Raw genomic sequence first — 72,089 nt, forward strand, 5'->3', positions numbered from 1 at the left:
GGGTGGGTGATAGGAATTTCTCTGTAAGAGGAGAAATTCGTGACAGAAGCAGCCTCTCAAGGAGTTTGTAACACACGGAGAGGAGAGAAATTGGTCTATAGCTGGCGGCCAGTGTTGGGTCTTTCTTTGGTTTCAAAACTGCTATTATCTTCACACGATGCCAAATTTTGGGCATAGATTCGGATTCCAAGATGTGGGACAGGAATGTAGTGAGCCACTTCTTTGCTGCGGGGCCCAAGTTAAGAATGAGTTCTGGGGTGATGTTATCATAGCCAGCAGCCATTCCCGGTTTAACCCTCTTCAAAGCGTCTTCCAGTTCAGACAGTGTAAAGGGAGAGAGTTTTGGAGATGGACAAGATAAATGGAAGTGGGATGACCACTCATGGGAAATTTCTCTTTTCTAGACTGGGTCAATCTTAGCACATCCAACTTGAGTTAGGTGACTGGCCACTGAGTTTGGAGATACGGGAGGATGGGAGACGGGAGGGGGTTGGCTACCGGCACCCAGACTATGAAGAAGCTTCCAGGCCTTCCTACTTGAGTGGATGAAGTTCAGACTTTCCGTGAGTTGTTGCCAGCGGGCTTGGCGTGCTGCATCCAGGGAGGTAATGAGATGGTCGGCCACATCTGGGTCGCCCAACTCATCATACTGCTTTAGTAGTTGCTCTCATTCAGCATCAAGACAAGGTGTATAGTTAGCATGTCTCCCACAAGGAATAGCTTGGGAAGCTGCTTTGAAGATGGCTTGGCGGAAGCACCTGTAGGAATCTTCAGAGGGGATAGAGTTAATTGGAATTGCAGGAATAGATTTGTTGGTAAGATCACTGAACAGATGCCAGTTTGCTTTCCGAAAGTTCTATCTTAGTTTCTCTGAGCACAGAATCAGTGGGAGCTGGAGACCAATATGGATGATAGTTGGGAGGTGATGACTGTGCGGGAAGTCCTTGAGAACTTGTCTTGTAGCGGGAAAGGCTTGGCCGTTGACTGTGCTAATCCAGCACAGGTTGGGCGACGAGTCTTTATTCCATCTAGCACTGTGAAAAGAGCCTGGCTGTTTGGGATAGTATAATAGGGAGAGGTCATTCACTGAAGCCCAGTTGGCTAAAATAGAGCCGTCAGCACGGGTGGAGGAATATCCCCAGTCTTGGTGGTGACTATTAAAGTCTCCAACGTAAACGGCTGGGTGATTCGGGCTAGGCAGGACCTCATTATTCCATGAGGCACTGGGAGGCTTATATACGTTGACGAGCTGAATAGTTCCAATAGTAATGGAGTCGTAGAAGGTCGAAGAGGCCTTATGGTAAACATCCGCAAGATACGATTTGGCGTACATGGCTCCACCGTGTTTAGGATGGAGATTATAGCATATTAAATCGAATCCACTGATGGTGAATCGAGCAGCTTCATCGACTGCTATATGTGTTTCTTGTAGGCAAATGACATCTGCCTGATGCTGTATCGCCAATTGACCAACAAGAACGCGTTTGGCAAAGGACTGCCCCTCAACATTAAGTTGGAGGACTCGAAGAGCAGGACCAACAGCTTGAAAGCTGTCAGGAGCTGCTTGTTGCTGACTTTGAAAGTGACTGGGATCCACGTGGATTCAGTCGGCTAGGAAGGATCGTCAGTTTCCCCAATGAATGGGTACTCACGGGATGCACCACGGGAAGGTCAATCCAATGCATTGAATCTTATTAAAGCCGATAACTTACTCTGAACCTCAACCAGAAATAACTGAACCTCAACTTTGAATCTTTTCCTATGAATGAAAATCCAGATGTTACAAAATAATAATACCTAAATTTAAAATGCACAGAAAATCTTGATCCAGCAGGAAACCTTATCTCTCTATTCTGTCATGTATTAAAATGGAATCACAATTTTAACTACGGTTTGAGGTTAGGAAATCAGAAACTAATAAAGCTATATTCATTGACTGAACAACTAGTTCATGGTGTAAGCTACACCCAGAGAATGTGAATAGTCAAAGCAAAACTTAGACTGGAGTTGGTGTATTGCACCAAAGTGGAGGGAATGATCAGGTTCTGGAGCATGATGGAAGAGGAGGACCTGGGGGGTTGGGGGAGACTAGATTGTTATGTAGAAAACTGAGAAATGTTAAACATGTAAAAACTATTGTAATTTACTGTTGAATGTAAACTAATTATCCCCCCAATAAAGAAAAAATGAAAAAAAAATAGTGGAGTATGACTAGAAACACATAAAGGAGCAAGAAAACACAATACTAATTGGTTTTTACATATTATCTCATTTGGTTCTTTAACACTACTATAAAATAAGTTATTTCATTATCCCCATTTCATAGATGAGGAGACCAAGTCTCAAAGACTATAAAGAACTTACTCAAAGTCAAGTAGATATTCATTGTTGGGACTAAGATCAAAATATATTTTAGCCTAACTTCAAAGCTCCAAAGGCCATGCATTTAATCCTAGACCTTATAAGACCTTGGATTATCATGGGATAAGAGTGGTGATTCAATCCTTTACTAGAGTGGTATATATACATAAACAAAATGCCAGATGACTAGGTGAGAGATGGGTATGAAGAAAGATGAATTTATAATTATTATTCCCACAGTGTACCACAAACATCACTCCATTAGGGAGGCTGGAACCCTTTTTTCATGTGTTTTGTTTTGTTTTGATAGAGAAAGAGACAACGAAACCACAGAACTGAAACTGCCTTTAGTGAAGTAGGGGTCAAGCTTAAACCGGGGTCTCATGACAAAGTAGCATACTATGCACATGAATTATCTCACCTGCCTCTCTATTTTCTTCTTATCCCAGTTCCTGCTTTCATCTTGAAAGACTTGATTTTATCTATAGACTGTTGTTTTCTGTATGCCTGCACCCTCCTTTCTTTTGTGCTTTAAACTTTACACCTACAGTATTATTCCATACCATATTAGAAAATATATTTCACAGATGCCCTTGCCATTAGATGGAGAACCTCTCATGATTAATAAAAAGATTAATCTTATCTAATGGCCTTAGTTTCTAGCACAGAGCAGGCACCTATAAAATAAACTAATTAATAAATACATAGGATTTAAGAAAAGCAGTTTTTAATGATAAAGTCAGATTTTCTGCTTTGGTTACCAGTGGAGATAAAAAAGGAGAGGAATGAGAATAGGAAGATGCAGAGGAGATAGGAAGTTTGCGAATGCATCCCCTCAGGCAATATGGGACTCTCAGTGCCCTGGAAAGTTCATCCCCAGCAGTACAAATCTGCTGATATCTATCTATATATCTATCTGTGTATCTATCTATATATCTATCTATATGCCTATATCTGTATCATCTATAATCTATCTATCTATATACCTACCTACAAAAAATATTAAGGTGAACTTGGATACCGTTAAATGAGAACCATATGCATGAGTTATTTGGTTTGTTATCTCCTGCACTTCATAAAACTAAACTCCTTAAGATGAACAGCCTTTTTTTCCCCTTTAATTTGCATCCGGTAGCTGGAACACTGACAGAAATATAGGAGGAATTGAATAACCATTTACTAACACTTTCTCTGTTCCTGATTCTCTCCACAATGTAGGAAAGGAAAGGTGATTTGACTCCCTAAAATCTTCTCTGCAGAGCAATCCTGGGATTTACAGGATATGGACTGTGGTTAGCATATAACACAACATTTTGCATATGTCAAGAGTTCATGCCCTTTATGTCTCTCTCTCTCTCTCTCTCTCATAGACAGGGTGTGTACACATGCACTACAGCACTTCTTTTCATCATTTATGTCACTGCTTGATTTTGTTACAATAAGCATACCTCCTGTTCTACCAGCACTTCCCTCCTATAATGCTCCATTATGCTCCTTTTTCAATAGTGTAAAAGAACACAGAGCAGAGGTGCTCCGGGGGTGAGGTCATGTGATCACAGGAGCAGATTTTGCTAGTTAAAAGTGTCCAATAAAAATGGGAAGTTGCTTCCTAAATGTCTTTGAAAGTCTGTGGTTTAGCTCATGATATCTTAACAGATTACATTAATGCAAATAGCAGATGTATTTTGTAGCAACAAGACAAATGTTCAGCAAAATTGAAGTTATTCATGTGTAGTCACACTGGGAATATTTGCATGGTATTTTGTTAATGGCTCCAAAATCTGACTTGCAAAAAATAAACAAATGAAAAAAAAAAAAGAAAAATTAGCACCAGGTCTCTGCTTCTCTTAAGCTCCTTAGTATTTATTTATTTACCACCTAACCTTTTGCTCTGAAATTCTAATGGAATTTCTTAGTCTCCCAAGCATTTTTTTTTTCTTGGACTCATTATTTCTGAGCCAGATATGATTTTCCCCTGGTGGCATTGAGATGTCTTCCAATAGCAGTGGGTATATTTTTTTCCTATCCCTGACTCTCACTGCCCTCATCAGTCTTCAGATCTGTCTACTCTGTTTTCCTAGTGAAAGGACCATATTAGTTGAGTACACCATTTGGGGATTACATAAATTTGACAGATTTTCTTAATTTATTTCAGATTTTTTTGTCAACATATACTTAATGTTTCAATTCCTGAAGACGAATATAATGATGTTATATATATTAGGTGACTTGAAACAATAGAACCTCATTGCTTATAACTCTAGAAATGAGAAGACTAAAGCCAAGATGTTATGGAGTTAGGTATATGCAGAAGCTCTGAGGGAAGACGGAAATCTGTTTCCATACCTCCTAGTTTCTTGTAATGACTGGGTCATTCATGGCTTTGCTTGGCATATATGCCATCACTCCAATCACATTTTTTTTTTTAATTTCTGGAAAATTTTTGTGGTTTTGTTGGGGGGTTAATGGTTTACAGTAATACTGTTGGCACATGGGTACAATTTCTCATCTCCCCATGAAGATGTCTAAAGAACTCTCACCCTCAACAAAGGTCCTTTGCCACCATCATGCACCAGAACTCCAGTAATGCCCTCTCCATCACTTTCTTTCCTCTCTTTCCTGAAAGTTCTCTGCTTTGTTGCAATATACCACATCCAGTCTAATGTTCACTCTGTGTTCTCTGTTTGTTCTTGTTTCTTAAGTAATACCTAAAAGTGAGCTGCTGATAGCTGTCCTTCAGTTTTTAACTTATCTCACTTACCATGATTCTCTCAGGTTTCATCCAAGATGAGACAAAGAAAATGAATATATTGTTTTTAACAGCTGAGTTATTTTCCATTGACATCACTCTCTCCATCTTCATATGGTGTTTTATTTTTTTTCTACAAGTATTTGCATTCACGTCTTCTTATTATGTTAACTTTTTTAGTGACAGAGGTCTAGAGGTCTTTCTTACATAAATATGAACTCAGTTAATTATACCTGCAATGATTGTATCTCCAAATTGGTCATACTCTAAAAAACTGAATAATTAAGACAGCAATTCTTGTTTTTTTTTTTTTTCTTTTTGGATTGACACATTGAAAACCTAATACTAGGAGTCCCCAAGCTTTTCTGAACTTTCATACCCCTACTAATTAAAATAGCTATCACATACACCTCAATATTTGTGTATGATTATAGAATACATATATATGTAAATATATTTTCATTTTATTTTTTAATATTTTGTTTGTTTATTTTTAAGAAAGACAGCTACACTAGAGCACTGCTCAGCTCTGGTTCATGGTGGTGCTAAGGACTGAACTTTGGACCTCAGAGCCTGAGACATGAAAGACTTTTTGCATAACCATTATCCTGTCTTCCCCAGGCCTAAATTCCCAATTTCAAAGATAATTACCTAGATAACTTTGAAGGAAATTAATTGTGTAAATTAGAAAAAAAATAAATGGTTAAAGAAAGAAAATCAAGGTTACTGACCATGAAAGTTCTGAACTAGGAAAATCAAGGTTACTGACCATGAAAGTTCTGAACTAGAAAAAAATATTGAAAAGTTTGTGGTTAAATGCATATCTATGTTTGAGTTCTTCATAATTAAATAACCCACCATTAAATTGGAAATGGTAATTTTATTCAAAAAGAATAATAATCAACACATTCTGTCTTTTTTATTAGGATGAGAAAATTAAATAGGAAAATTGCATTCCCAAGGGCAGTAGTTCTTATTACTTTCCCTGTTCCATTTTCCTTCAAGAAGTAATTTTTTCACCAGTACTACTGAACATTTTATAAAAGATAAGATTCACATATAAAATCAAAACACCCTAGCAAATTCAATGGATCAGAGTCCAAAGAACTTGAGAAAACGACCTGTCAGTGTCTCTGATTGATCACCCAGGACACAAGTGTTTCCTACCTCATCTCATCAGGCACTCCTGGGAGAGCAAGAGTGACTAGAGATGAGGATAGGGTTTGAAAAGTTTGAAGAGCACAATATGTAGCCCAAGGACCATGCTGTATAGCTATATTCTTCATAGAAATCAATTCACACAACCACTCTAAATGGCCTCAACTTACCAAAATGAGAGTAAAGTGGGTATAAAAGAGCGTCTTCTATATCAGAAGGATTTTGTAATAATAAAGTAGGATAACATGCAAAGATGTACTTCACAAGTAGTCTGAGAGGTGGTACAGTGGGTAAAATGTTGGACTCTCAAGCATGAGGTCCGGCGTTTAATCCCTGGCCACACATGTACCAGAGTGATATCTGGTTCTTTCTCTCTCTCTGCCTATCAGTCTTCAAGAATAAATAAATAAAATCTTTTTTTAAAAAAGGATCTACTTCACAATAAATACAAAACCCACACCCCCATTGCATTATGAGGTTTTATTATGGGTAAACTCAGAATGCAAATGTAGCTTTCCAATACACTAATTTATAGTGCAAAAGTAGAAATCAGTCTTTCATTTTGAGAGACCAAAAGAAGAAATTTAGTGTCCCTCAGGTGATTAGTATATAAATCCAGATCCAATTCAAAAATACTAATAAGAGGCAGTAAAATTGAGGGATTGGAAGTACTTTCAGCAATGAAGTACAAATCCATATTAAACTAAAACATCAGCCTTAAATTTCCATGTTGTCAGTATTTAACAAAAAGTTGGCAAAAACAGCAATGTTTATTGGTTATATTGTTTAAGATCTATCTCCCTTCTTCATTTCAAATCTATCTTACTTTTTTTTTTTTTTTTTTGGTGTTTTGACTTAAGATTTTAGGACAAAGGAGACTTCCTTTGTGATAATTAAAATCAAGCTTCATAAGGGCTTTTGGGTTACATTATGAGAAGACACTACACCTCAGATACCACATTGGTGTCACCCCGGGAAACATAGACAGGGTTTCTTTTTATATACATATGTGATTTTTATTATGCGATTTAATAATGATTGACAGCATGGTGATATAAGAGGGGTACAATTCCATACAATTCCCACCACTAGAGTTCCATATCACCTCCCCGCCATTGGAAGTATCTCTATTCTTTATCCCTCTGGGAATATGGATCAAAGATCTTTATAAGGTACAGAAGGTGGTAGGTATGGCTTCTACAGACAGGGTTTCTGTGCTAACAAATTTGTATCACTCTACTATAAGGAATAAGATAAGCCAAGATAGTTCCCCCCAAGCCCCAACTGGGATTCCAGCATGGATGCTCATTCTAAGCCCTGCTGGCTGTTGTAGGCCAGTACTCTTTCTCTTCATCTCTTGTGCCTTATATGAGTCCCCTTTTCTTCATTTCTCCAAGTCAAAACTCTCTAGTAATTATGATATACATCCACTCATTTTGAGATCTGATGTGTTCTAGTTCAAACATCTGTTTTTAAATTTTTGGGATAGTTACCCTGTTATTTATTTTTTTCTGTCTTTTCTTATTTAATTAATTAATTTGATTATGAGATGGAAATTTATTTATAAGATGGAAATATTGAAAATAATATAGGATAAGAGGGGTACATTTCCATATAATGTCCACCCCTATAGCTCCATATCCAATCCCCTCCTTGATAGCTTCCCTATTCTTTATCCCTCTGGCAGTATGGACCCAGGATCATTATGGGGTGCAGACGGTGGAAGGTCTGGTTTCTGTAATTGCTTCTCTGCTGAACATGGATGTTGGCAGGTCAATCTATACTCCCAGCCTATCTCTCTCTTTCCCTGGTGAGGCAGAGATCTGGGGAGGTGGGGCTCCGAGACACATGGTGGGGCCATCTGCTCAGAGAAGTCAGGTTGGCCTCACAGTAGCATCTGGAACGTGGTGGCTGAAAAAGAGTTAACATATAAAGCAGAAAAAATTGTTGACTAATCATAAACCTAAAGCCAAGAATATTGCAGATGAAGATTTGTGGTCTCTGTTTTAGACAAAGCTCATAGATCTAGTTTAGGTATATTCCAAGCCCATGACTTTAAAGCCCATGACTTTACTAGTTTTTGTTATGTGCCTGACTGCTAATATGCAGGTGGACCCAGGTTATTGTCTGGGGTGATGATATCATATTTGGAAAAAGGACTAGAAAGCTGGGTCAGGGAAGAGAGTAGCTCCCAAATATGGGAAAAGTATATAAATATTATTAACTGTATACCCCACTGATTTGATCTGGGGCCCATATACAACACAGGAGCCTATGTACCCTCTGCGTCCTTATAGGTCTAAGCTCACATTCTATGGTGATGGCTAGGAATATTCCAGGCTGCACTAATTTCTGAACCCATCTTTCTTGGGTAGTAGGTAGAGTAGGTTGTCCAAACTCCCTTAGAAGAAGGGAACATTCCCTACCATTGTTGATTCACATTGAGGGCAAGTCCTATAGGGACCCAAGTTACCTTGTTTTTTTTTTTTTTTTTTTTTAATCCAATCCTATGAACAAAACATTTGTAAAATCTTTGACCAACCTGGGGCCCTAACCGGGGAATCCTGAGATTCCCAAACAGACTTGATTGGCCTAGAACTAGAACAAATCCCTCTCTCCATTGTTACTGGTCATTTCTATCAGGAACAACAAAATAGACCCCTTTGTGGGCCCCCAAGGACCTTGCCCTCAATGTGGATCAAAAATGGTAGAGAATTTTTGATCCTCCAAAGGGAAGATGGACAACATACTCTATGCTACACCTGAGAAAGATGGGTCGATACTGGGTCAGCAAGGAATGTTCCTACTCATGACCACAGAATGTGAACTCAGATCTAGAGGGATGCAGAGATCAAACAGGCTCCTAATCTAATTCTGGACCCCAAATCATATAAAATCGTTGGGATTTACAGTCAACAATATTTATACCCCTTTCCCATATTAGGGAGCTACTCTCTCCCCTGATCCAGCTTTCTGGTCCTTTTCTCAGCCATGGCATCATCTCCCTAGACAATAAAATGGATCCATGTCAGATATCAGACTCAGACCAAAAAAAAAAAAAAACCTAGTATAGCTACAGGCCCTTTGAAATATAACTAAAGTATGTCTACTAGAAATATATACATGCAGCTATCAAGAACAATGATCCCACCTTCTCTGACCCATCTTGGACAGAGCTAGAAGGAATTATGTTAAGTGAACTAAGTCAGAAAGATAAAGATGAGTATGGGATGATCCCACTCATCAACAGAAGTTGAGTTAGAAGATCTGAAAGGGAAACTAAAAGCAGGACCTGATCAAATTGTAAGTAGGGCACCAAAGTAAAAACCCAGTGGTGAGGGGTAGACATGCAGCTTCCTGGGACAGTGGGGGGTGGGAGTGGGTGGGAGGGATGGGTCATAGTCTTTTGGTGGTGGGAATGGTGTTTATGTACACTCCTAGCAAAATGTAGACATATAAATCAGTAGCTAATTAATATGAGGGGGGAAATCAATTGTATATCTCAAAGTTTTTCAAAACACAAATTGAATCTTTTTAATATATAGGCTGTGTATTTGATATGCGGACTCTCTCAAAAGCCTAGACCAAGTAGATTAGAAGCATCCAACAACACAGCTATATACAAGATACTGGATACTGTACAGCAAACCATAACAAAAGGACTTTTCAAAGTTAACCCAATTACCAAATAATGTGATGATAACATTAACTATCGAGTGTCTTTTTGAACCCTAAGACAGCAGGAACCTCGCATCTCCACTATAGAGCCCCTACTTCCCCCAGTCCTGGAACCCTTGGATAGGGCCCACTTTCCCGTATGCCTCTCCCAATCCATACCAAATAATATTGCATCCGCCGATCACAACCTAACCAAAGCAACGATTGCCACCTCAACATGCTTCACCTCAGACTGTGTCCAGAGACTTCACGTGTGGAATGACAACCCTTCAGCTTCATTACTCAGGTGAGACCTTTCCTTTTATAGTACACTCTAATTTCATCTCAGGTGGTTCACTTTCTAACAAAGTCCCATAACCTAGATATATACCAGTTTCTGTGAGAGAGAGCATATGTGCACACGTATCCATAAACTACTGCAAAATATATACCTGAAAGCAGAAGTACACTAGAGTTTGCAGTGAGTACCTCCCTAACACTTCCTCTCCACTATTCCAAGCTTTGGGTCCATGATTGCTCAACAATTTGTTTGGCCTCGTATGTTAACTCTCTTTTCAATCACCAGGTTCCAGATGCCACCAGGATGCTGGCCAGGCTTCCCTGGATTGAAGACCCCACCAATGTGTCCTGGAGCTCAGCTTCCCCAGAGACACACCCTACTAGGGAAAGAGAGAGGCAGACTGGGAGTATGGACCGACCAGTCAATGCCCATGTTCAGCGGGGAAGCAATTACAGAAGCCAGACCTTCTACCTTCTGCAACCCTCAATGACCCTGGGTCCATGCTCCCAGAGGGATAGAGAATGGGAAAGCTATCAGGGGGTGGGATATGGAGATTGGGTGGTGGGAATTGTGTGGAGTTGTACCCCTCCTACCTTATGGTTTTGTTAATTAATCCTTTCTTAAATTAAAAAAAAGAAATATAGACAAAATGGAGGACAACCCCCCCCCCAACACTTCATCTGCACTATTCCAGCCTTTAGGTCCATAATTGTTCAATAATTTGTTTGGCTTTGTTTGCTAATTCTCTTTTCAGCCACCAGGTTCCCAGATACTAGCAGGAATCAACCAGACTTCCCTGGACAGACAACCCCACCAATGTGCCTTGGAGTTCTGCTTCCCCAGACCTCTTCCCCAGTAGGGAAAGAAAGAAACAGGTTGGGAGTATGGATTAACCTGTCAAGGCCCATGTTCAGAGGGGAAGCAATTACAGAAGCCAGACCTTTAATTTTCTGCATCCCACAATGATCTTGGGTCCATACTTCCAGAGGGTTAAAGAATAGGAAAGCTACCAGGGATATGGAGGTCTGGTGGTGGGAATTGTGCAATGCTGTACCCCTTGTATCCTATGGTTTTGTCAGTGTTTCCTTTTTATAAATAAAAAAATAAAAAATATACCACAGCTTGCTCAGCCACTCATCTGTTGTTGGACACCTGGGTTGCTTCCAGGTTTTGGCTATTACAAATTGTGCTGCCAAGAACATATGTGTACACAGATCTTTTTGGATGGATGTGTTGGGTTCCTTAGGATATATCCCCAGGAGGGGAATTGATGAGTGGCTGAGCAAGCTGTGGTATATATACACAATGGAATACTAATCAGCTGTAAAAAATGGTGACTTCACCGTTTTCAGCCGATCTTGGATGGACCTTGAAAAAATCATGTTAAGTGAAATAAGTCAGAAACAGAAGGATGAATATGGGATGATCTCACTCTCAGGCCGAAGTTGAAAAACAAGATTAGAAAAGAAAACACAAGTCAAACCTGAAATGGAATTGGAGTATTACACCAAAGTAAAAGACTCTGGGGTGGGTGGGTGGGTGGGGAGAATACAGGTCCATGAAAAATGATGAATGAAATAGTGGGGGTTGTATTGCTAAATGGGAATCTGGGGAATGTTATGCATGTAAAAAAAAAAAGAAGTAGAAAAATAAATAAATAAATAAATAAAAAATAAATCTTTGGCCAAATAAATGTGTGGCTATATATAGAGGCTTGAGCTACTCTCCCCTTGTCTAACTACCTTTACTGTTATATGTCCCTATCCATTATATTTATCATGGATTAACATCTGAATCAAGCTATTTCTGTCTGTTCACATCTATCTTAGTTTAATTTTCACTTTTTTGTTTATTTTTCCCTAACACATTCAATTTTGAAATCTTCTTTGTCTGAGAAGACTAGTTAGGGCATAGCAAAAACAGTGCCTATTCAGTTTTATTTCAGAAGAGGATCTGGAGCTTTGAAGCTGATAGTTGAGTTTGGAATATTAACATTTTGAATGAAAATTCTGTGTTTAAGGGTAAATGATGTCCTTGTCTGAGACTTTTTCCTTTGTTACAGAATAAAGACAGCAATATTCACCTCATGGGATTTTTGTGAAGATTAAATTCATTGAGGTGGTTTGCCAAGCACTAAGCACACTGATAATACTCAGTTAATTACTACCTACCTTCTCATTTTGTACAGCAATGAATGCAGACCTGCAAACAGGTTTTTTCTGCTGACAAAGAAGAGGGTAGCTGAGTTTTAAATGAGAGATCTTACCCCAGCCGCACAATTGATTTATCATGGAGTTTTAATATTCCAATGCCCAGACCACATCCCAGACAAGTTAAATCAGTTTATCATGAGGTCAGGCATCACTGTCTTTTAAGAACTACAGATAATTCCGTTGTGAAGCTATGGTTGGAAGGTCATCTTTTAATATATAGAGGCCCTTATTTTATGCAAAGTAAATAACATTAGAAGCCCTCTTTTTGTTACAATGTGGAATGAAGGGAGGTGAGAGGGAAACCATGTCCACAAATGCTCAGTTTAATACAATTTTGTTCTATATATAAAAAAAAAAAAACACAATTGTTGTTCAAATACATTCCTTTTCATAAAGGGGATAAAGGTCTATATGATCTCTTTTCAGGTACCATAACCTGTTAAATAGAGCTACCCACACTAACGTCAACAGATGACATAAAAATAGTTCTTTATAAGACTTCTGAGAGCTAACAGGAATATAAAACAACATTGCTACCACCCCTCCCCAACAACTCCTCCCCATCCCACATACTTAGAAATCTAGAATGTATAATATAATAATACTTTCTTTTCCTTATAAGCTTGAAACTGAAACACTTTCCAAAATAAAAGTTTTCTGGGGGGGGTAGGACAAAGGGGTGGGGGACAATGGCAGCAAATAGCATCATCATTATGCAAAAAGTCTCTCATGCTTGAGGCTCCAAAGTCCCAGGTTCAGCTACCCCCCAACACACACACACACACACACACACACACACACCACCACCACCACCACCACCACCACCACCACCACCACCACCACCACCACCACCACCACAAGTCAGAGCTTAGCAGCGCTCTTGTAAAAGGAAAAAAAAAGTAAAAAAAAAAAAAAAAAAGCTTCTACTAAACCAAATGTGGGAAGCCTACCTGTTACCAAAGAAACCAAGTAATCAAAACCAGCAAAAGCATGACTTAGTTTTCCTTTCTTAAAAAAAAAAGGTCAAAAATAGTACACTTGCAAGAAACATAAATTTTATTGCTAAAAGTAATAGCAATCTCTTTAGCTAGATCCCCTAGGACTCACTTCAGTCTATTTTCTTAAGTGCTATAGTTTCAAAGCTCTGTTGCATATCTCTCTTAGACATACAGAACTGAACATTTTAAATTCTGAGCACTTAGCAGTGCAAGGCTAGCTAGAAATGTACTCTTAGAAAACTGAGTTCCTAGTATGAAGTGAAAGCAAGGATCAGGGTTCGAGTCCCTGGCTCCCACCTGTAGGGGGGGAGGGTTTGCTTCACAAGTTGTAAAGTAGGTCAACAGGTGTCTCTCTGCCTCTCTCCCTCTCTATCTCCCCCCACCCACCCACACACCCGTCTCAATTTCTCTCTGTCCTAGCCAGTAAAAAATCAAAAATAAAAAAATGACTACAAGGAGCAATGCATCTTTAGAGCTGGCCCAGATCCTCAGCAATAACCCTGTTTGGAAAAAAAGAAAGAAAGAAAGAAAGAAAGAAAGAAAGAAAGAAAGAAAGAAAGAAAGAAAGAAAGAAAGAAAGAAAGGAAGAAAGAAAGAAAGAAAGAGAGAGGGAGGGAGAGAGAGAGGGAAGGAAGGAGAGAGGGTGGGAGGGAGGGAGGAAGGAAGAAAGGAAGGAAGAGAGAGAGAGAGAGAAAGAAAGAGAGAATGAAAGAAATAATTAATGAAAGAAATAATGAATGAATGAATGAAAGAAAGGAATGAAGAAGGAAGAAAATTGAGTCCTTTTATCAGTCACTACTGTCTTGTAAATCCCTCAGAAAGACATTATTATCAGACAGCATATTCTGCTACTCCAGGAAGACTGCTCCTGAAATGAGTGCAGCCTAGAATGTCCCTAGCCATGACCATGAACTGTGAATTCAGACCCATTGCGATGCAGAGGTTGCACAGGATATGGATAGACATGGACCCTAGGTCAGATCAATGGAGTCTACAGTTAATGGTATTTATATACTTTTCCCATATTTGGGAGGTACTCTTTGCCCTGGCCCAGTTTTCTAGTCCTATTTCCAATGCTGACATCATCTTCCCAGACAAAACTCCTAGTCCACCTGCAAGTTAGCTATCAGGCTTAGGCAAAAACTAGTAAAGTCCAGCAGGAACCTCCAGCTTCCTCTATAGAGCCTGTATTTCCCCCAGTCCTGAACCTCTAGGGTGGGGCTCACTTTCCTGCATGCTTCTCTCAATTCATACCAAATGATACTGCATCCACTAATCACAACCTAATCAATGCAATGAGTACCACCTCAGCATGCTTCACTTCAGACTGTGTCCAGAGACTTCAGGCATGGAATGTCAACCCTTCACCCTCATTACTCTGGTGAGAGCTTTCCTTTCATAGTATTCTCAAATTCCATTCCAGGAGGTTCACTTCCTAACACAGTCCCAAAACCTAGATATAGACCAGATCCCTTAAGATAGAGCATATGTTCACATGTATCCATAAATTAGGGCAAAATATATACCTAAATATATATATGGTCTGTAGTGATTCAGTATAAAGTTCATAATGAAATAGTGTCTACTTAGACTTAGATGCCCTCCTCACCTACTTCCTATTATAGTTCTCTCACTCACTTCAAAGATAACCTCATCAAAGCAAGGACTGCAAAATTGAATAAGGGCAAGAGATTAGCATACTTCAGTGATGACTTTTTAGTCACTATCAGGCCACCCTATCAGCTGGGGCCCTAATCTGGGTGTCCTGAGATTCCCAAACAAACATGATGGGCCTAGACCTCTAATAAATCCCTCTCTCCATTGTTACCAGTCATTCCTAGCAGAAACAACACAATAGACCCCTTTGTGGTCCCCATAGAACATTGCCCTCAACGTGGATCAACAATGGTAAAGAATGTTCCATCCTCCTAAGGGAGGATAGACTATATATTCTATGCTACACCTGAGGAAGATGGGTGCTGATTATTGGAGCAGCTTGGAACATTTCTACATATAACCACAGAATGTGAGCTCAGATCTACAGGGATGCAGAGATCACATAGGCTCCTAAGCTGAATATGGGCCCCAGATCAGATCAAATCAATGGGGTTTATAATCAACAATATCTATACACCATTCTCATATTTGGGAGCTACTTTCTTTCCTGATTGAGCTTTCTGGTCCTTCTCCTAGCTGTGACATCATATCCCCAGACAATAATTAGGATCCACCTGAATATCAGATTTCAGCTCAGACAAAAGAGAAAAAAAAAACAAGTATAGCCACAGGCTCTTTGAAATATAATTAAAATATGCCTACTAGCTATCTACAAAACAGAGACCCCCTAACTCTTCATCTGCACTATCACAGTCTTTAGGTCCATGATGATCAAGAATTTGTTTGGCTTTGTATGTGAACTCTCTTTTCAACCACCAGGTTGCAGATGCTAGCATGACGCCAACCAGACTTCCCTGGATAGACAACCCAACCAATATGTCCTAGAACTCCACTTCCCCAGAGACCTTCCCCACCAGGGAAAGAGAGAGACAGGCTGGGAGTACGGATTGACCTGTTAAAGTCCCTGTTCAGCGAGGAAGCAATTACAGAAGCCAGACCTTCCACCTTCTGAATCCCACAATGACCTTGGGTCCATACTCCTAGAGGGATAAATAGGGACGTTTCCAATGGAGGGGATAGAATGTGGAACTCTGGTGGTGGGAATTGTAGCTCTTATCCCACAACCTTGTCAATCATTATTAAATCACTAATTAAAAAATAGATTTATCAGATCCTCTGGCTTCAATTTGTAATTTTCAAATTATTATACTTAGTAGTAGAGTGATTATTGCACAAGAATATTTGTTTGTAACCTTTTGTTTACATAGAAATATATATTTACCAGATTAGACACTATCTTGTGATAGTCCCTACCAATGGGATACTGTTGAATATGGTAAAAACAAATGTTTGACATTTGTTTGTTACAGATGAACCTTCTCTCTTACATATTTACCATCAGCATGAAATGAACTTGGAATCAAAATAAATGAATACAAATGTAGCAGACCTGAATTCAGAACATAGGTTTAACCAGTATCCCAGATTCAATGAGAAACACAGAGCTAACCCTCACTGCCACACAATCCACAATTTTATAGGTGAGAATCAATTTTAAGGCACTACTTGCTTAGAATGGCTAGTTATGAATCTATAGTTGATTAATCGAAACCACCATTATAATATTGAATAAATTATAACCATGCTAAAAATAATTTGAAATTTCACATTTTGTGATCAATTAATAGGTCATTTTTGAAGTAAGTTGCCAGCTGAAAGATTCATTTTGTGCTACAAAATAATAAAGGTGTTGCAAGCATCACTGAAAATCTGCTGTTGGGACAAGTTAATAAAGAGATTGATTTCTGTAAAAGAAACTTTTTACATGGCACAAAGGTCTATATTATTGAAGTTGAAAGAAAATTTTAGTGGTTCCACAGTGCTGAGAATAACATTTTTGTTATTATTTTAATATTTGTTATTATTTAAATTAATTATTATTTTAATATTAATTTATCATTCGCTGAGTATTGAGTGAACATATTTTACCAATACTATCTCAAAATTCTGTGTTGGTGTTGCTATATATTTATACCCATAAATTGAGAATTTGAATGTTTAAATAGCTTCCCCAAAGGCTCCAAGCTAGGAAGCGGCAATATTGAAGTCCAGTTCAAGTGTGTCTTGAGAATTTAACTCTCACTACTGCCTTTCAGAGGTTAAAAAGAAGATGAAGAAAGAAAAGACAAACATATAAAAAATTATGTAATAAGAATGAATAAAGCCATTTGTATGGTTCTTTTCCAGTGAAGAATCTCTATAACAAAATGTAGCTTTCTGTTTCCCTGTTCAACTTACCATCTTGAGATAATGCTCAAATGTAAGTATTCAATGCAACTAACCAGATATTTCTCAGACCTGAGTGCTCAGACTAGATAGTACAGTTGAGTATGGGATATAGTTATTTCTTTCTAGCAGCTTTTGGTCTAGTAAATAATGGATGTTGTAAAGAACCTAACCATACATCCCATTATGAGCCCTATCATGTTCTAAATGCAGGGTGAACAGATGTTCCAACTAATGATTGTAGGGGTGGGAAGAGAGTAAGGGTTTAAGAGTTAGCTACATTTACTCCCTGAGAATGCTCATTCCTTTCTGAAGACAGTCAGAAGACAAGAAAGAAGGCAAATCCTAAATTAAAGCAGATATCAAGCTGTGCAAGACTGCTAATTAGAGTGTGAACTGAAAGATAACTGCTGCACACAGGGGAAAAAAAAATGCTGAGTTCCGATTCATAGTGGATGAACTAGAGAAGTAGCACACCTACTGACTGACTGGTGGGTGGATCACATAGGAGTGTTTTTGCTAAACAAATAATAAATGAACGTGGGAAAGAAAAAAGATCATTCTCTGTTGCACATTGTAAGTTTCTATCCTGTATAAAAGGACATGAAATTTATTAAATTGAGATGTCTTACTTAAATTTTTAATAAAGGGGGTGGGGCTGTGAAACAGTGTATCATGGTACTATCTAAATGGATAGTACTGCCCCAAGAACTTGTGCTACCCCAAGGCAAGCTTGATCCAAACGTGAGAATATCTTTGACCAAAAAAGCTGATAATTTCCAGTTTCCAGCATCCCCTCTCACTCCCAGAATTTTAAAAGATCGATTTAACCAATGGGGAGAATTCATCAAAGTTGCCATTCTACTTCTCATTTTGCTTTAAATGAGCAAAATAGAAATTTGCTAAAAAAAAAAAAAAAAGCAGTAAATGATAGCTATAATATAATAATTGTTATTAATATAACACCACTCATTCTGAAATTATGTTATAATTCACATAACTGAGTGATTTTTGTCATATGTTTTCATCGGATATCTTCTTCAGAAGATAATAGTTATAATACCTTATGTGGGTCACATCTTGAGAGTTCAAAATGGTGCTGTCTTTTCACTCCATCTTAAGTATAAAAATAACTGAAGTTCACTATTTTAGCCTCTCCACCTCAGGATTCTTAAGTCTCTTGCTTTAACTAAAGTATTCTTTATCTAATTTGTTAGGAATTAGGATTTACTGTTTACTTAAAATTAATACCAACATCAAACTTCAATGGAGAGAACATTTAGAGATTTCTCCTACCAATAACAGCACCCCACCTCCCACCCAAAAAAAAAAAAATCTAGAAACTAATAGTTCCCTTTGTGGGTAGTGATAATAGTTCTTCTCCCTTAGTTCAAACAACTTAATTCAACTGGGAAAAATGCCTCAACTGGTAGAGCACCAGATTTTCAAACTTCTTTGATCTTCTTTGAATCCCAGCAATTCTGTTTAATTTTTCTGACTATAAAATGCTTCAGTGAATCAAGATATTTGGAATTTATTCTTTTTCCACCTAAGTTTCTTACTCCCCTTTCGTATGATTACAGCATCCAGGTTTCTTTTTGGGATCATGTGCAGTTTCACTGAGGCCATCATATAAGATACTGAAACCACCAACTATAGAATCATTCATCCTTTTCTTAGATGGCATGGTAGTTACTCCATATTTGTGCTATTGTGAATAGAATGGAATAATTTTTGTAACACTTCAAGTTAACTGGGTATTGGGGCCAAGAATGTGGTATATGATGCCTACAAACACAAAATACTAGCATATATGTATGACGTGTGGTAATAAGAAAAATTCCACATATTATTATCTATATATATTTCCATGTTTCTTATTGGATAAAAATATTTTTTTAAGTTTATAATTTAAGGAATTCCTAAGGGCCTTTTAGCACTCTGTTCTGCTTTTACAGATAAAAGCTACTGCACTCAGCTGAATTCCTGGTCATCTATCATCTTCCAATTGTGGATTCAATTACAAAAGATTTTAATCAACTGACTTTTCTCTCCCTCTTAATTCTTAATGAGAGCTGAATAGATAGTTACCTTGCAGTTAAAAAAAAAGAAAGAAAGAGAAAAAAAAAGCCCAGGAGTAAATTGCAAAATAAATATTTGCAAAGATGCTGAAACTCATTAATAATCATGGAGATGCAAATTACGACAAAGAAACACCATTTATATAGTAGATTGGCATACGTTAAGACTTCATAATAATAGAAAGTTCTACAGGAAACTTTCCATATATATACGTTAGTACTAGGAAAGCAAACTGTAGAGCCATTTTGATGGAAACATGACAGTGTGTTACAAGCTTGAATATTCACATACACTACAACACAGGGTGATATTCAGAAACATTTGTTCACATGTCACAGGAGACAAAAATCACAATGTCCAGAACCATTGTGTTCAGAGGGGGGAAAAATCCTATGGAAAGCAATTCATTGTTCATCATAAGGAAAATAAAAATGAAGGTTATAGTATAACAACATAAGAGAAAAAATATGAAGCAAAAAAATAGGACTTCATAAAGAAGATAACTTTCTTATAATAATGAGCAAGTTCTAGCAGACTCTTCAAGGTATATTGTTTATATAAAGCTCAAAATAAAACAGTCAAAGGGCTAGCTGGTAACTCACCAAATAGAGTGTACAGCTTATCCTTCTTAAAGACCAAGGTTTAATCCCCTGGTGCTCACCTACAAGGAGACACTTCACATATAGTGGAGCAGTGTTTCAGGTGCCTCTGCTTCTTGGTCACCCTTTCTATTTATTTTCTCTCTCTATCCAGAAAAGAAAGAAAGAAATAAAGAGAGAGAGAGAGAAAGAAAGGGGGGGAAATGGCCAAGAGGAAAGGTGGAATTATGCAGACACTGATCCAGTTGATAAAACTTGGTGGCTAAAATTAAAATGAACATGATAGAAATAAAGATATATGATAGATAGATAGATCGATAGATAGATATTTGCATACATATGTGTGTATATAAACAAAACAATATCAATGTACATATATGTGTATGAGTTAATTAGAGAGCATGGGAAGTAGCTCATCTGTTTTTCAGTAACTTTTATTGGTGATTTAATAATGATGAACAAGATTGTGGGATAAGAGAGTTACAATTCCCACCACTGGAGTTCCACATCCCATCCCTTTCATTGGAAACCTCCCTATTTATCCCTCTGGGAGTGTGGACCAAAGATCTTTATGGGGTGCAGAAGGTGGGAGATCTGGCTTCTGTAATTGCTTCTCTGCAGGACATGGGTGTTGACAGGTCAGTCCATACTCCCAGTTTGTTTCTATCTTTCCCTAGTGGGGTAGGGCTCTGGAGAAGTGGATTTCCAGGACTCATTAGTGTGGTTGTCTTTCTAGAGAAGTCAGACTGGTACCATGGTAGCATCTGCAACTGGTGGCTGAAAAGCATTAAAATATAAAGCAGAGCAAACTGTTTAGTAAGCAGGAACCTAAAGGTAAGAATACAGCAGATGAGATTTGGGGTTTTCATGTGACAAAGAGCTAGGAAATCTATTTTAAGTATTTTCCAAGGAGCCCATGACTTTACTAGTTTTTACCTAAGCCTGATAGCTAACTTGCAGGTGGGTTGAAAGTATTGTCTGGGAAGATGGTGTCAGAGTTGAAAATAGGACTAGAAATCTGGGCCAGGGCAAAGAGTATCTCCCAAATATGGGAAAGTATATAAATGCCATTAACTGTAAACCCCATCAATCTGGCCTAGTGCCCATGTCTATTCATATTTATCATAGGAGACTGTGTAACCTTTGCCTCCCTGTCAGTCTGAGCCTGCATTCCATGGTCATGTGTAGGAACATTCTAGGCTGCACTCATTTCAGGACCAGTCTTCCTTGAGTGGCAGAGGAGAGAGGGATCTGTTAGAAGTTTAAGCCCATCATATCTATATGGGAATCCAAGGATTCCCTGTTTAGGGCCCCGAGTGATGGGGTGGCCTGGTAGTAATCAAAAGGACCATCATTAAAGTGTAATAGTCTCTTGCCCATATCCAGCTTTTGTTTTTATAGTCCTTACTGTATCTGACAAGGTTGAACTTAGAGTGATTGAGGGAACTGAAATAGGAAGTAGGTAATGAGGGTTTCTATTTGATTAAGTACTTTATGATGTCTTTCTTTGATCTTTCTACTTGCTTGTTGCACTTACTGAGTCACTGTAGACTAGACTATTTTGCACTTTTACTTTAAGGTATATATATTTTCCCCAACTTACAGATACATGTGCACATGTGTTCTATCTCATGGGCGCTGATCTATATTAATGTTCTGTAGCTTTGTTAGGAAGTGTGGAGGTGGCTCATCTCTTAGAGTGAATACCTTCATGTGTTAGGCCTTTTTTCAACCCCTAGTAAAGCATGAAAGCATGAAGGTAAAATCAGGTAGAACGCTATGGATAATGAAACTGTACTTTAGTAACTTTCCCTTTTCTCTTTTTATATTTCAATAGATCTCTCTCCCCTATTCAAAACAGAACATACAATTTGACCAGGGAGATAACTGTGACTGAGCCCTGGGATGAATCTTTGGCACCATAAAATATATACATTCATATTCATATAATTTAGAAAACACACAAGTGTTTAATAAAGTATTCAGTCTTTAGCTTAAAGTTTACTATTAAGCTTTGAGAAGGTAAAATCATATGATATAGAAAAAGCTTATAACAAAACATAATGATTTATGGCTCTAAATTGGTTTATGAGTTCATGATTGTTTACTATTCTGCTTCATTAATAGCCTGTATGTTACACTGAATAATGTGAAAAAGTAAATTAAGCCAGATATAATAGTTTCATCCACAGACATAAAATAGTAGAACCTAGATTTTAGAAGATACACTGTAGGTAACTTGGATATATTCTGAATTTCCTCTCACTAATAGCTCAATAACCTCTCTTGCTCTCTTTTCTTTTACACCTAATTTAGTTAATATCATTCATAGACCACTTCCCATTGAGAAGTCCACAGCATTCTAACCAGTTACTAGTTCTATAAACTGAGATAAGTAGAGTAAGAAGGTAACCAAGCTCATGAATTTGCTAGTCAATGTTTAATGTGTGCATTGTCTTCATAACAGAAGAGGCCATTCCTATAAGAACCATGAGGTTAATGTATTCCTTCCTTTCCAATTTCCCATCCCCACACACTAACCAACCCTCTGGGAAAAAAAGCTTTTATCTCATCAGAGACCTATGCTTTGGGGATAATGCAGCAATATTTTATTATTGCTGCTAATATGTGCATGTGGCTATAGATGGAATAGGCAAAGAATATCGTTTTGTTTTATAAAAGCTTAAACCTACATTGACCAATTTAAATGGCTTCTTTCTTTCAGCAGCTGCCTTCTCAAAGATTTGGAAATGCATAGACCTAACAGAAGCCTTATGGAAGAGATTCTTACCAACTAAAAACAAGGAAAAAAGACATCTCTGTCTCAGGCTACTACAGCCAAAGCTGTTCAAATAAATGGTTTGCAAGATTATGGGACAAGTCTTAGCCACTCTAAGTTTTAAAAGATAATAAATTGTTAACAACAATAATTCCTGGGCTTAAAAAAATGAGTCCATAAATGGATTAAGTGGCCTGATATAGATAAATATATATATATATATACACACTCACACACACATGCACACATATGTATACACACACACACACACACACACACACACACACACACATATATATATATATATATATATATATATATATATACACACACACACACTTACACATATATATGTTTGTTCTGGCTAAATCTTTGTCTCAGTTACTATTTCACTCATATTAACTGTACCTCTTTCAATAAAATCTTGGACTGGCACACTAATCTGTATTTATATTATCCCATTATGTTATGTTATGCTGAAAGCAACCCAATTTGCTAATAGCTTGTTACTCTCCAGCTGCATTTCCCCGGGGCCTAATACCATTCAATTCTTTCTAAGAGTTGCTTTCTCCAAGGAATGCTGATTGAGAGCCAGACTGCCTTTCACACATTCAATCTCTAAAGTATTCCTTTGAATGTCTTCTTCCTTGGGAATAGTATAAATAGGGAACAGCAACTGCAACAAAAGTGAGCAAACCGTATAGGTATGTATTGCATCCCAGAGGTATACTAATCATTAACTAAAATGCCATATCAAAGTATCACATAAGTTTCTTTGGAACAACAATTGATTTCCATAGTACCAACTCTCACTATGGGGAATTTAAATCATTTCTTCAGTCTTACAAAGTCAATCAGGAAGTCAGTTAATGCTGCAGTAACAAAAGAAGCCACATACTATGGTGGCTCCAAACACAAAGTTGTATTTCTTACTCTGACTAAATAATCTTCAAATGTTAACTAAGAATGGACCTTGATATCACTCTGCACTGGAACCCAAGTGTGCAAAGCCCCGTACATGCAATGCTGCCAATTATGAAAGCTAAAAGAAGTGGTGTTAGTAATTCACTTGCAGATTTTCAAAGCTTACAATCAGAAATGACATTCAGATCTTCTCACATTTCAGTGTTCAGAGTAAAATCATTACCTAATGTCAAAGAATTAAGAAGATACCCTATCAGCTTCTTAGAGATAGAAAAACAAAAGTATTTGGATAATGTTTTTGCTTTATCCTGGGGACAATCTAGGTTCAAGTCTGGCTTCCACTGCACTGAGGAAAGCTGTGATGAGGAGTTTTGATCTCTCTCTGTATTTCTATCTGAAAAGTCAGCCTGGAGCTGTGAAGCCTCAGTGACAGACTAAAAGGAAAAAAAGAAGTTAGTAGACCATAGATATTGAAATAGCTTTTCTTTTATCCCCAGAAAGGTCATCAAAAATGAAGGGTATGGAAATTGTTCAAGTTTAACTGTTAAAGCCTTCTAAAACATATGCTTACTTCTGCTTACAAAAGTGTAGGGAAGATTGAGAGATGAAAAATCAGAACTCAGCTCTAGAGACAATATTCTGAATGGTTGGTTACTACTTCCAAATTCCCTATTAAAGTACTCAAAACAATTTAATGATAATGAATCTAAATGATAGAGGCAATTTTAGAATTCTAGCTAGTAGATACACAATTTCTAATATCCAGACTAACGTGATCATTTCCCAGAGAAACTTTATCTTCTGAGTTAATATATATCAAGATATTTCAAGGTATGGATACAGAGCAAAAATGTTCATTATTTTTAAGGAGCCAAGAAAAGAAAATGTTGTAACTGGGAACTTTAAAAGATGAATGTGAAAAGTCAAAATGCTATAAATGTTCTATATATGCCATAAATGCCTGAACTTTCCACTTTTACTAAATTATATCTAATTTAAGCACATTTGGCCTTTTTCTGGCTTCCTCTTACTATGATATTCCAATCAAACTATTTCAATATAAACTAAATCTTGATCCAATGCTATTATCCCAACCAGAATCTCATTTTAAAGCAATTTAACCTTTAATGAGATAAATGTATAGTGGGTATGAGCAGTGATACACCTAAAAAGCTGCTTCCCCAGAAAAGGAAGATATACTTAACATGCTATTCTAACATCACCTCTGCATTCCCTTTGCCTTGTAGGACCTTAGAGTCTATGGTCTGTGTTGAGTTCTCAAGGAATGGAAAGTTCCTATTATGAACTTCCTCTTCTTTTTCATTATTTTTAAAATACAACTCTAATTTTCTAGAAGAAAAGGGATAGTGCTAGGATCCCTCCATTATAATTATAACTTACTATCTTAGGTACTAAGTATATAACAAGAAGAAAAATAGTCAATTTCATGTAGCAAAAACTTCCTCTGGCACAGTATTAGTAAAGATCCTCACTCTAAATAGAAGACGAGCAAAAGTTTTCTTTTTTAATAGAATGATATTGACTTGCCATTGGCTTAAAATATTATTAAAATTTCAAGATTGCTGCTTCACATGTATATTTATCTACTACCAAAGTTTTGTGTCATATTTGTTATCAAATTCACTGTCTCTGCCTTTCCCTACCAACCTCCCTTTCCTGTTCCCTAAACCCTATTTTGATGGTATATAAGAGATTTTTTTTTTTTGTATTTTAAGTTTATTTGCTTTGGTTAAATAGATTTCACTTATGAAAGATACTATTTGGCATTTTTCTTTCAGTTTCTGACATTTCATTCAGGATAATCATCTCCAGTTCCATGTATGTTGTTGTAAAAGGTAAATTTTTCTCTTTCTCTCTCTTTTATCTATCTATCTACCTATCTATCTATCTATTTTTAAATTGCCACCAGGGTTATCATAGGGGCTTAGTATCAGCACTATGAATCCACTGTTCCTGATAGCCTTTCTTCTCTCTTCCTCCTCTTCCTCCTCCTCCTCCTTCTTCTTCTCCTTTATCTTCTCCTTCTCCTCCTTTTCCTCCTTCTCCTCCTTTTCCTTCTCCTCCTCTTCCTTCTTCTTTTTCTAAATTTTTTAGGAAGGACAAAGAGAAACTGAGAGAGGAAGGATAAGATAGACAGAAAGGTGGACACCTGCAGACCTGCCTCACAGCTCATGAAGTGAGCCTCCTACAGGTGGAGAGGATGTGAACCCAGGTCCTTATAATTGAACTATATGCACTTAACCAGGTGGGCCACTGCCTGGCCCTCAAGATTTCTTTTTCTTTTCTTGTCTTTCATTTCATTTTCTTTTCTTCCCTTTTCTTTTTCTTTTTTCCTTTCTTCCACTCTTTCTTTTTTTAACATGTGATAAGATATGGATATCTAATTGAGAATATAGATTTTCACAACCTCTTTTGTTCAGTCATTTAGCAGAATGCATTTAGGTTATTTCCATGTCTCAGCTGTAGCAAATAATGTTGCTATCAATATTGAGGTGCATAAATCCTTTCAAATCAATGTTCTCATATCCTCTGATCAGGCAGCAGTATAGCTGGTTCATAAGGTATTTCTATGTTTAGTTTTTAATAAGCAAACTTTCTGCTAAGAGCCAAATAATTTATTTATTTGACTGTGCAAGCCATGAGGCTTCTCTTAGAATTGTTCTACTCTGCCATACTAGCATATAAAAAGATATAAACAATATGAAAACAAATAAGCATGGTTGTGCTTCAATAAAATTTTATTTATAAAAACTGAAGATCAATCATATTTGGCCCATGACCATAATTTGCTGCTCCCAACTCCTGGGAAGAAACACATTTTGGTGCTTGAATCTTACAGGTGGATGTCACTATTCTTGGTTTCTTACGTTATTTTATATCCTCACTACTTTTTGTTTTAAACCAAACCTATAACTATTTATCTCTTGAAATACTTCTTTCTTCTCAGAACAATGTTGACTGTTGATTCCTATAGGTGAGATTTCAGGACAGAAAAGATTTTCCTCCTCGTTTAGAAACTGATACATATTTACCTGTAAATCCCATCCTTCAAGATCACTTTGTAGCTAATACTATGTGGAATGCTCTTACTAGGTCCAGAGGACAATAAAAAAGGAAGTACCTATCAATTTTTGCCTCAAGCAGCTAATACTTTTGTTTAAAATGTCATGAGAAACAGCAATTTTACATTTCCTTAGCTGTAACATGAATATGTGCTAATGAACAAATGAAAGAAGCCTAGTGACAAATGGGTATCTGGAATCAGAGAGGTACCCATGATGCTTAGAAATCAGAGTTGAAAAGAAAAGTAAAAGTTATAAAATTACTGGAAAATCTGGGAGGAAAAGTTATATAAAGAAGGAAGCTTAGAGAACTGAAGTAAATTTTTTAAAAAGGGGCTTGGGCAAAAAAAGAATGAATACCAGATGATCTCACTCATAGGTGGAATTTAAGGACAAGGAGGGAGAAAATAGCATAATGGATATGTAAAGAGACTCTCATGCCGGCGGCTTTGATGCCCCAGGCTCAATCCTCCTCTGGCCCAACACAAACCAGATCTAAGCAGTGCACTCTTAAAACAAAATGGATTGTGGGTAGGCAGTGACACACCTGTCTAAGCACACACAATATAGTGAGCAAGGACCTGGGTTCAAGCCCCTGGTGCCCACATACAGGGGGAAAGCTTCACAAGTGGTAAAATAGAGCTGCAGTTGCCTGTCTCTCTCCCTCTATCCCTTCCTCCCCTCTCAATATCTCTCTGTCTCTATCCAATAATAAATAAATTAAATTTTTAAAAATAAAAAAAGAGTCAAGGACAAAAGGGAAAAACACAAAGTAAAACATGTAGTGTTTATTATTATTATTAGTGATTTAATATTGATCGACAAGATTGTGGGATTGGAGGGGTTCAGTTTCACACAATTCCAACCACCAGTGTTCTATATCCTACCCCCTCCATTAAAAGCCTCCCTAGTTATCCCTCTGAGAGTATGGACCTAAGATGTTCATGGGGTGCAGAAGATGGAAGGTCTGGCTTCTGTAATTGCTTCTCTGCTGGACATGGGTATTGGCAAGTCAATCCATACCCCCAGCCTGTTTCTATCTTTCCCTAGTCGGGTAGGACTCTAGGGAGGTGGGGATTCAGGATTCATCAGTGAGGTCATTTGCCCAGGGTAGTCAGTCAGGTTGGTGTCATGGTAACATCTACAATTTGGTGGCTGAAAAGCATTAAAAAAATAAAGCAGAACAAATTGTAGGGCCAGGTGATGGCACACCTGGTTAAGCATACACATTGCAGTGCACAAGGACACAGGTTCAAGCCTCTGGTTCCCACCTGCAGGAGGAAAGCTTCACAAGTGGTAAAGTAGGGCTGTAGGTGTCTCTGTCTCTTTCCCTCTCTATCTCCCTCATAGCAAAGTTATAGAACCTAGATATAGATCAGGGAACATGAGATAGGGTACATGCGCACATATATGCATAAGTTAGGGGAAAGTATGTATCTTAAAGTAAAAAGTGTGCAGTAGTCTACAGTGACTCAATAAGTTCAGCAAGCAAGTAGAAAGACCTAAAAAAAAATGTACTGTTTTAATCATGAAGGGATATGGGAATTTTTCAAAATATTTCTCAGCATTTATTGAGATAATCACATGGTTTTATTGATGTGATGGACTACATTTATTGATTTTCTTATGTTGAACCAGCCTTGCATCCCTTGGATAAGTACCACTTGGTCATGATGTAAGATAGTTTTAATATATTGCTGTATTTAGTTGGCAAGAATTTTGTTCACTATTTTAAAATCTATGTTCATAAAAGATATTGTTCTATAGTTTTCTTTTTTGTTGTTATAGTTGTGTTTGTCTGATTTTGGTATCAGGATGATGTTAGCTTTTTAAAAGGTGGAAGCATTCCCATGTCTTCAATATTTTATAAGAGCTTATTATCAAGCAATATAGTAAAGTGTTAGGCTATGAAATAAATACACAAAATCCAAAGGCATTTCTTTATGCAAACACTAAGTCAGAAGAAGAAGAAATCTAGAAATCAGTCCCATTCCCTATAGCAGCAAAAACAATAAAATATCTAGAAATAAACTTAAACAAAGAAGTGAAAGATTTGCATACTGAAAATTATGAGTCAATATTCAAGGAAATAAAAACATTTAAAAATAAATAGTAAGATATCCCATGTTCATAAATTGGAAGAATTAACATCATTACAATGAATAGTCTACCCAGAGACATATACAAATTTAATGCAATCCTCACCAAGTTCCAACCAATTTTTTTAAGAGAATAGAACAAAAGCTACAAATATTTATCTGGAAGCAATACTGAGAAAAAAGAACAAAACCAGAGGCATCACACTTTAGATCTCAAACTATAGTATAGGGCCATTGTAAATAGAACTGCCAGTACTAGAACAATAAATAGACACACTGCCCAGTGGGGGAAAAAAAGTGAGAGCCTGGGAGTCGGGCGGTAGCACAGCAGGTTAAGTGCATGTGGTGTCGATTCCAAATTATATTCCTCCATGAGGATAATTTCTGGAACCATCCGTTCCACCCCGGTTCCATGGCTGTCAGTTCTTAGCAACATCGCCCCACCAGATATTCGTCGGGATGCGGCATCATCTAAGTTCATTTCCCAAGTCTACTCTCGACCAGACCTGCCAATATAAGTGGATATCTTCGCCCACCCTGTCCAACGCTTGACGTCTCGTCACCCAATCTGGTCCCCTACGCCTACACTGAACTTCTCTGTTCCAGACTCTTGGAAACAGAGTTGGCAGTCAGCTGAGGTAAAGAACAAACACCTCACCACAGACCCCTGCAAGCATCAACCCGGCTTTGACCTAGCACGTCATGATTGGGCCCTCCTCAATCGCTATTGAACAGGCCATGGCCGGTGCGCCGCTATGTTCCATCACTGGGGAGCCAGAGATGACCCGAACTGCCCCTGCGGCTACAGACAGACTATGACCCACATAGTCAACGACTGCCACCTCTCCAGATTCAAAGGAGGTCTCGAAACTTTACATCAGGCTCAACCTGACGCTGTTGACTGGCTACGGAAGAAGGGCAAACGCTAGAAGAAGAAGTGCATGTGGTGCGAAGCGCAAGGACCAGCATAAGAGCCAGATCAAGCCCCCAGTTCCCCACCTGCAGGGGAGTTGCTTTACAGTGAAGCAGGTTTGCAGGTGTCTATCTTTCTTTCCAACTCTCTGTCTTCCCCTCCTCTCTCCATTTCTCTCTGTCCTATCCAACAACAATGACAGCAATAACAACAACAATAATAACTACAACAACAATAAAAAAATGAGGGCAACAAAAAGGAAAATAAATAAATATATATATAGCAAGAGCCCAGAAATAAACCCCCACACCTATGGACATCTAATTTTTGACAAGGGGTTCAAACTATTAAACAGATAAATGGGTCTCTTCAACAAATGGTGTTAGAAAAAAATGAGTCAAAACATACACAAGAATGTAACTGAACCACTACATTTTACCAAACACAAAAGTAAATTCCAGATAGATCAAGAAGTTGGAGTTAGACCAGAAACTATCAAATACTTAGAGGAAAATATTGGCAGAATTCTTTTCCATCTAAATTTTAAGGGCATCTTCAATGATATGAATCCAATTACAAAAAAAGACTAAAACAAACATAAAGCAATGGGACTACATCAAATTAAAAAGCTTCTGCACAGCAAAATAAACCACTACTCAAATAGAAAGACTCCTTACAGAATGGGAGAAGAACTTTATATACCATACATCAGACAAGAGGCAAATAACCAAAATATATAAAGAGTACAGCAAAGGCAGTAACAAGGAAACAAATGGTCCCATCCAAAAATGAGGAGAGGATATGAACAGAATATTCACCAAAGAAGAGATCCAAAAGGCCATAGACATATGAGAAAATGCTCCACCTCTTTGTCAGAGAAATGTAAATAAAGACAACAATGAGAAATCACTTCACTCCTGTGAGAATGTCACACATCAGAAAAGGTAGCAGCAACAAATGCTGGAGAAGTTATGAGGACAAAGGAACCCTGTTGCACTGCTAGTGGGAATGTAAATTGGCCCAACTGTGTAGTAACTTAAAAAGGAGTTTTTGGGCTATTGTGGAGTTTAAAGGACTCAGTGTAGGGAGCTGGGAATGGGTTTAAACAATACAAGGTTTATTTGAGTGAAACAGGTAAAAGGCAAAATAAGCAATTATCACCAGGAGTTGAGAGTACGCTAGGTCCATAAAGTCTGAGTATAGTTATCAAAAGTTTAGTCCCATAAGATAAACAATTATCAGCTATGGTAAAGGTTGCTCATGGCTATAGAGAGGTCTTAAAGTTTACCAGCTAGCAGAGTCACACAAGTTCAGTTCCCAGGAGTAGTCATGGCGGATACCTGGAGCACCTCTGCCGAGATGCTTCTGACCAGGAAAAGAAGCAGCAGCCAAAGTGGTCAACCTGTTCCAAGTCCATGTCTTTTATACATTCCCTTCTCTGTGTGTCCCACCTCAGGCTGAAGTCATTCTTATGCTAATAGTCCCAAAATCCTGTTGGGGTCACAACACTACTGCTGTGGAGAGCAGTCTGGAGAACTCTCAGAAGGTTGGAAGTGGACCTACCCTATAACCCTGCAATTCTTCTTCTGGGGATATTTCCTAAGGAACCAAACACACCCATATCTATGTATACCTCTGTTAATAGCAGCACAATTTTTAATAGTCAAAATCTGGAAGCAAACCAGGTGTCCCAACAACAGATGAGTGGCTGAGTAAAATTCTGGTATATTGAATTCACCTTCTTCACCTCATCTTGGATGGAGCTTGAAGTAATAATGTTAAGTAAGGTAAGTCAGAAACAGAAAGATGAATGTGGGATGGCCTCACTCATGGAAAGACTTTGAGAAATAAAAATAGAAAGGAAACAAAAACGTGGACTGGAGTTGGTACATCCACCAAAGAAAATAACTCTGTGGTGGAAGGTGAGGGAAATATTTCAGGTCCTAGTGTATGATGGTAGAAGGACCTGGGATGAAGGTGAGAGTATTTTGCAGAAAACTGAGAAACTTTACACAAGTACCAACAATTATCTAATGTAGATCATTAATCTCCCAATAAAAAATAAATTATGAAAAGTGAAATATGGAGTTAATGTGAAATATTGCAAAGAAAGAAAGAGAAAGGGAAGAAAGAAAGAAAGAAAGAAAGAAAGAAAGAAAGAAAGAAAGAAAGAAAGAAAGGAAGGAAGGAAGGAAGGAAGGAAGGAAGGAAGGAAGGAAGGATAGGTTTGCAGATAATCATCACTGGGAGATGATGAATTGTACCCATATGCCCACAACTGTACAATAAACTATTAACACCTCAACAGAAAATGAAAAAAAGAGTTAATAAATTTTTTAAATAGTACATCAGTCTTTCATTTCCTCTGCTGAATTATTTTTCCATTAGTTCAGTTTGAGTTCCTTTTGAAGATAGGCATGAGTGAACTTAACTTTCCTTCTATCCATTCTCTCCAACTCCATACTTTGTTCCCTGCCACCCCAACTCAAAAGTGACATATCCAGACCAATAGCAATGTTGTGGTTCAGTGCCAGGAAAGCGGTGGGAATAAAAGTAAAGATGGCATAACTTCCAGTATAACTAGAAAGCATGCTTAAGTCTCATAGGTACCTTTCATTAAAGCTCATTATTTGCAGGAGCCAGGCAGTAGTGCAGTGTGTTAAGAGCACATAGCCTGAAACTCCCTATTAGAGCCCCAGGCTCCCCACCTGCAGGAGGGTTTCTTCACAAGTTGTGAAGCAAGTCTGCAGGTCTCTATCTTTCCCTCTCCCTCTCTGTCTTCCCCTTCCCTCTCAGTTTCTCTCTGTCCTATCCAACAACAAGGACAGCAATAACAACAACAAGGACAACAAAAGGGAAAAAATAGCCTCCAAGAGCAGGGAATTCATGTTGCAGGCACTGAACCCCAGTGATAACCCTGGAGACAAAAAAAAAAAAATCAGTATTTGCTTATTCTAATCTGGAATTCTCATATTTTTTTTCAAGCTACTAATATGGTAAGAAAGTCACTTAATGAAAAGGAAGTACAAATAGAAATGGGGAGAGGAGTAATGTTTGAATATTTATGAAAACAAGTTACAGTGTTTTTTTTTTTTAACATGCAAAATAACAGAAGAGGGAGACATGTGAAGTTAGGAAAGTTATCTGAATCATGTATCTTCCTAATAGGTTGATGAAAACTGATTTCACAAAAAAGCTAGTAACAGTTAAGTAATATGTGCAAAATTACAATAGAAAAAACTAACAAGAATCACAATATTATTGCTTCTGGAAATAAAAATCCTATTAAAAAGACTTTGAAAAAAATAGATGATAATCTAAAAGGAGCTTAAAAAAAAAAGAAAGTTGCATGGCTGAAAACAAAAACTCAGAAATGAGGTGATAAAAATGCAAACAAGAATTATGATATTTTAATTATGGAAAGTAAGTTATATTAAATAAGACTGATTCAGAAAATGAGACAGCAAATAGGTTAGATCAGAAAGTCCTGATACACCAAAGGAAGAACTTTCTCAAAGGTAATCATGGGAGTTGGGCGGTAACACAGCAGGTTAAGTGCATGTGGCACAAAGCACAAGGACCAGCATAAGGATACCAGTTCAAGCCCCCGCACCCCACCTGCAGGGGAGTCACTTCACAAGAAGTGAAGCAGCTCTGCTGGTGTCTGTCTTTCCCTCCTCTCTCTTTCTTCCCCTCCTCTCTCTTTTTCTCTCTGTCCTGTCCAACAATGATGACATCGATAACAACAACAATAATAACTACAACAATAAAATAGGGGCAACAAAAAAAGAATAAATAAATATTTTTAAAAATTAAGTCATAACAAAAGAAAAGACTTTCAAGATCGAAGGTGCAACTTATTCAGTAATACTAGAGTTACAATGAAATGTAATTTGTCAGATATGTTTATATATGTTTGCTCAATAAGAACAGTCAATGTTACAATATTTGGGGGGGAAGATGAATTATATAGTTTTTATTTTCTGTGGTCCTTCTCAGAATTATTAGATTTTGTTGTAAATCTTTAAGAAGACATACTAACGCCATCACGTTTGTTTTTTAACACTTTAATACCTGTGAAACTGAACTGTATCTGCTAATCAATGGCATGGCATGATTTAATTAGCAGTTCTTTTTCATCCTTAGTTGACCCAAAGTAACACAAAGTTTTCTTAGACTGTGTGAGATCCAATGGTAGACTTCCCTTTCCGTTTAGCTTCCAGTCATTTTTCCATAACACACACATTCTGATTGTGAAAACCATGCTATGAAGAACATGGGATATATCATAACTGAAAATAAGTAAAGATTATATATTTATCTTTAAATTATCCCTTATAGAGACATGTCATTTCTCTAAAAACAGTCTCATATTTAGTTGCTTGTCCATAATTGATCTTAGCACACCTCTGTCCATTTGAGGCCAGTGACCACATCCCACATAGCTTTTAATTCATTCCAAGTCTAATCACTCTTAAAAAAGCATTACAGAAGCCAGACATTCCACCTTCTGCACCCCATAATGATCCTGGGTCCAACTCCCAGAGGGATAAAGAATAAGAGAGCTTTCAAGGGATGGGGGTGGAGGAGCAGATGGGATAGGGAGTTCTGGTGGTGGGAATTGTGTGGAATTATACCCCTCTTATCCTCTGGTCTTGTCAATATCTCCATTTTATAAATTTTAAAAAAACATGTTTTTATGGTCAATGAGTATAATTTACTTGAATTTTAGAGTTCTCTCTAAAAAGGTACAATGAAAATGTCAGATTTATCATCCTTCCTTTAGAAACATCTTTTAATATTATGCTAAGTTAGATACATAGGCAATTGAATTATTGACTGATGCCTGAGTCATTTGAAAAATATGTCTTTTATCACAAGGACACTTCACAGTATAAAGAAAACTTATGGAGATTTATTCAAATTTTAATTTTCTGGATTCATAACCAAAAAAAGCATTTTCAGCTGGAGATTCAACATATATAAAAATCAGGTCATAAAATCCAGAACAGTAGCTTCTGACACACAGTTTATATTTATAAAAACATAGCAAATACAACACTAAGGAAGTTGACATCTACCTCTTACACCTACTCAGCAAGCTCATTAACTGTTGGCAATAGTGTGGGGCCTGATGCCAGCAATAGGGACACTATGGAGACAATAATGTCTTTCTTTCAGACAGTCACATCTTGACAACCAGTGAAGAAGAAAGTTTCCTTAAAAAAAAAAAAAAAAAAAGCCCTTCAAACCACAAGCTATGCAGACAACTTGTACTACCACTTGTTTCTGCCCCAGGCACAAGAAAAGATGATAATCTTCGTTCTAGGTCAATTCTGGAGATTAAAGGAGTTCATGATTAAAGCGGATAGATGTGCATGTAGCTGTAGCTTTCTCTCCTTCCTACTACATCAAGCAGTTCTAGCACTACTCTGTCAGATGCAAACAACTCCAGAGAATCTTTGCCCACTGTTCTCCCTTCCTCTTTCCCTTTCTTCTCCCCCCCACATCTTTTTTTTTCGTTCTTTCAAAACTAACAAGAATAAATGGCGTTAAATACTAGAATATAATGATCAGCACTGCTAGAAAACCCAGGGGAAAAAAAAAAGATCATGAGCCATGAGTGAGAAAAGAAGACTTGGACTTTGAGGCACAAACATTGGATTCCTACTTCCTATGGGAAGGGCACAATACAATACAAAGGGAACTATTCTTTTACTATTATTATTTATTTATTTATAAAATAGAAATATTGACAAGACCATAGGATAAGAATGGTAGAGTTCCACACAATTTCCACCACCAGAGCTTCCTAACCAATCCCCTCCCCTGATAGCTTTCCTATTCTTTAACCCTCTGGGTGTATGGACCCAGGATCATTATGGGATACAGAAAGTGGAAGGTTTGGCTTCTGTAATTGCTTCCCCGCTGAACATGGGCATTGACAGGTCGATCCATACTCCCAAACTGTCTCTCTCTTTCCTTGGTGGGGGAGGGATCTGAGAAATTGAGGCTCCAGGATGCGTTGGTGAGATCATCTGCCCAGGGAAGTCCGGTTGGCATCATGGTATTATCTGGAACCTGGTGGCTGAAAAAGAGTTAAGATATAAAGCAGGGAGTCCGGCGGTAGCACAGTGGGTATAAGCACACGTGGTGCAAAGCACAAGGACCAGGTAAGGATCCCGGTTCAAACCCCGGCTCCCCACCTGCAGGGGAGTCGCTTCACAGGCGTTGAAGCAGGTCTACAGATGTCTATCTTTCTCTCCCCCTCTCTGTCTTCCCCTCCTTTCTCTATTTCTCTCTGTCCTATCCAACAACGATGACATCAACAACAATAATAACTACAACAACAATAAAACCGAGGGCAATAAAAAGGAAATATATATATATAATTTTTAAAAAGATATAAAGCAGAAAGAATTGTTGACTAATCATGAACCTAAAGGCAACAATATAAGGGATGAAGATCTGGGGTCTCTGTTTTGGAAAAAGCTAGTACATCAGTTTTAGGTATATTCCAAAGGGCCCATAACTTTACTAATTTTTGCTTGAGCCTGACATCGTGTGTGCAGGTAGATCCAAGTTATTAAGGATATAGTGTCAAAGAACTAGAAAGCTGGATCAGGGAAGAAAGTAGCTCCCAAATATGGGAAAAGTATATGAATATTGTTAACTGTAAACCCCATCAATTTGATCTGGGCCCATATTCAGCATAAAAACCTATGTAACCTCTGCATCCCTATAGGTCTGAGCTCTCATTCTGTGGTTATGGCTAGCAATATTCCAGGTTGCACTAATTTCAGGACCCATCTTCCTTGAGTGACAGGTAGAATATGTTATCCAGCCTCCCTTTGGAGAATGGAACATTCCCTATGATTGTTGATCCACATTGAGGGGAAAGTCGTATAGGGGCCCACAAAGGGATCTGTTATGTTGTTCTTGATGGAGATGACCAGTGACAGTGGAAAGAGGGATCTTTTAGAGGTCTAGGCCCATCATGTCTGTGTGGGAATCCCAGGACTCCCTGACTGAGCTCCAGGTGATGGGGTGGCCTGATAGTGACTAAAGAATAATCATTAAAGTATGCCAGTCTCTTGCTTTTATTCAGCTTTTGTAGCCCTTACTTAGTCTAACAAGGTTAGCTTTGGAGTGATTGAGGAACTTGTAATAGGAAGTAGGTGAAGAGGGTATCTAGGTCTAAGAAGAAACTGTTTTCTTAGGAACTTTATGGTGTCATTTTGAGTCTTTCTACTTGCTTGCTACATTTTTTTTTTTTTGACTTTCTTCTTCTAGCGTTTGCCCTTCTTCCGTAGCCAGTCAACAGTGTCAGGTTGAGCCTGATGTAAAGTTTCGAGACCTCCTCCGAATCTGGAGAGGTGGCAGTCGTTGACTATGTGGGTCATAGTCTGTCTGTAGCCGCAGGGGCAGTTCGGGTCGTCTCTGGCTCCCCAGCGATGGAACATAGCGGCGCACCGGCCATGGCCTATTCGATAGCGATTGAGGAGGGCCCAATCATAACGTGCTAGGTCAAAGCCCGGTTGATGCTTGCAGGGGTCTGTGATGAGGTGTTTGTTCTTTACCTCAGCTGACTGCCAACTCTGTTTCCAAGAGACTGGAACAGAGAAGTTCAGTGTAGGCGTAGGGGACCAGATTGGGTGATGAGACGTCAAGTGTTGGACAGGGTGGGTGAAGATATCCGCGTATATTGGCAGGTCCGGTCGAGAGTAGACATGGGAAATGAACTTAGATGATGCCGCATCCCGACGAATATCTGGTGGGGCGATGTTGCTAAGAACTGACAGCCATGGAACCGGGGTGGAACGGATGGTTCCAGAAATTATCCTCATGGAGGAATATAATTTGGAATCGACCAAGTGGACATGGGGGCTACGGAACCATACTGGGGCACAGTATTCTGCAGTGGAATAGCATAATGCCAGAGAGGATGATCATAGTGTGGAAGTGCTCGCGCCCCATGAGGAGCTGGCCAGTCTTGCAATGATGTTATTCCTCGCGCCCACCTTTCCTGCAGTTTTTATGAGATGTTCATGAAATGACAGAGTGCGATCAAGAGTAACGCCTAGATAGACTGGCTGGGCTTCATGTCGGATTCTCGTATCGCCAAGCTGCACATTAAGCTCACGCGAGGCCGAGGCATGGTATAGATGGAAAACAGATGATACCGTTTTTGCAGTGCTAGGGATTAGTCGCCATTTTTTACAGTAATCAGATATCAGAGACATGTCTTTTTTTTTTTTACTCATTGTAAACTATAGTGCACCCTTGCTTTAAGGTATGTGTTTTCCCCTAACTTATGGATATGTATATACATGCCCTATCTCATGGGCCCTGGTCTATGTCTAGGAGTTTTTTAAGGGGTGCACCACCCAATCTGGAATTAAGGAGTCCTATGAGCAAGGAAAGGTCTCACCAGAGTAATGAAGCTGAAGAGTTGACATTCCACACCTGACGTCTCTGGACACAGTCTGAAATGAAACATGATGAGGTGGTACTGATTACACTGATTGAGTTAGGATCATCAGATGCTATATTAGTTGGTATGAGTTGGAAAAAGCATGCAGGAAAGTGAGCCCTACTCTAGAGGTTCTAGGACTGGAAGATATATGGGTTTTATAGAGAAAAGGGAACGTTCCTGCGGTCCTAGGGTTTAAGAAGGTAATAGATAATTATTGCTATAAGCAAATTATTTGGCAATTGGGTTAATTTTGAAAATCTCATTGTTAGGATTTGCTGTATCATATAAGACCTCACCATAATTTATGCCCTTTTATGCCATTCCCTTATAGCTGAATCTTATATAGTAACACCACCAGTTGCTTCTGTTTTCCCTGATCTAAGCTTTCAGGAGATTTATATTCTAAAGCCCAGGGGCATAGTCTGTCCTGCCCTGTATATGTTATGTTATGTTATGTTATGTTATGTTATGTTATGTTATGTTATGTTATGTTATGTTATGTTATGTTATGTTGTGTTGTGTTGTGATGTTATGTTGAAGGCATTCATTTCTAATCTTTATTCCTTTAAATATACATTCTCTAGAAAGTGTTCTAGATGGATCAAGAGGTGGCACACCTGGTGGAGAGCATACATTACCTTGCACAAGGACCTGGGTTTGCATTCCCAGTTCCCCCCTAGAAGGAAACTTTCATGAGCAGTGAAAGAGTGCTACAAGTGTTTCCTTTTTCCCTCTCTCTTTATATCTCCCTCCACTCTCAATTTCTCTCTGTCCTATAAAAAATAATAAATCAATCAATATTTTAAAAATAAAGTTTCCCAGATACCACAGACATAATTGAATTCTCAGTGTGGATGTCTGTTTCTTTCATTTCTTCTCCCTTTGAGATGAAAACTACCTTACACTGATAATAATTTATAGGTTATATTTGTGAATATATATATATTACAGAACTACTCATAGTTTTTGTAATATAAAAATAATGCCCTATTTCATTTTACAGCCTTCACATTGTTTCATACACTATTAGGCATAACAGTACATGGTAATAAAATGTTGGTTTTAGAAATAAGCTCCAAAATGTTCAAATATTTTATAATAATATGCACAATTTTCATCATCTACATAGAAGATGTCAGACACTTTTCATCTGAATTGCACTGGTTAGTTATTATCTTCTAAATTCTCTGGAATCCGCTTTATGTTAGAGCCATATCCATTGCATCATGTAACTCCACTTATCTCCTGTTACCCCATTAAGAGTCACAGGGGATTGGGAGATAGCTCACCTGGAAAGAAGCACACATTATTATGCACAAGGTCCCAGATCTGAATCCCTAGCACGAAATAGGAGCACCATGAACAACAGGTACTGTGGAGTCTTTTTCTCTTTCTCCCTCTTTATCTCTTTTGTTACCACTATATCTTAACATTAGAAATGAAAATGAGTCCACTGGAAGTGGTGAGATAGCACAGTGTTAAACCTCTGGATGCAAAAAAAGTAAATAAGACTTTTTTTTTTTCACCTAGGAAATGACACAGGACATTGGAATTAATGCATGAGATTATAGCTTTGCTTCTCTGCACTTGCAAATTGTAGAGTATGCTCTGGTTTTCTCTCTTCTCTGGTTTCCTCTCCCTCTTTAAGTAATAAGTAAATAAAAACTGAGACAGAGGGAGAGAGAGAGAGGAAGTTGAGAGAGAGAGAGAGAGAGAGAGAGAGGAAGTTAGAGAGAGAGAGAGCATTACAGGGTTACATGGGGCAATTTCAGTTGTACAACAGTATACAATATACCCATTTTTGTGCCAATTAGAGGAGTTTACAGTTTCTATATTTTCTGTCTTCATAACACAACATAGTTTTCAATGATTATTATTTTTTAAATCAAAGTAAGCTTTTAGTTAAAATGTCCTTCCATATCTAACTCTAGAGAAACCTTTGTAGAAACAAAAATATGTCTGAAAACTCAACCAAATAAATGGGAGGAGTGGCAGAGTATTAATAGAAAAAACATATTTCTCTTTGAAATTCTAATTGGAAAGTAGAAAAATGTTTTCAGGGATAAACCTCTACATTTTGGTTATGAGCAAGCTAACTCCTATCACTAACTTTCATGATATTATTATTATTATTTTCTAATAGGTAAAGAATCTCAGGGCACTGAGGCAATTTTCTCTTTACAAACTAGAATTAGTTTTCCATTCTCCTTCTCATTCCCCACATTAGCCATCTCCCCAGTGGCTACACACAAGAACCATTTATATTTACATTAAAAATGATTTGGCCTATGTACACTCCATTGTTTGACAGGAAAGATGGATGTTCGCTTATAATTAAGTTTCAGCATAAATGACATCATTCAGGAAGATAAGAGTTCCCTTATTCCCTCTCTGCTGGTTTTCTCATAGGATACTGTGGGTTACATGCAAACTCTGATTATTTTTCTAGGACTTCTCATCATCACACAGTTTTGCAGCAACACAGCTCTGAAAACCTGAAGGGAAAATTTCCTATCAAAGTTGTCAGCTATCTTGTGGTTCTTTTCCCTCTTGATAAAGAGGAGTAAGTGTAGAGCTTCCACACAAAGGTCTCTGGACTATGAGCAAGGGACCCATTGGAAGTTTACCAGATATTAAAGATCACAAGGGCCCTCAGATGTGTACAATCAAAATCTGCATTTATAAAGGACCTCCAGGTAATTTATCTGTGTGTCACATTTTAGAAAATAATCTTTAACAACATATGTATTTACGGATAATATACTATTTCATGTTTGTTTTTTCCTGTCTTTGTATATCAGAATTGCAGTAATCAAGATTATGTGGTACTAGAATAAACTAAGACACATAGGCCAATGGAACCACACTTAAAGGTTCCACAATAAGTCAGTGCATTTATGACCAGTTGTTTGCTAATAAGATTATCAATACCATTCAGTGGTGCAGGGGAAATACCCCTTTTAACTAGTGGCTTTGGAACATCTGATATTCACATGCAAAAGAATGAAAATGCTAGGGGACTGAGTGGTGGCTCACCTGGATGACAAACACCCATTATACAATTACCCAATGCACAAGAACCTGGGTTCAAGCCTCCCAGGCCCCACTAGCAAGGAGGAAGCTACACAAACTCAGGTCTCCCTCTACCTCCCCTCCCCCTCCCTCTCCCCTTCCCTCCCCCTCCCTCTCCCCTTCACTCTCCCTTCCCCTCCCCTTCCTCCTCTCTCCCTTTCCCTCCTCCTCCCCCTCCCTCTCTCTCTCTCCCTTCCCCTCCCCCTCCCTCTCTCTCTCTCCCTTCCCCTCCCCCTCCCTCTCTCTCCTGTCCCCTCCCCCTCTCTCTCACTTCCCCTCCCCTTCTCCCTCTCTCCTGTCCCCTCCCCCTCTCTCTCACTTCCCCTCCCCTTCTCCCTCTCTCTCCTTTCCCCTCCCCCTCCCTCTCTCTCCCTTCCCCTCCTCCTCTCCCTCTACCTTTTCCTCCTCTTCCCACCCTATTTCCTTCTATTCCACTCCTGCTCTCCCTCTCACTCTCTCACACTGTCTCCCTCTACCTACCCTCATCCAAAATACATACATACTAAAAAGAATAAAGATGCCTCAGACCTCACATGGAAATTGATCAAAGACATCAATATAGGATGAAATATATATATATGTTTTATACTCTTTAATGTGGTAATGATATTTGGATATGAAATAAAAAATCACAAATAGCAATCAAAACAATAAAGTAGATTTAAAATTTTTGTGCACCAAATGATATATAACAAAGGGCTCTATCAATAAAGTGAAAAAAGTCTACAACATAAGAGGAATTGCTGCAATATATGTGTATATGTGTGTTTATCAGTATTGGAAATATAAAAAGAACACTTGAAACACAACAATAAAAATACAATTTCAAAATAAGTACTGTAGTAGGCTGTTAAGAAAGTAGTCATATAACCAATAAATACATAAAAGGGTATTAAATATTATCATCCATTAGAAAAAAAGCAAGCCAAAATTATAAAGATATTCCACTACAAATCTAGTAAGATGGCTATGATTGTTTTAAAGGAAAACAATTCATTTCAGGAAGGATGAAGAGAAGGGATACCACAATATATGGCTAGTCAGGATGTAAACTGTTATTGTCAATTTGTAAACAATGCTCAATTCTGTAAAATGGTTTTGTGTCTCTGGTTGAGCCCCCAACAAATATGAGAAAAATTTGGTACTGTGGTGTCTTTTTCTCTTGCTTTCTGCCTCTCTATCTGAAAATCTTGGCCTAGAGCAGTGAAACACTATTGACAAAATTAATCTAGTTCAAAGAGTAAATCACAGAAATAAATAATTTAGTAGCTGTCAAGTGAGGATCAAAATGTGTGACAATTGAAGATTTCAAAGTTTCTTTTGGTGGGAAGATATTGTTATGGAATTATGTAAAAGTTACACCTTTATGTCTATACTAAAAATCACCCTTATTGTACACTTTCAAAGTTTAATTTGTATGACATATGTATTATATCTTAAATAATAAACCGTGTTTTAAAATTTTTTGTGCGTCAGGAATACACCACTCCTGGTGGCAAATTTTTCCTTCTATCTATTTTTGATAAGACAAAGAGAAATTGAGAAAAGAGGGGGTAGATAGAGGATGAAAAATAGAGACACCTGTAGTCCTGCCGAAGCTTCCCCACTGCAGGTGGTGGGAACAGGGCCTTGAATTTGTGTCATTGTGCATGGAATGTCATGGCCTCGATACCCACCCCACACCACCCCACCAAAAACTTCCTTTTCACAACTATTTCTTTCTCACTTTGTAAAGAGATGACATTTCTTATATTAATTCTATTAATTTATGGTATATTTCTAGGAATGCACAACCAAACTAAGAAATGACTCAAGCACTAGTGTCTTGATAAAATAGTTGACTCTAAAAATCCCTTTCATGAGGAAGTTGCTTTCCAATTTTTTGCTATCAGTAAAAATTTCAGGAATAATGCAGCAAGTTGTGAGATGGTATAACAATACAAATGATTTGAGGGATAAATGGTGGCACATATGGTAGAGTGTACATGTTACAATACACAAGGACCTAGGTTCAAAGCCCTGGTCCCCACCTGCAGGAGAAAAATTTTACAAGGAGTGGAACAGTGTTTCAGGTGTCTCTCTTTATCTCCCTGTCTCCCTCTTCACTCTCAATTTACTCTTTCTATCCAAAATAAGATATAAATAAATAAAATAAAATATTATTTTGGGGCTTGGAGATGGCTTACCTGGTAGAACTCATGACTTATTATGTTTCAGCTTCAGATTTTGAAACCATAAGCAAAGAGAAGCACCATGGCTGGCACTAGTGTGCAGTGGAGTGATATGATGGTATCTCACACTCTGTTCTCCATCTCCTTGCTTCCTTTTTTAGTAGTCTCCCTTACTATAAACACATAAAATAAAATTGCATATAGATACCTTTGTAATAAATCACAATATTTTAACATTACTCAGAATGTTAAGTTAAACAACTGTAAAATTTCTTCTCTTTACATCTACTGATTTATGTGTACAAATTTTATCAGAATTCTTATCTATAACAATGAAAAGTAGAAATGAAAATGATGTTGAAGTTCTTCTCATTCTAATACTTTTCCATGACACATGAGCTAATTGGAAGAAGCTATAACCATTTATTAAGATATGTGTTTTCATGACCACAGAATGTGAGCTCAGATCTACAGGGATGCAGAGGCTACATAGGCTCTTAAGCTGAATATGGGCCCCAGATTAAATCGATGGAATCGACAGTCAACAATATTTATACACCTTTCCCATATTTGGGAGCTACTCTCTTCCCTGATCCATCTTTCTAGTTCTTTTTTTAGTCATGACAACTCTCCCGACAATAACTTGGATCCACCTGCATATCAGATGTCAAACTCAAGAAAAATAAATAAATAAAACTAGTATAGTGTAGGCCCTCTGAAATATAACTAAAATAGGCCTACTAGCTATCTACAAAACAGACACCCCCCCCTACCTCTTCATCTGCACTATTCCAGCCTTCTTCTTCTTCTAGCGTTTGCCCTTCTTTCGTAGCCAGTCAACAGCGTCAGGTTGAGCCTGATGTAAAGTTTCGAGACCTCCTCCGAATCTGGAGAGGTGGCAGTCGTTGACTATGTGGGTCATAGTCTGTCTGTAGCCGCAGGGGCAGTTCGGGTCGTCTCTGGCTCCCCAGCGATGGAACATAGCGGCGCACCGGCCATGGCCTGTTCGATACGATTGAGGAGGGCCCAATCATAACGTGCTAGGTCAAAGCCGGGTTGACGCTTGAAGGGGTCTGTGATGAGGTGTTTGTTCTTTACCTCAGCTGACTGCCAACTCTGTTTCCAAGAGACTGGAACAGAGAAGTTCAGAGTAGGCGTAGGGGACCAGATTGGGTGACGAGATGTCAAGCATTGGACAGGGTGGGCGAAGATATCCGCATATATTGGCAGGTCCGGTCGAGCGTAGACATGGGAAATGAACTTAGATGATGCCGCATCCCAACGAATATCTGGCGGGGCGATGTTGCTAAGAACTGGCAGCCATGGAACTGGGGTGGAACAGATGGTTCCAGAAATTATCCTCATGGAGGAATATAATTTGGAATCGACCAAGTGGACATGGGGGCTACGGAACCATACTGGGGCACAGTATTCTGCAGTGGAATAGCATAATGCCAGAGATGATGATCGTAGTGTGGAAGCGCTCGCACCCCATGAGGAGCTGGCCAGTCTTGCAATGATGTTATTCCTCGCACCCACCTTTGCTGCAGTTTTTATGAGATGTTCGTGAAATGACAGGGTGCGATCGAGAGTAACGCCAAGACAGACTGGCTGGGCTTCATGCCGGATTCTCGTATCGCCAAGCTGCACGTTAAGCTCACGCGAGGCCGAGGCATGGTGTAGATGGAAAACAGATGATACCGTTTTTGCAGTGCTAGGGATTAGTCGCCATTTTTTACAGTAATCAGATATCAGAGACATGTCTTTCGTGAGTGTTTCCTCGAGGATGTCGAACTTGGATGCCTGAGTTGCACAGCAGATGTCATCGGCATAGATGAACTTCCTTGAAGAAGTTTCTGGGAGGTCATTGATGTAAATATTAAATAGCGTAGGAGCCAGAACAGAGCCCTGGGGGAGGCTTTAGGTTTATTCCAGCCTTTAGGTTCATGATCAGTCAACAATTTGTTTGGCTTTATATGTTAACTCTTCTTTCAGGCACCAGGTTCCAGATGTTAATACGATGTCAACAGAACTTCTCTGAGCAGACAACCCCACCAATATGTCCTGGAACCCTGCCTCCCCAGAGCCCTGCCTCACTAGGGAAAGAGAGAGACAGGCTGGGAGTATGGATTGACCTGTCAATGCCCATATTCGGCATGAAAGCAATTACAGAAGCCAGACCTTCCACCTTCTGCATCCCATAATGACCTTGGGTCCATACTCCCAGAGGGATAAAGAATAGGAAAGCTATCAAGAGAGGATGGGATACAGAGTTCTGGTGGTGGGAATTGTGTGGAGTTGTACCCCTCCTATCCTATGGTTTTTGTCAGTGTTTCCTTTTTATAAATAAACATTTAAAAAAGAAAAATATTCTAGCCCCAATTGTCCCCTTGGAATATACCTAAATATATATAATGTGTGTGTATGTGTGTGTGTGTTTTCAATATCACTTTTTGTATTTACTAATTTTCAAACTTTGAAATACAATTGATTTGATCAATTGAGTGAAATACATATTTGTAGTATTAATGCAAATTGGAGTGAGCATTGTAATGCTTTCAATCTTATGGTTATAGGATAGTTTGAAGTGATAAACAAACTTCAATTTTTAATCATGATATTATTAAAATTATAGTTAAATAGTGATGGCTAATGACTAAATCACAAAAATGTTGCATTAGGATAAAATTCTGTGAAGCAAATGTAAGTTCTGCTGTACTGTAATGAAATAAAGTTACTGTTCAGAAAAAATGTCTTCATGTATTTTTGAATAAGGTTTAGGTGAGAATGATTTAAAAATTTTTTAGTTGTGAAAAATTCTGAAAATCAAAATCTTATGCTCAGAGATGAGGGTAAGGATAAGACAAAATATGTTTGGAAATGATTTTGAGGACTTAATGAAAGTTATTTTTTTCTGGGGAAGAATCATCAAACACTGATGGAGAAAGAGGCCAAATACGCAAGGAGGAAATAACTAATCAGGGATATGTTATCAAAGTGATCACCCTTAGGATTCCATTAGAAATGCTATAGCCCCCATGTAGACTAAACTTCAGGGTTGTCCAACAGTTTTGTAGTCCTTTAGAAAGGACTGTCTTATGGAATGTTAATTTCCTCACACTTTAAATGTGTCAGTGAATCAGAATGAGTATAAGGTTCCATTGTATTCTTTTTAAAAAATTTTTATACTTATTTATTCAGTTTCCCTTTTGTTGCCCTTGTTGTTTTATTGTTGTAGTTATTACTGTTGTTGTCTTTTTTGAATAGGACAGAGAGAAATGGAGAGGGGAGGAAGACAAAGAGGGGGAGAGAAAGATAGACACCTGCAGACCGGCTTTACCGCCTGTGAAGCGACTCCACTGCAGGTCGGGAGCCAGGGGCTCGAACCAGAATCCTTCCAGTCCTGCGCTATGTTCCATCTGCTCTTAACCCGTGCTCCACCGCCTGACTCCCCCATTGTATTCTTAGTTGGCAAGAGTTAAGGTCAAGTACTAGTGCAGGGGGTACTATGGCAACAATGGCTAGAGTGGCCCAAGGCTCATATGGGTGGTAATCTAACTAAATATTCACTGCAACAACTGACTGAAATAGAAGGACATAATGGATGTTGATTTGTCCAACATCCAACAGCAGCAATTATCTCACTTTATCTGTACTTCCATCCATATTCACAACCTTGGTTGAATTTTGAAATGAATTTTGGATATCATGCCAACTACATATATGTTAGTAGGGAAGTAGGGATTATTAAAAGACTGGAATGCTTTTTTTAAATAAATATATAAAGTTTTTTTATTTTTTATTTTTTATATTTATTTATTCCCTTTTGTTGTCCTTGTTGTTTTATTGTTGTAGTTATTATTGCAATTGTTGTTGTCGGATAGGACAGAGAGAAATGGAGAGAGGAGAGGAAGACAGAAAGGGGGAGAGAAAGATAGACACCTGCAGACCTGCTTCACCACCTGTGAAGCGACTCCCCTGCAGTTGGGGAGCCGGGGGCTCGAACCGGGATCCTTACACCAGTCCTTGTGCTTCATAAAGTTTATTTTTATTCTCAAAGACATTATGATTTTAAAATTGAGGTCACCAAAGTTAATAACTTTCATTAAGCCTATTATTATTCAGAGATAAGATATATTTTTTTAATTTCTTAATTTTATTTATTTATTTATAAAATGGAAGTATTGACAAGACCATAGGACAAGAATGGTACAATTCCATATAATTATCACTACCAGAACTCTGTATCCAATCCCCTCCCTTGAAAGCTTTCCTATTCTTTGTCCCTCTGGGAGAATGGACCCAGGATCAATATGGGGTACAAAAGGTAGGAGGTGTGGCTTCAAGATGGCTGTTAGCAGGTTGATCCATACTCCCAGCCTGTCTCTCTCTTTCTCTAGTGGGGCAGGAATCTGGGGAGGTGAGGCTCCAGGACACATCAGTGGGGTCCTCTGCCTAGGGAAATCAGGTTGGCATCATGAGCCTGCATCTGGAACCAGGTGGCTGAAAAAGAGTTAAGATGTAAAGCAGAAGAAATTATTGACTAATAATGAACCTAAAAACAAGAATATTGTAGATGAAGATTTGGGGTCTGTTTTGGAAAAAGCTAGCAGGTCTATTTTATGTATATTCCAAGGGGTCCATGACCATACTAGTTTTTGTCTAAGCTTCACATCTAACATGCAGGTGACTCAAGTTATTGTCTGGGGAGATGGTGCCATAGCTGGAAAGAAGGACTAGAAAGCTGGATCAGGGAAGAGAGTAGCTCCCAAATATGGGGAAAATATATAAATATTATTAACTGTATACATCACTGATTTGATGTGGAGCCCATATTCAGCACAGGAGCCTATGTAACCTCTGCATCCCTGAAGGTTTGATCTGGCATTCTGTGGTAACGGCTAAGAACATTCCAGGCTGCACTAATTTCAGGACCCATTTTCCATAGGTGATAGGTAGAGTATGTTATACAACCTCCCTTCAGAGAATGGAACATTCTCTATGGGTTTTGATCCCTCATTTTCCCTATGAAGAAGCAATTATAAGTTTCTCATAATGATTTCTTTTTAAAAAAATGCATTTTTAATCAAGTTAAAAAGTTTGCAAATGATTGTCCAAGTCACAGGATTTCACATTTTTAGTTAATAAAATTTTTGTTGCTTACTTATCTTTTAACATCCCAATTCTGATTAGGGTAAAACATTTCTAGACATATATTATAAAAATGCAACCAAATTGTTTAGTACACTGCATTACATATATTCTGGGACTCCCTGGTACTTTTGTTGACCTAAATCTGAATTTTGATTTATGTCCTAGGCCTCAAACATCGTTCTAGGAGAATATTCAACTACCTATTAGGGATAAGAAAATGTGTCTAATCCAAGTTTAGAACACACTAATGCTGCATAGGTATCGAATTACAAACCAACTTGATTTTCTTTTGGTGTCCAACTTTGTTCTTGGCAAAGCTTAAAAAACTTAACAGGGCTCAAAAGATTTCTTGGACATGGACTTTAAGAAAAAGTATTTTTGATGAGTAAAGCATAAATGAACCAGAACCCATATGGATCAAATTTTCCTCAAAATACACATGGGTTTAATAATTAATGGAAAAAGTGCTTCTAGCATGCATTTTGGTTTTATCAGACCCCAAATATTTTTTAAAAAATAGTCTGATAGGTTCAAAAAACCCATACTCTGATTTGATGCACCCACATTAATATCTCTTGATGTTGAATAAAAAAGAGAACTATTTAGGTGTAATGGAAAACAGAGGCAGAGCTGTACAAAAATTATGTGAAAGAAAGAAAATAACATAATGCTACAAAGTTCATCTTTGTTCATATTTGTTTTCTTAAATCCTTCTTTTGAGATTTTCCAACAATCATTTAAGTATACCTCAGCATATTAAGCGTTTTGAAAGAAATTATTGATTGCAGTTAAAAAAAAAAACCTGAAAGAAATCTTTTGAGAGTATAACATGTCATGAAATATTTTGAACTATTTTAAAATTTTTTCTGCCAGTATCAATAAATCCCTATAATTGTGGGATAAGCTGCATTAATTAAACAATGATACTATGTATTTAGAGATTTCCTGGAAGTTATGTTTTTGAATTTCACAGTAGTACTCTTAGGAAAATTTTATTTTACCACTTTTTTTTTAAAGCTATTACATTCAGATAGCAAAGTATTTTCTCAGAGGTACCTGAACACTTAGACTATATGTACATCTCATATTTTTATACTTTTAGAAACTTATACAACTTTGAAGAAATTTTATATATTCTGAGGAATACCTGAACCCACTATAATTATATCTTGAATGCATCATAAATAAAAATAATAGGTTCTTTTTCATTGTGTAGACCTTAGGAATATTTACTATATTTAAGGGGATCAGGCAGTGGTGCATTTGGTTAAGTGCCAAGGATTTGGGTTCAAGCCCCTGGTCCCCACCTGCAGGGGGGGAAAGTATCATGAGTGGTAAAATAGGGCTGCAGGTGTCTCTCTGTCTCTTTCCTTCACTATCTCTCTTCCCTTCTTCCCTTCTCAGTTTCTATCTCAAACTAATAAATAAATAAATAACTACTAACAAAAAATAAAAATAATAGTTAATGTACTTTCAGAAAGCAGACATGAAGATTTCCCACAACATTTATTTAAATGTGAACAGACCAATAAAATTACTTCCATACTATCTCCTAAAGAAACTTTTAAAATTCAAAAACTGTTTTTGCAATCAGTTTGAATTTTTTAGAGAGTAGTGTTGATCTACCATTTTTATGTCTACCTCCATACAGCTATACAAACTGATATAAATTCGGGTAATTGGATGTTAGACCAAAATACACAAAACTAGAAGCTTCCCATGAAGACCATGTATTTTTTTTTCATAAGCAAAGGAAACTAATGAAAATGTAGATCATGTTGTTGCCATGCCTATTTAACAGTACATAAAAAGGAGAGAAAGGGAAAAAGATCATCTTTCCTACTATCAGCAAACCTTGGTGTCTTGTAAAGGCCTTATGTTTATATATTTCTCTGCTCTGTGGGCCAGCAAGTCAGTCATCACTTGGTGTAAGGAAGGACTCTTCCAAAACAATTTCCCTTAAGATGAGCAAAAGATTCCATCAATCAGATAACACTGTGATCTAAGAAAACGCAGTTACTTGGAACTATTTATGGATGAGCCATAAATGGAATTGAATGCTATCGCCATTCCGATTTTTCTTCCTCCTTTGCTCCTGCACAAAATACTGTTGTAAAAGGCAGTCTTGTGGGTTGCCAGAAACCCAGCAAAGGCATATTAATGATACGACCCTTTATGGATAAGCGTTTATTTATATTCAGTGAAGTAGGTTACTGACAATTTGGTCATTAATTTGCTGTTTATAAGTCATATTCTCCTTGTGTAGTAACCACAAGATTTTGACATTCGTGGTCGTGTTGAAAGAAATGAGTTTATTAAAGAAGGCAAAGGGAAAATTGGTCTTTGAAAATTCACCAAATTGCACTTGTCAACCACTAAGTAAAATCTTGGATGTGAAAAATAGCAAAATGCTAGTAGTGTATGGGAAAGAGAAGGAACCAAGCTGTGTGTATTCAATTCACATACTAAAGCTGCATCAGTCCAGCAAAGAAAAGTCTTAAGTTTTCCAACCCCTCACGAAACATAATCCGGAGTTTATATCAGATGGTTTATGGGAGTTTATTGGAATATACAACAGAGTTCATGTCGTGTGTCACAAGGTGAAGCCTGTTCACTGGTGATTTACAAGCCGCATGTGCCGGTGTTACTGTAATTTATAGAATGCAGATGGTCCTGGGGTGCCCCGCTGACTTGTAGCTGAATTAGGACCTAAGCCCCGTGTGTCATCTGTTCTGGGTACCTCAGGCTCACTTTCCAAAATTACACTCTATTTTGAATTAGAAGATTCCAGAGACCCTTGCCTTAAAACAAATGCCACTTAAAAATAAGCAACTACAGCACAAGTGGGAAAAGATTTAGGCTAGGAAAAGACATGATTTCTTGGTTAACAGGTAAACGAGATGCTGCATGCTTTATTAAATGTGGGTGGACCATGTATCTCTACTACCCAATTATAAAATACATCAAAAAGAAAAAAAACTGAGTCATTTAAACAGTTTTGCCTGTTATTTATTTTTTTGACATAAAGTGCCCCAAAGCCTCTTATCCTAACCACCTTCTAAACTACTGAATGCCACACTCCTTGCCTAAGTTTGTCTTTATTAAAAATCCTCTTCTTTGCCTTCAAAAGGATATGGTTTCAAAAGATGGTGTAGCAATATAAGAAGGATGTTTACAGAATCTGTATTGACCTTTTTCAAAAGATTTGTTTATGAGCATTTTAATTCTCAAATTAAGGCACATGTGCTGGTTTTGAACTCGCTTTCAGTACCCTCATTTGAAGTTTCTAGCACTTCTTGTTCTAGTGCTAACATATTTCATGGTGCATTTGGACCTCTATTAGCCAAAGTGTAGTTTGAGAAGAAAGAACTCTTGAAGTTCCATTTGTGCTGCTCAGACATCTCCCTTTGAGCCCTTCATTGAGAAACTGAACAATCTGGCAGTCACAAACATGTGCCTTAACAACTCGTCCCAGAACACTTGCATATTGCCAACAAGTGTTCCCACTTCCCCGTGCCAACAAACCCTGCTTATAGCCTTAAGGATGGCAAAGGGGTAAGAAAAGATATTTCCGTTGCATCCTTTCACAACTCAACATGAAAAAGCAGTATCCAGCCTGTAGGAGAGGGCTGCCTGATAAAAACATCATTTGAGCCACGTGTCATTCTCAATTTTCCAGTAGCCATTCTCAAAAGAGTAAAAAGAAACCCGTTTCATTTTACAGCACCTCGTATGTTCAAAATATATTCAGCAAGTAATCAATATAAAAAGTATCGCTGAGCTATTTCACATTTTTGTACTACCTTTTTAAAAATCTAAATTATTCTACACTAATGGTGCATCTAATTTCAGACTATCCACTGTTCAAGTAGCCAGTAGCCACTTGCTGCTGGTGGCTTCAGAATTAGTACATTTATAGAAAATCTCTCAAGTAAGAAAGCTGATTGGGAAGACCTAAAATTGATAATAGCTCTTATGGTTTAATTCATTAAAAGAATACATGTATGTAGCGTGTGTGTGCATATTGCTTCCTTATCAGGGGATAGGGAAGAAAAAGTCTGAGAGGAGAACCAGGAGAGCTGTAATGGAAATAAAATTGACAGCCTCTCAAAACTCAGGTGGCACTTTCCTTTTCCAGTTAATTACAGTTTTAATTACATGGCTTCTTGCGACTCCTTGATACCTAATAAACCAGACTCTTTGGGGCAGCCAAGTTGGGTTTTGCTTGAACTGCAGGTGTAAGACTCAGCATGAAACATAAATCAACTTCCTAAACACACTCCCAGGGTGTGTTCAAGCTTTTTCTTCCTGTTTGCTTGTAAAATCACATATTTTCACCATTGTTGGTAGAGGAATGATTGAAGCCGCTTTGAGTTGAATAATAGCTTTGTGTTTTTGACTCACTTAGCCTGACATAAAACATTTTGCCTGAGATGAAATAGCATAGCAGAATACATGACTTTTTCCCTCCACTTTCAATCTTATGAATAATATATATATTCCACAATATCGACCATTTCATTTAAGAAAGTAAATACCTTTTAGAGAAACAAAACTGAAGGCCCAAGAATATATTAGGATTTCTGGTTTGAGTATTTGGAACCTATGAGATGAGGAGAGATGCATTTACTTCTGGTAAGTGCTGTGTGAGGTCAATCAAGTTCAAGAAGCACAGAAGAGTGGGGGCTAACAGTGTGGGGGGGTGCTTTCCCAAATTTCTCATTGGTTGAAAATACAGCCGCATCTGATGGCATTATGAGCAGCTTGCAATTTAGCCTCAGCAGCAGGGAAATCTGCACTTGATCAGCTCTGCCATAACTAGTAAACGTCATCATGGTAAATGTGCATTTCAACGTAAGGTTCTGCGTGCCTAGTGATAACTCTGCTGGTTCTCCCTCCTTCCCTCCTCCATCCATAAAGAGAAAGTGCAACATATGGTATTTACATTTTATCACAAAATATGAGATACCGGGTGAAATAAATTACGTGTGAAGGGGGTTTAGCCCAAAATTTCTAGTAATTTCAGAAACATGAAAATGGCTTTTGAAGTAGGAGAGAAGGTTACTCTCTTTGGGGAAAACTTCAAAACACATCACATGCTATATAAACACAAGTGTGTTTGCCGGGTTCTCTCTCCCTCTCTCTCTTTCTTTTTTTCCTTGCAATTTTGCCTAATTGTCAATGATGTATGCGTTTTAACAAAAGCTATCACACACACACACACACACACACACGCACACGCACACACACACACGCACACACACACACACTCTCTCTCTCTCTCTTCTTTCTCTTTTCTTTCTTTCTTTCTTTTTTTTACCTGAATTATTTGAATTCAAGCTAATAGTGAAGTTCTGTTGTAGGAAAGCTTCTGGGAGAGGTGAGTGGGGGGTGGAAACTGGATGATAAAGGAAGAAAGCTGCAGCATATGAATCATGGTCTCACTGTGAAAGAAGATTCAGTTGTCTTATGATCTACGGTGTCCTCAAGTTTTCATCCCTAATTCTGACATCTAAAAAAATGTCTTTCTTATCTTCAAGTGATGGCTAATACTTGACTTCATCCATTAACTTTTTTAGTTTCCTTTCTATGCTTGAAGATGGCAAGAATCAAATTTTCAGGTTCAAATTAAATATAAGATATGATGAAACCCTGGGGCTCATATAACTAACTCTTACTGCCCCCTTAACTATGGTTATATTTTGGAAAATCTTTACATAATAGGTATATACAAACTCTGGAAGAGCAAGTACTTTGTTTATTTTTATTATTCGTTTTTAGAGAAAATGCAGAAGTCAGAGAAGGACACACACACGGGGGGGAGGGGCAGAGGGAGAGGGTGAAGGAGACAGAGAGAAAGAGAGAGAGAGAGAAACTTCCTTTATACAGTGGGGGACGGGTTTGAACCTGTGTTGCATACATGGCAAAACAGTATATTATCCAAGTGAGCTAGTTCACTAGTCCCAGGTAAATACTTCGTTTTAATTTTAGTTATTGAGGGATAGGTGTTCCCCAAATGTTCAGATGACCCTCCTCAATGTGTCCAAAATAAGACTTCCAAAGTGATTCATCTTGACATTATTTTGAGTTAAGGTCAACTGGGGTCACGCAGCTGAAAGGCAAACTTTTGCCAACTCCTTAATTACTTATAAAAATGATGATAAGAAGCTTTATCTTCACAAATAACTTTTTTTCTTATAGAAGCAACAATTCTGTGTAACAGGGAAATGTTTCTACTTTGCAAAACATATGATTTTGTCTTATGTTACCCTCCTCTCTCCCTGAAATCCTAGACCTGGATTTCTTGTTTTGTCCCATTTAATCTAGAATTTACAGTCATGGAAATTCTCTGTATATACACAATTAAATTTCTTCTTCTATTACTAATCTGTCTAATGTTAATTTGATAGATTAGCTAGCCTAAAAAACCCACTGAGATTAGGGGAAATTTTCTCTCTGCCTTTGCACAACGAAGAACTAGAATGTGGTATCCACAGGGTATTATAACTGCAGCCTTAGGTGTTATTAGAAATAAGTATTCTGTCCATGCTTTACTTAAAATAAATGATGCTCATCATAGATAACAGCTAGTTAATTGTTTATGGAGTCTATTCCATTGTAATCAAAACCCCAGAATATAGGTAAATTGTCCTGAGCACCCAACCCAGTGCCTGGCATATAGTCAGTACTTAGTAACTACTATTATATCAAATGAATGAAAAATTCAAATTTCACATATTTTATGGACAAGTGCAGACAGAGAAATTTTGAATTATAATTTCATAATTGTATTAAGAACCAGAAAAACTGTGCTCAGTTGCATATAATTAAAATGCTCATCAAGTTGACTTCCCTGAATTTTATGTGCTCTTAGCTACCCAGAAATTCTGAGAATACATACCCTTCAAGGTCAAAAAACATTGTTCCTGAAGCAATGGGATGGGGAGTGGTGAGGAACTCAAAGGAACAATATATTCAAGAAAGTGGAAAATACTCTATTAATTACTGGCAATAACACGGTTCTTAAATTTCTTTTTTTTCTCCCCAGTGCTAGAAGTGAAACTTATGTATATTCCACTGCTCCCAGACCTGATTTTTATCCTTTTGAAAAAATGTTCAGGCAGAGAGGAAGAGATATCACAAGACCACTCTAGCATTTGTGGAGTCCCCTCAGTATTGTGATACTCCTATGTGTTATCAGGGATCAAATCCAGATAAGCCACATAGTAAAGCACATACCAGGCCCAAAATAGGCTCTTTTTGGAAATGACTTTCATAGACTTTTATTTTATTAATTTATTAATTATTTTAATGATCTTCATGTGTGATAAATCATCATTTTGCAGAGGAAGAAACTGACTCAGAGAAATGAAGCATTGCTCCTACAATGACAAAGCTAAGAAATTATAATAGACTCTGGCTAATGCCCACATCTTTCTTTAATAATCTTTTAAGGAAAACACAGTATATATGATTTTTTAGTCAACCATATCAATCGCACCTCTAGTTTGCTTCCTCAAGGTAAATATTATCTATCTAGTTTCTTTAATGTTTTTAAAGAAATCCAAATGCATCTATAAGCACACACATACATGCTCTAATCTTATCATTTTTTTGATAACCTGTAGGTTGATGAGTATATATACATTTCCCATTGCAAACAGATCTACATCACTGCTTTTACTTTCACACACACACACACACACACACACACACACACACACACTCACACACACACACTCACACACACACACACACATACACACACACACACACACACACAGTGTATTTCTCATGTCCTTTTGTGATGAGCACAGAAAGTTGCTTCTAGAAATGTGTCACTCACTGAAAATAACACAAAAACGAATATTTGTGTACATGACTGCCATCACATATTTTCTTTTTTTCCCACCCTTACCTCTGCCAATCAGCTATTTTCTTACAATTTCTGATTAAATGGGTAGTCTTTATCTTCCTTGAATGAAAAGTACACTAGGTTATGGTGGAGGGTTCCTGTTCTGGAATTAATTACTACTCATTAGCTGTATGACTTTTAGAAAATTTCTTGAAAATTCTGACTCTAACTTTCCCATATGAAAAGCTGAAAAGTGAACACTATAGAAAGATTAAAAGAGGTAGGACTTGTACTATGGGAAGAAATACACTGTAGTTTTACAACACCTGGATTATTTTTTTTTTACTTTATTTTTTTTTTTACTATTAACAATCACTTTGCTGTGTATATGTGTGTGTGTGTGCATGTGTGTTTTATTCTTTTTTATCATTTTTTTCAGTGGGCTCACTGATTTACAGTACAGTTGTTGGCACATGGATTTTGATTTTAAGATCTATCTCTGAAACCTCCTCACATCTACAAAGTAGACTACAGGGGAAATAACAATTTTGTCCAGTCATTAGATTTGCTGGCAGTGCTTTCAATGTAATTAACAGTACAATTGACACCATAGTTGCCTCCTCATTATCCATGCTCCTTTTCTTGGATTTTTACCTTTTCCCTTTATAACTCTTGTTTAGGGAAAAACTGGCATCAGGTTATAGTTTGTGTCTCAGTTCTCCTGGGCACGTTTTCAGATCAGGGAAAAGAATTGGCCAGATTGTATCAGAGACCAAAGGAACTTCTGGGAAAAGAGATTTCTTGCTCTTTTGAGAGGTTTACTTGAGGGGAAATACACAAAACACAGGAAATGTTGGTGGCTTTCTTTCTACTACACAGAGAGGTCAACCTTGAGTTCATATTAACACCGAAAATGAAGGATGGAGAGAAAGAAGGTTAAGCATATCTTTGTGATTTTTCTGAAACAAACCCAACCCAACACATCAACATTGGTTTTTACTTATGTTGATAGTAAATCCCTTTGGGATTTAAATCTATGTGGTTAAATTTGAATCTCAGTTTTCTGGCATTTGCAACTGAAGGCATATTAACAGACACAGAATTAAATATCAGTATAGATATTCATGTAGATAGGTACCGTTAACTGATGTATGTTGAGTTCAGGCCAGGTACTGTGTTAAGAATTTGTAAGTATTGGGAGTTGGGTGGTAGCACAGAGGGTTAAGCACACGTGGCACGAAGCTCAAGGACGGGCATAAGGATCTTGGTTCGAGCCCTCGGCTCTCGCCTGCAGGGGAATTGCTTCACAAATGGTGAAGCATGTCTGCAGGTTTCTTTCTCTCCCCCCTCCAGTCTGTCTTCCCCTCCTTTCTCTATTTCTCTCTGTCTTATGCAACAACAACAACATCAATAATAACTATAACAATAAAACAAGGGCAACAAAAGGGAATAAATTTTTTTTAAAAGTTTATAAGTATTAACCATTTTAGTCATAATTGCAACCAGGCATATGGATTACAACCACACACACCTGACAGATGACAAAGCATCTTCAGAAATTTTAAGTAACTTTTAAGGTTATGCAACTGGTCATCAAGGGAAGTAGGAATGCATAGTTGCAAAGCTCTTACTTAAAGCTATATATATGCATATCTCTAGGCAAGAACAGAATAAATGTTCTTATTCCTTTTATCATCATTCTAAGCTGCATGTCAGTAGTGAGGCTTACCTCCTACCCTGTCAGAATCCTCATCTCATAGATACAGGGTTCTAGTATGCCAATATACCTGCCACCCCACCCTTGAAAGAAAAATCCAGGGAGGTCAATGCAGGTACCAGTCATTTTGGGAGATGAGCAGATGTGATTTTCAAGTGATTCTCTTTAAGTAAGGACATATATGACCAGGGAAATTTTGAGAACATTATAAAATTTAAATAACAAAAAATTGGTAAATTCATTCAATTTCTAGTAATCTTTTTTAAAAATTGACCTAAAAAGATAAAAAAATAATTAATAAGAGAATCACATTGACTAGCATAGACTGTCAGGAAGAATTATTTTTTCTTTGAGCATGAATATAACAAATTATTTATTTAAAATATGCATACATATCACATATGTGCTGTACAAGCAACACTTTTTTGTTGTTTACCTGATTACTAGATATGGTACACATTAGTCAATGCTATTCATCTCTTTGTTTCTTTCTTTTCTTAGCTTAAGTACTTTTAGCTTATGTTATTTCATTTAATAATTGTTCTCATTATTCTGTCTTCTTTATATAAGCCAAAGGAAGAACAAGAGAAAGAAAATTTAGTTAACATAAAAATAAATTGTTTAAACACATTTACAGTATAAAAATGAAAACTGCCATCATATTTATTAATTTTCTTTTCTGTCATAATTCACACTACATTGTTCCATTATGTTGATCGTTAAGAAGAAATAAAAGGATCTCACCAATAATTAATTAATTGTGCAATTAAAATCACACACCTGAATTTTCACAAATGCTTAAATCATTTTTAGGAGAATTAGTATGTAGTTGCTTTCCCAGATGTTTCAAAAGCAAACAGATGTGTTAATTAGCATACTTTAAAGCTTAAACTATACTTAAGTTTCCTCCTCATAATTTTTCCTTTTATTTCTGACTCTAAATTCCTTGGATAGTAAAGGTCAAAATCTGGGCTGGTACTAACAGTAAATGTCAGAAAAAGTGTTGAGAATAATTAAGTTTAGGCTACAAGTGAACTATGCATTATTTGCATGAAACAGGGAAATCTGTCAATGTAAAAATTATAATAAAAATAACAGAAATGAAGATGAACACACATTTCAAAATGTCCCATAACAACTTGGATATGAATTACCTGAAGCAATCCTTGCAATGCCTGTGTGCACAAAGTGCCATTTTTTTAAATCTCCATTCACAATTATGAAAACTGAAACTGATAGATTGCTTAAGTTTTTATAGCTAGTAAGTTGCAGACATAGGTAATACTGGAAATTAAAAACTCCAAATCCCACACATGCTCTCCCTTCCAAGAAATGAGGTTTTTGATAAGTCAGGAAAGAGCTTAAAAGAGATGTCAAAGGAGACAGGAAGCAACATTCTCATAAAGTGGAGTCTGCAAGAAATTATTTGAGGAACCTATGAAAAACCAAAGAACATATGTTCAGAGTAACATGGGAAGGATGAAAAGCTAAGAAGCTTTGAAATAAAGATTTATTTTCTGGTGAACTGTCCTACGTTAGCAAAGTGTATTTGGTGGCATGATGGAGAGAGGAAATGTTTGACAGAAAGAGATTTACTCCAGAATCCAGAGAGCCCTGATATGGGGGAACCATAGAAGAGAGAAGGGTAGGAGGAGCTTCTTTTGTTGACTTGTAGGAGCACAGAAAGGGCTGTTTTCTTCTATTATTATACTCAGAGGAAAATCAAAGTTTTTATTAGATTAGGAATTCTAGGGCTGAGAAGATAGAATAATGGTTATGCAAAAAAAGTGTTCATGCCTAAGGCTCTGAGATCCCAGGTTCAATACCCAGTCCCACCAGAAGTCAGTGCTCTGAACCATCAATCTATCATCTTTTTTTTGTTTGTATATTTTATTAAAATAAATAAAATATTTTAAGAATTAGGAATATTATCAGTTTAGTTGTTGTTGTTGTTGTTACTAAAATTCACTACTCTGATTTTTTTCAGATAGAAGAAGATGGGGGTTGGATAGTGGCACACCTGGTTGAGTACACACATTACAGTACATAAGAGCCTGGGCTCAAGACCCCTGGCACCACCTACAAAGGGAAGTTACACCTTCAGGAATGATGAAACAGTGCTGCAGGTATCTCTCACCTCTCTCCCTATACCTCTTCTTTTCCTCTCAACTTTTTTTTCTGTCTCTGTCTAAAACAGAAATAAAACAAAAATAAATTTTAAAAGAATATTAAAAAAAATAGAGAGAAAGAGAAAGAGAGAGAAGACATCAGAACACAGAATCTTCCACCAGTTCAGTGGGAGCTGGCTTAGAAGTTGAGTACGATGCCTGACAAAACAGATGCCTTCCCAGATGAGCTATCTTGCCAGCCACGTGAGATCAATGTTTTCTTTTCTTTCCACTTCTTTTCTTTCTTCTCTTTTTTTCTTTTTCTTTTTTCTTTTTTCTTTGTATTTGTTCTGGCAATGCCATTTATTTATTTATTCATTTAGGGATTAATGTTTTACTCTCATTTTCTCTTCTTCCCTTTTCTTTTTTCTTTTTTTGGTAGGGGCTGTCTTTTATTTTTCTCTCTTTTTTAATATTTAAAGAAGACAATATCATTTCCACTGTAAGGTATGTGCCTTGGATAACCAACGCAAGGAAGTACACTTAGTTCAATTTAATGAACCTGAACTTTGATATGGTAACATAAACACTGAAGGTATTGAGGTCATATTTCCAGATCAGGCCTTATAAATTTGATTCGATTCTGCCAGAAGGAGAACCCTGGCCAGATTTTCTCATATGACACTAGTAGATGTCTTGGTGACCCATCTTGTTTGCTCAGATGCCAGTTTGACTATATGTATATATGTATATATTCTTCCCCTTATTTTTTTTTCATGATAGAACAGAGAGAACTTGAGAAGGGAGGAGAGATAAAGAGGGAGAGAGAAACAGAAAAACCTATAGTACTGTTTCATCACTTCTAAATCTTTCCTCCTGAAGGTGGGGTTCAGGGACTTGAACTGGAATTCAGTACTGCAGGTGTCTCTTTTTCTTTTTCCTTCTCTTTCTGCCCTTCTCCCTCAATTTCTCTATCTCTGTTGAAATAAAAAAAAATGAAAAGGGAGGGTCTGGTGATGGCACACCTGGTTGAGTGCATACATTACAGTGTACAAGGACCAGGGCTCAAGCCCCCAGTCCCCATCTGCAGGAGGAAAGCTTCACAAGTGGTGAAAAGGGCTGCAGGTGTCTCTCTGTCTCTCTCCCTTCCCGCTCAATTTCTGACTGTCTCTATCCAATAAATAAATAAAGATAATTATAAAATTTTTAAAAAGAAATCAATTTCTTAGAAAAAAAATGAAAAGGGGGAAAGGAAAAAAAATGACTGCCAGGTGAGGTGGATTCATTGTATAGGCACTGAACCTCGGTGATAAACTTAATGATAGTAAAATAAATAAATAAATAAATAAATAAATAAATAAATAAATAAATAAATAAATAAATAAAAGTCAAACTGTTGCTCATATTTTGAAAACTATGATTGTTGGGAGTTCAGAAGGTGGTACACCTGGCTGAGTGCACGTGTTACAATATGCAAGGGCCTAGGTTTGAGCCCCCAGTCCCCACCTGCAGAGGGAAAGCTTTGTGATTGGTGAAGCAGTGCTGCGGGTATCTCTCTGTCTCTCTCCCTATCTATCACATCCTTCTCTCTTGATTTATAGCTTTCTCTATCCAATAAAGAAATAAAGATAATATTTTTTAAAAAAGGAAAATTTGATTGTTATCCTTGGGAAAGAGACTGAGCTTGGAATGGGGGACAGGGCAAGGCATAGAGCTCTGGTGGTAGGTGTGGTATGGAAATATACCCCTGTAATCTTCAGATTTTATAAACTAATATTAAATCACTAATATAATGAATTTTAAATATAAATTAAAATAATTTAAAAATTCACATCAAAATGTAGTGTGTGCATGTGCAGTATTTGGGAATAAAATTAATTATGAGAAAGATAAAGTTCAGAGATTTCACAGATGCTGATGACGGAACCATAGGGGTAGGGTCTGCAGAGGTGATTTCTGAGGATGCCTTCATCAGTTTATAGACTTGAGTTTTCTATGGTATTTTTACTATGACTCCCTAAGATTTCATAGAGCAAGAACGACTAAGCCTGCTCCATAGTACTTTGTGTTTAGGCTGAGATCAAGAAGGACATCCTACCTTTCTTGGCTGGGGTGGGATGCACAGATGTTTTCCTGCTTCCTCCCTATCTGGAAAGACTATTCCAATTCTAAAGGTTTGAGTGGAAATCCACGTCTACCTTTACTGAGCTATTTCATATTAGACAAGTTCTATCCTCTCTGAATCGTGGTTTGATGAATTGGATGTTTAAGTGACCATCTTAGAGGGGAACCATGGTCATAACAACTCAAGAGGCATCCTCACACATCTTCAACCTCCTGAAACTTCAACGGAAGATAGCCTTCCACCAAGGAACTCTCCTACCAGAAAGAAAAGGTTTTGCTTGTTTGTTTTGTTTTTTAATGGGTAAATGATTTCTAGCTTTACTTTCAGCTCAGAAAATTGATAGGCAGGTCTTAGTGTGATGTCCCAACTTTGAAGTTCTGTGGTAACAGGTTTTGTTTCAAAGAGTTGGAGTTCTCTGAAGATTTGTTTTCTGGTGGTGGGTTTAGCAACTCATTTTTTCTTTCCTCAGTCTATTTTCTCTTACAAAGAACAAATAGCCCCAAGTACAATTTGCACCCAGATTACTAGACTCTCAACTTAAACATTACCAAAAGCTATAATTTAGAAATTCTTTTATCTACCCCAAGCTAATAGCAGTTTTGCCTGTCTTTATATTGTTTTCATCTGTTTCCTTAGCCCCACTCCCCTTTGCTTATTGTCTCTAGAATATGTGCGGGCTTGTTTGATTTTAGTGCTGAACTTGGGATATGGAAAAGATTATTCTTAATTATATTACTTATTTATTGAAATGTAGTATTTTTATATGGACCTTCTGTGCTACAGAAGCAGTGCACTCTTTTGTGAGGACACTGTGAAAAGATTGCTGAAGCAAGGATCTGAATTCAACAAGGTCTAAAGTAATTCAGAAACAATCTGAAATGTAGTATTTTTATATGGACCTTCTGTGCTACAGAAGCAGTGCACTCTTTTGTGAGGACACTGTGAAAAGATTGCTGAGGCAAGGATCTGAATTCAACAAGGTCTAAAGTAATTCAGAAACAATCTATTTAACAGTGCCTCCAGACAGACTTCTCAAAAATACTTCTTTCATATGAAGTATTTACCAGACCTGGTAGCTAACCAGCTAGGAGTTGTTCTACATCAACTGAATAAACCTGTAGAATTCTTCTAAAGCACACACAACAGGGTATGGCAAAGATTTCCTTCCCAGAGATTAATGCATATTGAATTGGTTGAGTTGGTCGGCCATTTTTTCCTCTGATAGTCCTGGTGACTAAGATCCTGTCTTAATTTGCACCTGGTTAAATTACAGTCCAAGTGATATTTTAAAATATGTATTTGTATTTATTTATTGTATTTGATAGGACAGAGAGGAAAGAGAGAGAGAGAGAGAGAGAGAGAGAGAGAGAGACATCTGTAGCACTGTGTCAGTAGATGTGAAACTTCCCTTCTGAAGGTTTGAACTTGGGTCCCTGCACATGGTAACATGTGAGCTCAATTGGTCACACCATCTCCCAGTCCCTCAAATAACTTAAAAAAAAAAAAAAAGACAATCACAGCAAGGAATAGACAATTCATGCTCCATGAAGCTATTGCCAAGAAGAAATATAATCCTATCTCATTTATTTATTTGTTTTTACCTGAGCATAGCTCAGTTCTGGGTTTATGATAGTGTAGGGATTGAACCTGGGATTTTAGAATCTCAAGCATGAAACCCTTTTTTCATAACCACAATGCACTGTCTTCTTCCCCCAAACCCCTAACCTTTTTTTTCAATCACATGACAAACATTTGTTTCCTTCAAGGTTTTTATTCCTCTTAGTAAGTCAGAAATCAGAATTTCTCTGTGTTAGGCATTCCCTAAAATCCAGATGCACATGCTACTATTCTATTGTGATAGTAGAATGGACTCCATGATTTATGGGACTCAAAAAAAGTACAAATATGAGTCCCCATGCTAAATATATATGTGTGTGTGTGTGTGTGTGTATACATATATAGATATTAAGGGTTCAAGAGATTATTAAACCAAGCATGCAGCCATCCAGGCCTTGGTGCCATGTGTAACAGCACAGCTACACATTTGTGGAGCTGGCCCTGGTTCCAGAAGGGGACTCATTCATGAGGCGGAAACTTCCCCTTCCTTTCCTCCCTTTCTTTAGCCCCAGTCACTTTGCTTTGTCTCAAAGCCTGAATTTCATCCTTTCAGCTCAGTTAACTGCTTCTGTCCTTTCCACATTCACTCAACATTTGAGACTGTCTAAGCAACACGTATATTGTGGTGCCAAGTAAATCATGTTGCAAATGAACCCTCAAAGGCCCAGTGAAAGCCTGCAGAGGTGGAGGCATGGAAAGGCAGCCCCACAGCTCCCCATCAGGGCTGCTCTGCTCCCCCTGAAGGAATCAGTTTGCAGATCTTCAACCACATCTCAAACTATGAAGTTTTTGCTCCCTTTGAATCTGACAAAATCCTTTATAATTCTCTTTAAATGTTGCAAGGCTTTTTTGCTTTTTCAAATAATTGTTATCAATGCCTGCCAAGTGCCTTAGACCTCCTCCTGCCTGTCTTTACAGTAAATACTTCCCTTACTCTTCAGCAGCAATATTATGGCTATACATAGTCACAAAATCTCTTACAGATATCTGGTTTTCTTTATCCCGGTGTACTTAGAGAATCCCAAGTCTTTCTCTATTTGTGTTTATGTAATTGTTCCAATAAGATGAAAACATTTTAGAGGAAGCCTGATTCCTATTCATAATCTCTTCTGTAAAAGGTTCACCACCATCCTACGCCCAATTGTATAACTAACTTCTCACAATACTTGTTTTTGTGACATTCTAAACTGAAACTCACAGTTGCCTTAATGATAACTTTACCCAAAATTGGTAGCACTTGGAAATCGCTTCTAAACCAACATGTCCATACTCTGTGCACATTGGAGAGCAGCAGAAGAGAAGGGTGAGAGGCATTTTTAATACATAATTCCTTTTCAACTAGAGGCTGCCACACAATAGGGTCCACAGAGATTAGCAAATGGACAGCTTGATTAAAAGAATTCAAAAGCTGAGCTTGGAGTTTTTTAATTACTTCACTAAGGAAACTATGATAGTTGTACTGAAAATGAAAATAAAATGCCAGAATCCTTCAGTCCACTTCTCTGACTTCTATACAAGGTTACTACTTGTCTGGGGACAATCATTGGATATCCATTTCTGCAAGTGGGACTTAATTCTTGTTGATGCTGTGGTAGTGGCTCTAATCCCAGATGGAAACACTGAAAAATCTGGGTCTGCTTCTCTCATTGTCTCTCTCTCCCATGCTCCTATTAATTCTTACATGAATTTGACCAAATTTCTGGGTCCATTGATTTTCATATTAAAAAAATGATAACTCTCCCTCTAGTAATGGCCCCCCTTTTTTTTTCATTGTAGGGAGCTAAGTTTCATGAATAGGGGAAATATATATATATATATATTTACAAATATTTAAAAGTATTTCTTCCAATGTGATTTTTCCTTCTCTAGATCTTAGCAACTTTGTCACATTTCTTTTGAAGTTCAAAACAAAAGGAGTCACAGCTCTGAATGTCTTCCTGAAGTATAAACAAATTTGGACTTAGATTTTATATCTATAGCTCTTAAAAAGGAAGGTTTCTCAAAGCCTTTCAGGATGAGTCATTTCTTATATTATTAACTCTCCCTTTTCTGTGGTAATCCCAGAGTAGGTTGTTGAGCTAGTATCATGATTTATTTTTCTTGATGAGTGTTACTCTTTTCTTTCTCTGGGTGTTCTAAGATGGCATACTTGGTACATGAAACACTGCTTCATCACTCATGAAACTCTCCTCTCCACCTCCCATGAAAATTCTTCAGTGCAGATGGATACCTGTAACTTGACACTGAGTCCTCATACAGGGTAACATGTGTGCTCTAACAATGCCTGATCCCAACCAGAGCCTGCTGTACTAAGGATGTATGTACTTCATGAAAATGAGATTGCATTTGATTTGATTTCAAAAATCTAAATGTTAATATATCTTAATTCATGAGGCCCTGGAAATCGGTAGTTCTCAAATTCAAGGTTGGATCAGAATTCCTGAAGGTTTGAGAATTTGTTAAATAGATTGTTTAGCCCTCAACCCCCTAGAATTTTTGAGTTAGCTGGCCCTGTTGAAGGAAGGGAAGTTGCATTTTAACAAATTTTCTGGTGATGCTGAGGCTACAGGGGACCACATTGGGATCACACTTTGCTTAAACTGTTTCTGAGGGAATCTTGGCTCCCAAGTTATGTCTTCACAGTTCTAGAGAGCTGAACACCCCTACCAAAGAGATGACATTAGTCACTTCAGTGCTCTGGTTCTTTACCTCAGCTGACTGCCAACTCTGTTTCCAAGAGTCTGGAACAGAGAAGATCAGTGTAGGCGTAGGAGACCAGATTGGATGACGAGACATCAAGCGTTGAACAGGGTGGGCGAAGATATCCGCGTATATTGGCAGGTCCGGTCGAGCGTAGACGTGGGAAATGAACTTGGATGATGCCGCATCCCGATGAATATCTGGCAGGGCGATGTTGCTAAGAACTGGCAGCCATGGAACCAGGGTGGAACGGATGGTTCTAGAAATTATCCTCATGGAGGAATATAATTTGGAATCGACCAAGTGGACATGGGGGCTACGGAACCATACTGGGGCACAGTATTCTGCAGTGGAATAGCATAATGCCAGAGATGATGATTGTAGTGTGGAAGTGCTCGCACCCCATGAGGAGCTGGCCAGACTTGCAATGATGTTATTCCTTGTGCCCACCTTTGCTGCAGTTTTTATGAGATGTTCGTGAAATGACAGGGTGCGATCGAGAGTATCGCCAAGATAGACTGGCGTTACAAACACCTCATCACAGACCCCTGCAAGCGTCAACCGGGCTTTGACCTAGCACGTTATGATTGGGCCCTCCTCAATCGCTATCGAATAGGCCATGGCCGGTGCGCCGCTATGTTCCATCGCTGGGGAGCCAGAGACGACCCGAACTGCCCCTGTGGCTACAGACAGACTATGACCCACATAGTCAACGACTGCCACCTCTCCAGATTCGGAGGAGGTCTTGAAACTTTACATCAGGCTCAACCTGACGCTGTTGACTGGCTACGGAAGAAGGACAAACGCTAGAAGAAGAAGTGCTCTGGTAGAGTTTGCTAGAGATGTGAACAATCTCTTCACTATGCTACAACAAGAGCAAGATTTGATATTACCCTCAGCCTCTGGTTTTCTTGACACCTTCTGCTCAGGATCTTTTTTTTTTTTCCCCTCTGTCCTACAAAATGATTTAAATCAGGGACTGTTGTCAGAGATCCAAATGACTCCTATATTCTTCAGAGTGTACATTTATGGGCAGGGCAGGGCAGGGAAGTCATATCAACAATAAACAAGACCAACAATGTTAACAGGAAAACTCAAGGAGCAAGGGGTGAGGGAGAGAATAATTGTGCTTGAAGGAAAGGGGGTGGAGCTGGCTTAAAATTTCCAAATCAGCTATTTAAGTAGACTCAAATCTCAGGTTCAAGCTCATGTTCCTTTTCTAAGCAAGGGGTAGTAAAGTTGTACACTGGAAGAGAAAACTAAAAGCAAAATCCTCTTCTTTAGAAGTAGTAAAGCTGGTGTTCATTAACAGTTAAAGAGGCAGTACTTTTTTTTTATTCCAATAGTTAATTTATCCTTTTACATGAATTTAATAGGCAGATTTCTCCTTCCAATTGTGTTTCCTATGAAAATAAGATAATTGATTTCAGAGAAATGTTATTTGCAAATTAAATCAGTTTCTCATTTGTATTTTAATTTCTTACTTAGTTCTGGTCAGAACTGTGAGTTCCTGTGAGCTATGCATTTTAATTTATAATTAAATAACCAAGTAATAATAGGACACTACTAATAGGCTGATCATAAAAATGAGTACTTTAAAATAAATGCATAAGGACAAAGCATTGTGAAGAAAATAGAGAAATACAGGTTAATTTAAAGTTGATATTTAGTTACTAATTTAGTATGATTATGGTCTCAACTCAGTTTTATGTTTGCCTAATTATGAGTTAGACACTATGGGAAAATCAATATGTTAACAGACATAAAAAGACCTCACAAAAGTTAAATTGTGAAAAAAAATCATTTAATTCTTTAACAGAAGAATAAGATAATATTCTGTCTTCCACATAGTTTGAAGTTCCCTTAGCTATCAGCCTTCTGTAGTTTTCTGTAGTACCACTGGCAAGATGGTCCAGGTGTTACTTAAACCATTTTTGGATGCCCAAAGCATCTTTAGATAATCCACACTGATGGGACACATTAAGCATATTGTCTTAACGCATAAGAATTCAACTATGAAAAGCAGCTTCTATGGCCACCATCCTAACTCTTCAGCCACAGATTTAATATTCCTAGCTGTATTTATTTTTACAGTTCTCCAGAGAAACAGATGCAACCACCATGATACGTGCACAGAGATATAAGAGAATGATTTTGAACAGTTGGTACACATCAGTATGGGAGCTGGCAAGTGTGAACTCTGTAAGGCTAGCTGGGTAGCTGGAAATTTAGGTAAGATTATACTGATCATATATGACTGTTAAATTATACCCCTGAATTTAAGAATAAAGAACATTAAGGGAAAGCATAAGATGAAACTTCGACTTGGTGTGGCATAGTGCACCAAAGTGAAGGACTCTGGGGAAGGAGGGAAAGAAGACAGGAAAGGTACATTGAGATTCTATTGTATCTCCTAGATATCAATCAATGGGAGATGAGAGGTTGTGCCTATGTGTTCAAAGCTATATTGTAAACCATTCACCCTCAATTTTTTAAAGTTCTGTAAGTCAGAAAAAAGTATAACCCTGAAATATTATGATTTTGTAAACCCCTGTTAAACCACTAAGTTAAATGGAGGAAAAAGAACAAAAAATTAAATGGAAAGAAGTTTTCAGATAAGAGCTGATGCTGAAACCTTTTGGAGAATTTCTTCTTTAAGAAACCTCAGTCTTAGCTTTCAAGATCTTCAACTGATTGATGAGATTCACCTGCAGACAGGAGTATAATCTCTTCTGATAAGAGACTGCTGATGTCAGTGTTAATCACATTTTTCTAAGAATGCTTTCACAACATTATCTGAACTGATCTTGGACCAAATAACTGGTCACTATAACTTACCCTGTTTCTCATATATAGTAAACCACTATACCACTTTTTTCCACTCTCTCTATCTCAAATATAGGTCAATATTCATCAATGCTAAGGACAAGGAATTCATCCACTGCTGTTGTTTCTCTGAGAAGATGTATCGTTACTGCCCAGAGACTTAGATCCAGGATATCCCACTGAATGTGCAAGGTTTAGAATAAAGAACCCTCTGCTTAAAAGAAACTCACCTGTCCACAGTCTAATTCTCCTCTGCCTCATTTTTAGTGAACTTACCAAGCAAGTAGGAGGGTCTCCTTATAAGAGGAGGCCTGTGGTTCTGGCAGTTACACTTAGTTTTTGAGTTGGGAGTTCAGGTTTGCATGTCTGTTTAACCACAACTCATAATGCTGATCTTTGGATTTCTATTTGTCTGATGTCTTGATGTACTCATAGCTTGGTTCGGAAATATAAGAAACAAAGGATGTAATTGTCACCTATATATCCTCATCATCTTCTCCCACCCCCACCACCATCGCCACCACTCTGTTATGATCTAGCTTGTCCATAGTTCATCTTCCAAGAGTCTCTCATAATGGAGCCAACCCTTCCCTGTGATGTGTGAATGCAGAGTAAATAGGGTTGTCTTCTCCCTTGATGTCTGGCCAGTGGGACCACTAATTCACTTCAATCTTCTCTAAGGTTTGTGTCCTCAGATACCTTGTGCAATTTCTTCTAGTCTCAGTCTTCTGGATAAAATAGGGCTAATATTAACTACTTTATAGAAATGTGCTGTTAACTTGAATAAGGTTATTAATTTAAATTATCTAATGAAAATATCCAGTTGATGCACAAAAATGATAGCTAATATTAATCATCATCAAATTTTAGACAGCTTCTGTCACAGGCCTAAATTGTCCCCAGTTATCATTAAGATGATCTTGTCAAACTTAACTTTTAATCATTTAGGTATTTAGCAAATATTTCCTAACCCTGCCACCATATGTTAAGTTCTGGGTTGGGTACAGGGTTTGCCCAAATGCAAAATCCAGTGCCTGTCTTCAGAAGTTTCCAAGCCTGGAGTCAATATGACCAGCAAAAAATTTTACAAAATGATAAAAATAAAACAAAATAAAAATGTGGTAGCTACGAAGAAATGTTTTCCCTAAGACAAAATATGAGGGAGAAAAAGTAAATCATAAGTATCAAATGTCTTAGACAAGAGCCGAAGTATCTGAGAAGACTACAAGATTTCAGCATGTAGGGCTGTAAATGTCATGCAAATGCTCTTATGTTACACAATGAAGAACAACTGAATGAGTTTATATTGGTAAGTACATGATCTAAATGGGATTTATAGAAATTACTGTTGGCCTTAGGTGAGGGGAGAAAATGTTCTATCTCTCATATTGTAGCACTCTATGTCATATAGAGTAAATAACAAGAGATAGGATTTGGACAAAAGAAGAATAATAGAGACATTCTCTTAAAAAATATTCATTTATTATTTTAAATTTAATAGGACAGGGGAAAATTAAGAGGGGAGAGGAGAGAGATAGGAAGGGAGAAAAAGAAACACCTACAGCATTTTTTTCACCACTTGTGAAGCCTCCCACTTTTATGTAGGGATCTGGGGCTTGAACCCAAGTCCTTGTGCATGGTAATATGTGCACTAAGCCATGTGTATCATCAGCTGGCCCCCATAAGAATTCTTATATAAATGGGGACTCTAAGGTAAGGATGAGTGGGAAGACTAAAGATATAAAGAGGGACAAATGTGTTCTCTCATCAAGAAAAAAGGTGAGACTATACATAACAATATGCAGTTTTTTGTTGATAATGACAGTTAATATCTGCATGACTTGTTGGGCTCAGTCATATCCATTAATTCAAGATAATCTAACAACAACCCAGTAGAATAGTTTCTATTATTGACCCTTATCTACAGGTTAAAAAATGAGGCACAAAGAGATTAAGCAATTTGTCCACCATCACACAAGTAAATATTGAACAAGAGGAGTTTGGTTTTAACCTGACACTAGGGAGAACTCAATTTAGCTCTATTTTCTTCTTCTTCTCAGTTTGTTAATAGCAGGTTCAAATAGAATATTTAAATTATTTGTTATAAAGTTGGAAGCACCTGCCTTACTTTTAATTCACATCTTGGGGGATATCACTTTCTATTTCTACATTTTGCTTTCTTATGTCCCATATTACATTTAAAAGTGTAATTGGAAATTATAAGGTAACTATGAACACTGGATTCCAGATTAAACAAATGCTTAACTTGGAAAACTCAGATAAAATTGAGAATAGAGGGGGGTGGAGCCAAGATGGCCACTTTGGAGCCTCAGCTGCCATGAGTTCCAAGAGGCAGCAGCTTGCAATCCAGGATCCCTTGGATAGGGTAGGATACTGGGCTGTCTGTAGGAAGATGAGCATGGGCTGGTCAGAGTGACACCAAAATACA

Source organism: Erinaceus europaeus, chromosome 3 (genome assembly GCF_950295315.1).
Source record: "Erinaceus europaeus chromosome 3, mEriEur2.1, whole genome shotgun sequence".
Classification (NCBI taxonomy): Eukaryota; Metazoa; Chordata; class Mammalia; order Eulipotyphla; family Erinaceidae; genus Erinaceus; species Erinaceus europaeus.